General features: G+C 42.4%; 4 protein-coding genes across 11 annotated transcripts in view; 1 reads left to right on the top strand and 3 right to left on the bottom strand.

Moving 5' to 3' along the window:
• Positions 1-8140: 8140 nt before the first annotated feature.
• Positions 8141-19606, bottom strand: LOC110157889 (zinc finger protein 558-like). 2 transcript variants are annotated; one of them, XM_020922272.2, is made up of 2 exons: positions 19081-19606; positions 8141-10307 (listed from the first exon to the last, which is right to left on the bottom strand). In XM_020922272.2, exons 1-2 carry the CDS (start codon positions 19292-19294, stop codon positions 8980-8982), a joined length of 1542 nt encoding a protein of 513 aa, XP_020777931.2. In that variant the 5' UTR covers positions 19295-19606; the 3' UTR covers positions 8141-8979. The 2 variants fall into 2 exon arrangements, with proteins under 2 accessions (XP_020777931.2, XP_055019257.1); XM_055163282.1 differs by lacking the exon at positions 19081-19606 and adding an exon at positions 18939-19073.
• LOC110157890 (histone H3-like centromeric protein A) lies at positions 12000-21814 on the top strand. Of its 4 annotated transcripts, none has more exons than XM_055163289.1 (6): positions 12000-12153; positions 14101-14166; positions 20018-20173; positions 20523-20647; positions 20872-20946; positions 21635-21814. In XM_055163289.1, the coding sequence occupies exons 2-6, from the start codon at positions 14103-14105 to the stop codon at positions 21668-21670; spliced, it is 456 nt and encodes a 151-aa protein (XP_055019264.1). In that variant the 5' UTR covers positions 12000-12153; positions 14101-14102; the 3' UTR covers positions 21671-21814. The 4 variants fall into 4 exon arrangements, with proteins under 4 accessions (XP_055019264.1, XP_055019265.1, XP_055019263.1 ...); XM_055163290.1 differs by having other exon boundaries at positions 20872-20954; positions 21638-21814; XM_055163288.1 differs by having other exon boundaries at positions 20018-20194; positions 21664-21814.
• Positions 21815-24147: 2333 nt separating this feature from the next.
• LOC110157907 (CREB-regulated transcription coactivator 2-like) lies at positions 24148-62811 on the bottom strand. 4 transcript variants are annotated; one of them, XM_055163276.1, is made up of 16 exons: positions 62589-62811; positions 58467-58568; positions 57460-57576; positions 55664-55725; positions 51656-51724; positions 50666-50772; positions 49138-49164; positions 48977-49056; positions 48796-48845; positions 47380-47648; positions 43637-44100; positions 41790-41933; positions 41253-41438; positions 34863-34934; positions 33436-33604; positions 24148-32878 (listed from the first exon to the last, which is right to left on the bottom strand). In XM_055163276.1, the coding sequence occupies exons 1-16, from the start codon at positions 62760-62762 to the stop codon at positions 32688-32690; spliced, it is 2283 nt and encodes a 760-aa protein (XP_055019251.1). In that variant the 5' UTR covers positions 62763-62811; the 3' UTR covers positions 24148-32687. The 4 variants fall into 4 exon arrangements, with proteins under 4 accessions (XP_055019251.1, XP_055019252.1, XP_055019254.1 ...); XM_055163277.1 differs by having other exon boundaries at positions 41253-41435; XM_055163279.1 differs by lacking the exon at positions 41253-41438.
• Positions 62812-66566: 3755 nt separating this feature from the next.
• LOC110157894 (zinc transporter ZIP1) overlaps positions 66567-66931 on the bottom strand; it is a 7383-nt gene continuing 7018 nt past the window's right edge. The window contains exon 4 of the mRNA XM_020922282.2: positions 66567-66931. This exon is cut by the window's right edge and continues 2718 nt beyond it. The gene's annotated coding sequence lies outside the window, so the exon portion shown is untranslated.

The following is a 66931-nucleotide window of genomic DNA, read 5'->3' as shown; positions in this document are numbered from 1 at the left end:
TGAAGTAATTCACTGCCAAAACGCTAGGGGGCGATGATATCTGTCCATTCATTTATACGATCTGTGTGTATGACCCGCAGACGTATAATCTCTGAAAAGTTTAACATGAACCATCTCTAACGAAACAAAAGCACAGAACAGACTCACCATTAGTACAATGTGACTCTGTCACAGAAAGAACACTCATATTCCACTGAGTCGTGTCCTTTTTAAGTCCGACAGAAGCTGAATCGTGTACCAGGAGCGAGCTGTTTTATGAGCACTTTGTTTATGCAAGTGTTAGCCATGCGGTTTTATGTTTCGTTTCTGTAAAACGTAAATACATATGCGCAAAGCTGCATTAAACACATTATTTCTCAATATATACTGAAAGAAAGAAAAGCCGACAGGAAATGTGTGTAGAGCGGTGGTACCGAGGACCAATCACAGCTTTTATCGTCTGCGTCGCTTCCCTTGCTGTCTGCGGCGTTTTGACGCGTAGTTAGAAAATTTCGGAGGTGCACGTCAGTCAATGCAGACTCTCTGCGTCGTGACGCAGACGATTTGACGCTGGAACGTAGTCTTCTCCACTCCTCCTGATGTTCAAGCACTGCACACCGACTGTTCAGAACTCCACGCCCCACACTTGCACTAAGACTGGGGAGAGATCGGGCCCAAAGAGTCACATTGTGACTGTTCTTGTTGCTCTTTCATAAATCTTTAATTCTGCCTCTGTCTCAGCATGTCCTGAGGAAACTCTCATTCTCCAGTATCTTTGAACTCACCTGGTCTCGATGGTTCCTCTGAAACTCACCTGGTCTCGATGGTTCCTCTGAAACTCACCTGGTCTCGATGGTTCCTCTGAAACTCACCTGGTCTTGATGGTTCCTCTGAAACTCACCTGGTCTTGATGGTTCCTCTGTGTTTGACCAAAGCTCTGGTCTCATCTGAAGCTCTCATGGAAACTCAACCATTAGCAAGACTGAACCCTTTTTATCAGGTTATTTCATTGGACTTGGTTCAGGCTGTGTCTGTGATATAGTCTCATGTAGCCCACACATCCTCCCCTAGAACTAAAAGGTTCTGTGTGGCTTTTTAGTCCACATGGAGTTATTCATATATTCTTGTTCCTGGTGCCTACTGGACATTATGGGGCAAAAGAGAAATCCAATTTGTCAACTGTTTATTTAGGTTGAAAACGTTTCTCTGCTCATCCAAGCTGTTTGTTCAGTTGTGTTCAGACGCTGGTGACACTTCCTTATATCTGTCTGCAGGGAGGAGCTAACTACACTGAAACTCCTCTGAAACTAACACACACACACAGTTTGTGTCCTGAGTGTGGACTTATATTGGCCCAAACATTCAGGCTCTTAACGAGGCTTTTCACACCTCTGGACCTGACCTGGTCATCCCTGTCGATCTCTTTGTTTTAGTTTTGAGGATGGAGTTGTACAGTTGTAAATACATTTGACCTGCATTGCATTGTTGATTATGTCATATATGTTCAGATACATTAGTGGAGAGCAGTGACATTTCCTCAGAGTACTACTGCAGGATGTGATGGAGCACAGCTTTGGACAATGATTTAAACACATCAAGATACTTGGTCAGGATTCTGGACCCTAACACATTGACCTCTGTGCAGGGCTTGAGTGTCTGTTTCAGGGAGAGAGCGACAAAGATCGTAGGAGCTGAAGGTGTAGCAGATCATGTGAAAGATGTGCTGAATACATAAATAATGCATCAACTCTTCCTTTTGACCGAAGGGTAATGCTGCTAAGATAAGATAACATACCAGTATTTGTTCTTCGTATTATAGACTAAGAAATCTGTTGTTGAAATGATCTGTAAAATTATACCAGAACGTACAGGAAAACTTTCTGTGTTGGTTTATTACATTTGCACTGATAACAGTCCCACTACTGACGGACAGATTCAGACAGTTTCTGCTGCTGTGAGCCCAGAGCAGTGATTATTCAGTCATCTCTGAGGTCCAAACTCTTCCCAAGAACAATTTGCATTTAGATCAGTCTGGTCATTTGTCTTTCTGAGCTCAGAGAGGTAACACCATCACATGAGCATGTGAGCACAGTCAGGATGATCAAACACTCAACATGTGAAATAAACCGCAGAGCCAAAGGCACACAGAGCCTTCCTGTGAGAAGAAACGATTAGAGGATTAGACAAAGAACAGTGTGACTTTTAACACTAGTTACAGTGTAGTTTGGACAACAGAAAAAAACAACACCCAAGACTAAAATTTCCATCACAAATCTTACTTGCAGAGTAAGATCTTCAGTGCTCTTAGACACACTCGCTTCTCAGCCTCAGGCTCATTTAGACAAGCGTTTTCAGGAGTAAATCTGCAGACGGTGACCCAAATGTGTGTGGAATTGGATTGTGTGTGTTTGTACTTAAAACAACAAGAGCATCTTTGGACACACAGAAGTTTTCATGCCGTGCATTTTCATCAGCTCCTCCTTCCACAAAGTCGTCCCATCGACTGGTTCTCCAGGTCTCGTCCAGATCTGTCTGACTCGACTACGACAAACTGGTGCATCCAGAATGTGACAGAGGTGATTGCAGATCCTTCTCTGTTCACTAATAGTGTCTCTGCACATTCTCCACATTTGTTGTTTTGCCTCCTGTGAGTTTATTAGAGCTGCCAGAGGAGCTTCAAGGTCCCACACATGAACATGATGTTTGTTTCTGTGTCTGTATGTATGTGACGTAAACGCATACACAACATGAGCACATCTCACCAGAGTTTTGTGTCTTGGGCAGTGTAGATGGAAACACTATGGTGGAGAGTGTTCAACTTTTCCACTCTGGAGGCTGGTTTCAGATTTTTGTGTTTTTAAGCCCCAAAAACACCGTCACTGTCTAAACGAAAGACACTTCCCATAAAATATTTTGTAGTTTTTACCTGCAAGCGTTCTTGTGTAAACAGACCTTCAGAGGTCAAAGAAAGTTCAGTGGCAACTTTTACCTCGTGCAGTGTGTCTCCACAGGGGCATGGCCATGTGCAGCTGTGATTGTCAATTTGCTTAGTGTGTTAAACGGAGTTTTCTTTGTCCCTACATGTTGCAGTATCATGTTGATGTTTGTTCACTTATTTATTTGAGACAGGGACAGCACACAATTTTTACATTAACCTTAACAGGAGAGATGTATTGTACATCAGGTTGTAGCACCAGTGCCTCCTGTTGTCCTTGGGCAGGTTCATTGATTGTATTTCACTGACCTTGATTATCAACTGTTCTTGGAGACCTGTAGCATGTTTTTTTGGGGTTGATGGGGGAAACCAGAGCGCCCAGAGGAAACCCATCCAGACACTGGGAGAAACATGAAAACTCCACACAGAAAGCCTGGGGATTGAACCCAGAACCTTCTTGCTGTGAGGCATGAGTGCTAACCACTCAGCCACCGCACCACCTAGTGGGCAACGGCAGATATGCGGGGCTCTCCCTCTGAGTGCAATGCAAAGTGCAGCACGAAAAAAAAAAAAGCGGCGCAGAGGCACAGAGACGGTTGAGTACAGCACTTCTGATGAGAGTCTAAATGCCTCTAGTCTCACTTTTCTGAGGGAGTCTGCGGGTCTGGATGTCTAACAAAGCTTTTATAAATGTATTATATATATTATAGTTGATATTTCATTCAAAACTTCCAGAATTTGTGTAGTTTGTATGTTAAAACAGAGCAGCATTCATCAAAGTCACTGAGCAGAACGTTTTGGCCTTTAAATGTAGCTGACTGCACCCACCAGTCAGTGTAACTACACATATCGCTGCAACAGTTTTAAGCACCCTCACACTGGAAAAGAAATAATGATCAAAGGAATTATATCCTGCAACACCAAGTCTGTGATTTATATGATCACCTGCCCCTGTGGTAAAGCCTCTGTGGGTAAAACCAGCAGGGCTTTAAAAACACGGATTGCAGAGCACAGGAGAACAATCAGATGTAAAAACATGAACTATCCTGTGGTGGCTCATTTTGTTGATTTTAACCATCCTATCTCTTCCTTAAGATATATTGGCATTGAACATGTGGAACTGCCCCCTAGAGGTGGTAATCTAGAGATGCTCCTGTCTAAAAGAGACACTTCTGGATTCACCATCTTAAAACTCTTACTCCTCATGGACTGAATGTGGAGTTTGATTTAAGATGTTTTTTGTGACAGACTGAAACTATTTCTGTATTTTATAAAATGTTTTTTATGTAAACTGTTGTTTCTTGTTGTAGAATGGGCTGAACTCACTGGGTGACCTCACCTTGGGACCTCCCATTCATTGAAGGGGTATATGGGCACCTGGGCTGGCAACCATTTTGTGTGCTGTGGTCCAAGACAGGAAAAATATCTGATGAAGGCTTTTTTTGCCGAAACGTTATTTTGTTAATAAATAAGTATTTGGACATCGGCCAACCGAGTCTGCTATGCATTTTTTCACCCAAGTCAAATGATCTCCCAATGGAATAAGTGTGTTTTTCTTAATAGGGCAGAGTGTACAGAAACATCTGTGCAGAGTACAGGCTGGAGACCCCAGGATCAAGGTGGGAAACACCTCCAAAGGTTGTGGAGAACGACCGAGCCAAGATCCTGTGGGACTTCAGATACAGACTGACAGGATGGTGATGAACCAACCAGACATAGTGGTGGTGGATAAGAAACAGAGCAGAGCCGTGGTGGTGGACATCACAAAACCAAGTGATGGTAATATCAGGAAAAAGGAACATGAGAAACTAGAGAAATACCAGGGGCTCAAGGAGGAGCTGGAGAAGGTCTGTGAAGGCAAAGTGAAGACATCAGTGGTGCCTGTGGTGATTGGAGCACTCGGGGCTGTAACTCCTAAACTGGAAGAGACGACAACAGACACAAGGAAAAACAACAGACACCTCAGTCCAGAAAAGTGCAGAACAGGAACACAAAGATACTGCACAGAACTCTCAGGCTCCCAGACCTCTGGTAGTAGAGAGTAACAAATGTCAGTGTGCTGTCAGCGGCGTGTGCCTCAAGTCCAAGGAATAGCCGAAAGAGCACCTGTCTGTGCACATACGCAAAGGGAAGCTGCAGCGCCCACAAGCGGACGCCTTCCACAGCAACATAATCACTCACAAGAACCAGGAACCATTCAGGCGTTCAGTTAGAGTTGAACATTTAACAAACCAGAGCAGTCAGAAGAGTCTGCCAGCGGTTGGTGAGGAGTTTAAGAGCCCAGACATGTTAAACCTGTACCTCTTACGTCACAAAGCCAAGAACCATTTCCACTGTTGGGAATGTGGGAAGCGTTTTCAAACTAAATTCTGCTATCGACGTCACACGATGATTCACACAGGAGAAAAAACTTTCAGCTGTACAGTTTGTGGAAATAGATACAGATAAAAACAAGGTTTCCAAGAACATATTCCCGAGTGCTGGAGAAAAAAATCATGTCTGAGTAGCTGCATGGTCTGAGCAGCTCGATGGTCTGAGCAGCTCGATGGTCTGAGCAGCTCGATGGTCTGAGCGGCTGCATGGTCTGGGTGGCTGCGCGGTCTGAGCAGCTCCACGGTCTGAGCGTCTCATGCCCCACTCAAACTCCAGTTACATCAAAGTCTTAACTCTTACCCCCCTGACTTTCAAGCCATTTTACAAACACATGGTCAAAGAAAATAAAAAATGTCTTTGCTTTGTAAAGTCATTCACAAACAACAATTGAATGTACTATCTATAAAATTGCTAAGAGTTTGTGTTCAGTGAGATGTCCTCTGTGCTGTGGGTGTGTTTGTGGGACTCAGTGTGAGAAACCAGCAAAGATCTAAATATGTCTAATACAGCTCTGAAAACATTTGACATGTGTTTTATGTTTAGATACTGCAGAGGTGCAAAAACTGTTGAATGCACTTAATGGTAAGATGAACATGTGTGTAAAGGACCACAACACCTCTGGGTTAAACAAGGTTAAACACAAAAATAAGTTACAGCAATAACTCTTGTCTTTATTTAAATTAGAAAATGAGAGTAGATTGAGTTATGGTTGGTGTACTTACACAGCTGAATATTTAGGCAGTGCCTCTTTGCAGATACAGCCAAATTGTGTTCTCGTTGTTGTGGAAATTTTTGGGTGAGAACGAAATAGAGATCTTGAGTGAATAGTTGTCTTTGTGGGGTTTATTCTCTTGCGAGAGAAAGAGCAAATAGAGAAGAGTGTAGATCAGGTAGAAAGACAGAGAGAGAGAGGTGAGTTTATGGGCAGGTGTACAGCAGACATACAGAGGGATGTACACAGGTCATCAGGAGAGAAACACTGAGGGGAGCACTGGACAGCACCTGACAGAGGAATACCAGTTTCAATGGAAAAGCACTCACTGAAACTGGGGCCAGATAATTATTAACAGTAAATATGTTGAAGGACATGTTGGGATGGTTTCCAGTAAATGAGTACAGCAGTGAATGTAGATTTTTCAACACATAACACAAGAGAGTATTAGTTTGTGTTGACAGGACCACTAGTCAACAGCCTCAGGACGTTCTTCTACAGCGCGATGTGTGCAGGGAAACTACTTCCACATGATTTACTCTAGTAGAGGATAACAGGAGATTTAATTATAAATGGAACAATTCTTGGCATCAAATAAGTGTTGAAGCAGCTGTATCTGCAGAGAGTTTATAAATGTCCTGGATGTGGGTTTGGGGCTTGGATTATTTGCACCATTTACAAATGTTCTGCTAAGAAGACTGTGTTAGTCAAGGTACTGGAACAATTTGACTACTATAAATGTTTATTTATGCATTTTGTATTCATGAACTTATATATGGCTGAAATGTAAATTTAGTGTAATTATCTTAATAGGACCTCAGCTATAAAGACATTATGTATTTAAAAAGTTGTTATTATTTTATATTCACCTTGTTCTGGATTCAATGTTTAAGCAAAACTATTATTAAATACATTTATTTTAATAATAAAAGCTTTACTATTACATATCACGAAAGAGAAAACATGCACATTTTTAAATCAATATTTCGTTTTTAATTTTGGCCTCTGTGAATCTGAGTTTGACGCCCCTGGTTTATATAACACAACACAGGTAATGTTTATAGATGTAGATAATGTCTGTAACACTTACAATGCACACATCAAGAATCTCAGACTTCTAGTCATGGTGCAGTTCACACTGGGAAGGATTTTCCAAAAAAGTCAGCATCAAACCTCCATGTTTGTTTTCCCAGTGGGATGTGTCTATTGACAAAGTTGATCTTTTCAAGTCTTTTGAACCATATCACTTTTGTTTCTGGTTCTGATATTGTCATATTGTAGTTTTGGGATTCGAACATCGTAATTGTGTGGTTGCTGGATCCTAACAGCGGAAAACGACTCGAGAAATGTGTTTGTGAACTCCAAATGCAAAAGGGAATTAAATGTGTGTGACTCAAACCTCTGTTCAAACTGTTTCTCTTCCCAACGGAATTGAAAAATAATGAAAGGTGAAGGAGAAGGGCAGGGTTTATCCACAGGAAGGATGAAAAAGGAAACAGGATCTATATAATTTTTTCTACAACAACTTGCCAAAAATATGTCAGGAAATGCGAGCACATTGTTTGGTCAAAAGGAGTTCAAATGTATTTCAAGTTCCTATTATTTAGAATCTACTTAGAATGCAATAGGCAGAAAAATTAGACAGGACTAAAGTTTAGCTGAGTGGAAGTTGAAACCTGCTTGTGTGAAAGGTCTGATCCTCACTTGAGTTTAGTCTGTCAGTTGCTTTTGTGTCTTTCTCTGCACACTTGAACTGTCTGATTCATTGACATGTCACACCTGAGGAGAGAAAAACACAAACACACACACAGCATCTCCACATCCACACGGGCTTTTGTCACTTCCAGGCTCAGTTTGCATCTAGATCTGTTGAATCCCTGTGAAGTTAACACACCAAAATCCATACACATTTATAATGCAATAAATCATTATCTCATTTGCATTGGTCTTGAAAATAATGAAAATGTGTTCCAATCGTTAGTTCCATGAACAAGACACACAAGACACAGTGTTAGTATAAAGTCCCAACATGTCCCCTCCTCACCTCTGTTTATATCAAAGCAAAAGCTTTTCTGTGTGTTGTGGACAGGAAGTTGTCTGTGATCACTTGCCCCGAGAAAACTGGCAACGGGCTGAACAGATTCCAATTCATATTTTATTTGAAATGAAGGTTAGGAGACGATTCACAATGAATGATTTTCCAAAGACGTGTTTAAGAGCAGAGCTCTTGGGACGGTGAATACCATCTTGTTAGGCATGTTCTATAAAAAATTACTAGACTCAATCAATTTAAGTTACAAAAATTTATTCCCCTGACAATTCAATTCTAATACAGAGCTCTGGGTCAGATTGTTGTCCCTAACTGCCTACAAAGTTACATAGGGCTTACATCAGGCATCTGACCCCTTCTGAATACTTCAATCCAATTTTTATAAACATCCATATGAATATGCAAATAATATGTTGAGCAGGTTCCCGCCTTGAATCGTTGCCTTGAAGTGTCAGCATTTCTTTTTTGGGGGAAGTGACAACCCCCTCCAAACCATTGTAAATCACACCAAGTCTGTTTAGATAAGCCAGTTGGTTATCTCCACAGTCCTAGTTCTGTAAGAATTTGTGACAACCCCCTCCAACAGTTGTCTCCACAGTCCCAGTTCTGCAAAGGAAATTGCTTAGAAGCACATAGCACATTATATAGGAAACACAATGGTACTGTTCAACAAATAAGATCTCAGTGTTTAATTAAGCTTCAACTCAATGTGTAACTTCATTAACCAATAGTCTTCAAACTCATGGCTCTGTTACAGCAGATGAGCAGAGACAGAGGAGACAGAGGAGACAGAGGAGTCCATGACCTGTCAGAGAGCAGTCAGTGTCGCAGGTGTGTAAGGGCATGGATGGAAGGGCATCTGACACAAAGGGATATAGAGGTATGGAAGGGCATCTGATACACATAAATGATCCTTTCTTTTGAGTGTGGTCAGTGGTAAAGTTCTCTGTGAGTTTTCATGTGAGTGTGGAGAAGTGTCTTGAAGGTGAAGGACTTGTCACAGAGCTGACACCTGTAAGGTTTCTCTCCGGTGTGCATTCGGCGGTGGTCCTTCAGGTAGTTGCGGTCTCGAAAACGTTTGTGGCATATGTCACATTCAAAGCGCTTCTCCATCTTTTGTTGTGTGTGTGTGGACGTCACGTGGGAGTTTGGAGACGTCACGTGGGAGTTTGGAGACGTCACGTGGGAGTTTGGAGACGTCACGTGGGAGTTTGGAGACGTCACGTGGGAGTTTGGAGACGTCACGTGGGAGTTTGGAGAAGTCACGTGGGAGTTTGGAGACGTCACGTGGGAGTTTGGAGAAGTCACGTGGGAGTTTGGAGAAGTCACGTGGGAGTTTGGAGACGTCACGTGGGAGTTTGGAGAAGTCACGTGGGAGTTTGGAGACGTCACGTGGGAGTCTGGCGAGGTCACGTGTGTGTGGGACTTCATGTGTTTTTCAAGCTTGCTCCGAAACAGGAAGCGTTTGTCACACGTGGGACAGGCCAAGTGCTTGTGCCCAGACTCGAGGTTCTTCTGCCTCTTCCTCTTCGAGAACTTGTTCCCATGAAGATTCCGCATGTGTTTATGCAAATTTCCAGTGGTGGAGAAGGTCTTGTTGCATTGAAAGCACATGGGACGTGCATGCACATGTTTCTGCTCCTTCAACTCATCAGGTTCTCCATCAGGTTTTCCATCAGGTTTTCCATCAGGTTTTCCATCAGGTTTTCCATCAGGTTCTCTGCCATATTGCTCTTCAGATGGAGGAGTCTGCTTCTTTGTCTCTGTGTTGGTGTCAGTCGTGTGCTGTGTTGGGGCATTGTTCTCACAGACTGAGGGCCTTTTCCTCAGGTGGATCCCCTTGTGGCGCTCCAGACGGTACTTGTAGGTGAAGGACGATCCACATTCTGAACAGTCAAAGGTTCTGTTTCTCTCATGGGCCAAGATGTGCATGTCCAGGATGGATTTGTGACTGAAGGATCTCTTACAATGGGGGCACACAAATATGTTTTTCTTTGGAGCCTGTGTGGAGAGCTTTATCGTTTTTACTTCATGCCCCTGTGGCTGGGAGGAGTGCTTGGTCTGTGGGTCAGTCTCTCTCCTCGTGGTGCATTTGAGTTCCTCCTCGCAGTCAGAGTCTGAGGAGTTCTCCGTCAGCTCCTCCTGCTTTGATTGGACGGTTTGGGCGACGCTGCGCTGTTGTTGTCTCCAATCGTCTTCAGAATCCGAGGAGTTTTCTGTCAGAATTTCCATATCCGATTCTGGTTTGTGTTCATGCTCTGGAAAAAGACAAAAAATAAAAGTTGTTGAAGTGTTAATAATAATAATAATCTAAAAAAATATATATATATTTTCAACTGAGTTCAATTAAACACTTTTTAAAAGGTGCTGTACCCATTTTTGCTCATGCATTTAAGTAAAATGTGTCTAGCCCCTGTACAGATCTATTGTATAAGCAGCTCTTCAGATCAAAATAAATTTGCCATGTACTGTCTGGTGGAAGTGTTGTACTGTCTGAGAATCAGAAAGTGCAAGGTTGGCATGCTTTGTTTTGGTTTTGTTTTTTTGTTTTTATCATTTACAGTGAGGACAAAACTCTGCTCTGGTCTCTAAGAGTTGTGAAGAACTTATATCATGGTGAATAATTCAGATGCTTTGAATGCTGTAGGTAAGTGAGGAAGAACTTTGGACCACTGCGAACTGTTTCAAATGTTCATGCTCTCCTCGGGGGTCACATTGACCCCATTTTTTTTTTCCTTCCCGCTCTCTTGGGGTGGATCAATCAGACCCAAAAATTTATTTTCTCACCTGGCGAGAATTTATTTGAAAATAAATTTTTGAGTCTGATTGAACCACCCCAAGAGAGTGGGAAGGAAAAAAAAAATCTTCAGGTCAATGTGACCCCGAGGAGAGCGTGAGGGTTTTAAGAAAGTGAAAATGTAAAGAGATTTAACCTGTTACCATCCACCTAATTTGGCGTGTGCACAATAGCACTACATACCCAAGTGCCATAGCTTATTAAAAGAAAACCTTAGAACCCACATGCTTGTGTGAGGCACCATTTTAAAGCTTAGGCCTTCTAGTTTCTGTAGATATGTATATGAAGACTGTGAGTGCTGCCTAACCTACAGTACAGTCAATTAAAAAAAATATTTTTTTGCTTCGAAAACACAATAGAAAAAAATAAAGGCCTTAGCTTGGTCATACTTCCTGCTAGGCATTTGTGACTCACTACACTCATTGTTCAAGTTGTTGGCAACAACTGTGTAGAATTTCAGATCTCTAGGACAAAGGGTTTTGATGCTGTGAGCCTTTGTGTAAACAAAATGACAATTCGGCACAAGATTGCCAAATTTGTGCCAAAATAATAATAATAATATAATAATAATAATAATTGTTATTATTATAATACTAATTCTTCTGAGCTTTAGGCATGTTTTCTCAAGAAAAAAACCTTAAAAGTAGCCATAATTGTCCTCCAAGTGGCAGATCTGCCCAATATGGCCCCTCCCGAACTGCTTCTTGTGTCTGTCTTTGTTGCGCTTGTAAACACAGCTTCCTTTTCAAAGCCTATCTGCATGTCCCACCCACCGTTTGAAAGCTCTGGTGATAGGCTAAAACAATATGTCAATCACTTTCTGGAAGAGCCAATGACTGAAGAGAAACAAACTGATGACGCGTGCGTAAAGCCAGGAAGTAGGTGGGTGCGTTAGCTTCTTCAGTGGCTTGTCCCACCTAAACCCCGCCACCGACTGTAGTGGGAACATATAAGATGGTCCTGAGATCAATTCACTAGGCCTGCATGCCTGCACGAAGTCAATATTATGCTTATACAACTCGTTATCTTCTAGTAGGGGATTGTGCCAAGGACACTGTGTTTACGAAAAACAGGGCACCCTGCCCCATTGCCAGTTTCAAAAGACTGGACGTGGGACAGGAATGCTTCTCCATGTATGTGTGCGCGGTGGAGACTGGCCCTCTCTGCACGCACAGGTGCATGAAGAGAATATATAGAGGCGGAGGGAAAGCACCCACTTTAGAGTCTGCTGCGGGTTGCGTACGAACGCCCAGCCGGGTTTAAGCCACTCTGCCGTGGGTTGTTGGCTCTCCAGCCCAGTGTCAACGGTGAGTTTGATTTTCTTATGTGCCAGTTTGTGTGATGATTGATGCTTAAACCCATTGATTGATTGATATGATTGTAACAATGTTGAGCGGGAAATAAACGGACATATTTATTCTAGCCTCATTGTGTGTGTAGCAATGTTAAGCGGGGAGTAAACGGACACATTTGTTCTAGCTTCATTGTAACAATTATTGAGCGGGGAATAAACAGGCACATTTATTCTAGCTTGTTGTAACAATGTTAAGCGGGGAATAGACAGACACGTTTGCTCTAGCTTCATTGTGTGCTGGCATTGATTGATGTGAAATAGTGATTGCCTGGTTGTGACTACTTCCCACGAACCTTTTAAGATATTTCACAAAACATTTTTGGCGTTGTCGGCAGGATACTAAATTAAAGGGGAAGATTCACTATGTTTTCACGGAAAAAGAAAATGCCCGAGGAGACCGTCCCGCAGATGGGGATGGGTTGGACCGGGCTGTGGCAGCCCGTGTATACATGTTTGTTGGACCAGGGGGGGACCCCTGGTGACTGGGGACCTGGCGTACAGACCGGGGATGTCCAGGCTGTGTTGACTACCTTGCAGGGGGTGATTCCTGACAAAAGGGCTCCGCTGGCCGGAGTACGAAGGCGCATGTGGATTTGCGCACATGCATGGAAACAGCAGGCGCAGTACGCGCGGTATTTACAGGAGAGAAATGCGGAGCTAGAGTCACAAGTAGAAAGACTCGCCCGAATGGCAGAGAAAGCTGTAGGAAGGGTTCCTAAACAGCATAGACAGGCCAGGCGTAAGACGCCTCGCGATGTGACACGGCCCCAGGTTCGCGCTTTTATTGCAAAAGTTGAGGCTGAGGACTGGGACCCAGAAACCTGGGATGGTAATATCTGGAGTGATGATGAGCCTGCACCCGGAGGGGCAGTAGCTCGCCCAGTGATCAGGCGCCGTAAGGTGCAGCAAGTGGTGCCTGATCAAATGCGTCCCTTATTGGATAAGCAACGTAGGGAGCAGAGAAAAATCAGAAAACAGTGGAAGCCAGGATTGTATCCTGATCTGGAGGACGTGCGTAGAGGCTATTAAGATTAGGGAGGTGGCCAGGCCCTGGGCATAAGGGCAATGAGATGGTCGTTAGACGACGCCCGCCCTCATGTGCCGGTGGAACTGCACTGGCGAAACTCAAGTACCGCTGTAGACACTTATTCAGGCGTAGTTGTAGTACACCCGTGTAAATTTGCTAACCAAAACTCGACGCTTAAATGTTTGCAATTGATTGAACAGTATATCATGTGCCATATCATCCCCAAGCGGCTGGTTTGATTGAGAGAATGAATGGGTTGTTGAAAGGAACCTTGAAAAAATTGTCAGTTGATAACTCACTGTCCAATTGGAAACAGCACCTGCTTGAAGCGGTGCGAATCTAGATTTGGTATTAATGGACACTGTCACTCTTCTACAAAACGCTCCGACTGTAATAAAAATAGGCTTAGCCCTACAGTGCCCTACTGAAACGTACGGACACATCCTCCCCAGATCGGGACTGTCCCTTAAAGGCGTAACCGTTCTGGCAGGAGTAATTGATAGTGATTATCAAGGAGAAATTGGAGTAGTATTGCAAAATATTAAATCTGAACCATTTGTAATTAACAAAGGAGACAAAATTGCTCAGTTGTTAATAAAACCTTGTGACATGTCCACTCCAGTTGAAATCCAACCTCCCACGCACTTGACAGGGCGGGGAGAGGGAGGATTTGGCTCAACTGATAAGACTGGGGCTAAAGTATGGGTAAAACAGCCTCAGGGGCCTCCTAAAGCGGCAGAAATTATAGCCCAAGGTAATGACAAAATAGTTACCGTAATGTACCCAGGATAAGAACACTGGGTAAATGTGCCTGGGGACAAATGCTACCCCAGGCAATAGGTTAACATGTTCTGAAGTGCTTTATGTTAACAGGGATGCCCTGGTGGACCCTGTTGATTGGCAGACGACCAACACGATCATGCCGTGTCCAAGTTACAGGTGACAACTCTCTTCCAATCAAAGAAAGTGGAGGCAGTGGCAAAATTGGTAGAGCAAAATTCTGGTATGACATCTTCACGGGGCTATCACCCTTTGCCCGTCGGCTGCTAGCGCCGCCACTTGTTATACTGATTTGTATTATTGCTGCTTTAACGTGCTGTAACGTGCTTACTTGGATTCGCATTACTCGGCTCAAACGACATATTGCACGGACTTTATATAATTTTGCACCATGAAGATAATAATGACAATCACTGAGGGGGCCTTCGGGCGTGACATTATACATGTTGAGGTGGTGCCAGATAATCCTGAGCTTCATACACTACAACTGACGTGGTGGCAGAACCAGAATTACTGGCAACGCCATTTCACTTTTGAAGAAAGAAGGCACTTATATGATTTTATATTGCAATATTTACATATTAATGATGACTTGGACTCCTCTGCCTTTATGAATTGATCACAGGACCACAGGGTGGAATGTAGTGGGAACATATAAGATGGTCCTGAGATCAATTCACTAGGCCTGCATGCCTGCACGGAGTCAATATTATGCTTATACAACTCGTTATCTTCTAGTAGGGGATTGTGCCAAGGACACTGTGTTTATGAAAAACAGGGCATCCTGCCCCATTGCCAGTTTCAAAAGACTGGACATGGGACAGGAATGCTTCTCCATGTATGTGTGCGCGGTGGAGACTGGCCCTCTCTGCACGCACAGGTGCATGAAGAGAATATATAGAGGCGGAGGGAAAGCACCCACTTTAGAGTCTGCTGCGGGTTGCGTACGAACGCCCAGCCGGGTTTAAGCCACTCTGCCGTGGGTTGTTGGCTCTCCAGTCCAGTGTCAACGGTGAGTTTGATTTTCTTATGTGCCAGTTTGTGTGATGATTGATGCTTAAACCCATTGATTGATTGATATGATTGTAACAATGTTGAGCGGGGAATAAACGGACACATTTATTCTAGCCTCATTGTGTGATGATTGCAATGTTGAGCGGGGAGTAAACGGACACATTTATTCTAGCTTCATTGTGTGTGTAGCAATGTTAAGCGGGGAGTAAACGGACACATTTGTTCTAGCTTCATTGTAACAATTATTGAGCGGGGAATAAACAGGCACATTTATTCTAGCTTGTTGTAACAATGTTAAGCGGGGAATAGACAGACACGTTTACTCTAGCTTCATTGTGTGCTGGCATTGATTGATGTGAAATAGTGATTGCCTGGTTGTGACTACTTCCCACGAACCTTTTAAGATATTTCACAAAACACCGACAACAGCGGGGAGGGTCTCATTTTGAAGCTAAGAGTGTGAGGAAAACAAGCGTACCCAAGAGAAACGGAACTCAGAGAGGGAGAAGGCTCGGAAAGGCAACATAATATTTTCATTCACGCTTTCATCCATTCATACGGACGAGGATTTTCTGGATTATTTACCCACATGGAATTATTTTATGGAAAAAACAACTTGATATTCTTTTTCTGTGGATTATTACGGATTTATTGAGTACAACTTTTCGCGTATCTTATTCTTTGATTATGATGTGAATTTTTAAGTTATCGCGTTTTGGGTTCGTTGTACGGCATAAAATTAATGATATGGTTGTTTTATTGAGAAATTAAGCTTTCAAACGATGTATGGCATGCCAGTAGTGAAAACAATAATGAAGGTGAATATACAGAGTGAACATTTTTATTGGAAAATTGCCCGCCGGCGGGCGGGTGGATGGTAAGTGGGTTTAAAGTGTCAGAAAAAGTCTGATGACATAGGCAGAGGAATTCTGTTTTACAGCTCACACAGTATTTCCACAAACTGTCACTTAACTGATGCAAAACTATGATACATATTGAACACAGGTATCACCCACCAAAACAAGGAGGAATTAGAACAACATGAAAACCTGTCATAAGCATTTAAAGCTCCTGTATTACACACAAAACTGATCCTTGTGAACTTTACATCATGTTATCATTAGTGCTGTCATGCGATTAAAAAAATTTAGAGATTAATTAATTATGATCTGTAATTAATTAATCTAATTAATCTCATTTTAATCTCATCTAAAAATTGCTGAGAAAAGCTTCAATTTGAGGTATTTTCATTTAAATTCATTATTACATTATTGTGGCAGATCAAAAGACTGATATAGAACAAAAAAAAGTGACTTTATAAAGTCATTTATTGTTTAACAAATCTCTCCAAATTGGCTGTTGAGCCCAAGTCTCCATGAATAAGAAACTGTTTGCTGTAAAGTAGCAAAGACGAGGAAATCTGAACATAATAACTTTTGTCTACTTAAAGACAATAAAAAGTCCAGTCTTTCCTTAACCATATTAAAAATATTATTGATAGAGAAATGTTTTATATATGAGATCACTGGTTTTAGTCCTGGTTTAGACCTGCTTTAGTCCTACTTTAGTCCTAGTTTAGTCCTGGAATGGATTAATCCTGATTTTAGTCCTGGTGTTAGTTCTGGTTTTAGTTCTGGTTTAGTCCTGGTTTAGTCCTGGTTAAGACCTGGTTTTAGTTCTGGTTTTAGTTCTGGTTTTAGTTCTGGTTTAGTCCTGGTTTAGTCCTGGACTGGGTTAGTCCTGGTTTTAGTCTTGGTCTTAGTTCTGGTTTAGAGGTGCACAGGAGGAAGCGCAGTTTACGCGAGAAAACACGATCCACACGCGGCGCACGGGAGCACGTCGGTGTCCGCGCTGTAACTACGGAAGGAAACGTGTTTCGCGCGTTCTGAGGTTAATGACGATGATGAAGGTGTGTGTGGGTTTGTGTGTGTTTGTGTGTGTTTGTGTTTGTGTGTGTGTTTGTGTGTGTTTGTGTGGGTTTGTGTGTGTTTGTGTGTGTTTGTGTGTGTGTGTGTGTTTGTGTGTGTGTTTGTGTTTGTGTGTGTTTGTGTGTGTTTGTGTGTGTTTGTGTGTGTTTGTGTGTGTTTGTGTTTATTTGTGTGTGTGTGTGTGTGTTTGTGTTTGTTTGTGTGTGTGTTTGTGTGGGTTTGTGTGTGTTTGTGTGTGTGTGTTTGTGTGGGTTTGTGTGTGTTTGTGTGTGTGTGTGTTTGTGTTGTGTTTGTGTTTGTTGTGTGTTTGTGTTTGTTTGTGTTTGTTTGTGTTTGTGTGGGTTTGTGTTTGGTGTGTGTGTGTGTGTGTGTTTGTGTGTGTTTGTGTGTGTTTGTGTGTGTGTGTGTTTGTGTGTGTTTGTGTGTGTGTGTGTTTGTGTGTGGGTTTGTGTGTGTGTGTGTGTGTGTGTGTTTGTGTGTGTGTGTGTTTGTGTGTGTTTGTGTGTGTGTGTGTGTGTGTGTGTGTGTGTTTGTGTGTGTGTGTGTGTGTGTGTGTGTTTGTGTGTGTTTGTGTATAGGACAGTAGTGCAGACATCATGAGCCTATGCAGGTTTTCACCAGTGACATTTAAGTTGTAGGCGATTTTATATTAGTTATTTTCTTTTATATTTCACGTCGGGAGAATAATTTCCAAGACACGAATGTGTTTTTACCTGTGCACTGCTGCCTCTGTTCTACTGGCTCTACGACCTCGTCCATTGTGACTGACGCCGTCAACGTGAACATGACGTTTACATCGCTCTTTGCTCTGCTCTGCGCGCGTTTTGTGTGGGTTTCTGGCAATGAGTGGAATTACCGAATTAAAAAAATTATAAATGTGTTTTTTTTTGTGTGTGTGTATTATAAAACAGGTTTTTATAATAAAGCAACTCGCATAGAGAAACAGTAAAGTTAGAGATTAAAAATGAGATTAACGCGATTAAAAAACATAACGCGCTAAATATGACTGTAATTAATTAATCGCAATTAACGCATAATTTGACACCCCTAGTTATAATACAGCTACATCCTCAAAAACAGACCTGGAGTTGTGTTTTGTTTCATCACATGTTTGAGTAACTCTTTATTATTAGTCTGTCTACATCTTCAAAGCCCAAAATGCTCCGTTCCACCTTGTGATGTCATGAAGCTGAAGTTTCCAAGTGAACATCTAAGTTTTACCTTTAGTTCAGTAGAGATGGGCAATTCCAGAGCTGCAATCATCCAAATGATTCTAGTGAAGGTTTATGGAGTTTAAAAACACAGTGGAACACTTTCTGTGTTACCACATGACATCACAAAGTGGAACAAAGTGTTTTCTGTTTGAGAGAAGAACTCAGCCTTAATGTGCAGAGTTTGTGTGTTAAACATGTGAATGAAACAAAACACAAGTCCAGGTGTGTTTGTGATGTGAAAAGGACATTAGAACAGAGATGAGAGATGAGTGTGATGTGGACCCTTGTTTGACCTCAGTCACTTCCATGTGTTCAGTGTATTTCCACCGTGTGTGAGAGCCTATAGAGCCGTTATAGAAGTGCACGATTTACTCAGAAGGAAACACTCTTTATCTGTGTGTAAATGAAGGCACTTGAGTTTTCTGGTGTAGGACTGTCTCACCACACGACCCCCTTTAATGTGAACAATACTCCCCACATGCACACAATAAATACTTGACAAGAACAAGAACACACTCTCTTACAGGGGTCAATCAGAGGACTGTGTGCTAAATACATGGACGTATTATGTTCTAGTAAAGATGTGAAACATGAGTAAATAGATTTGTCTTGTTTCAGTTTGTTCTGCAGAGCTGTGGTTTCTGATTCAGTTCCGTTTGAACCGAAACTGTGTAACCACATAGAGCCTGCACCTTTGCTCTTGTTAAAGCAGGTCTAACTGTATTCTGAACATCACCAGCTGAAAAAGTAACTGTACTGGAATATAGGTACTCACGATGAGTATTCTGAAGTATTCAGAATGGGTACTTCCCAACACTGTGTTGTACTTTGTGTTCGTCCCTGGCTGCTCATCCATGGAGAAACACTTGCTCATGATAAACACCACTGCTCAGTCACTTACACATTTCGGGACTCACCGGTCTGTGCCTTGAGCGGGACTCGGTTCTTTTGGCTCTTTTTCAGGAGGCACCGCAGTCTTTCGTTTTCCGCTCGTAAATCGCGCACTTCTTTCTCCAGTTGCGTCACAGTTTGCTCAAACAGCGCCCACATTTCCTGCGCAAAAGCGGCGTGGCGTTTCATGAACAGAGCGCGCAGCTCCGCTCCCGGAGACTCACGGTGAGACTCCTGCATCCTGCTCCTTTCCGAACTCCAGTGCCCGTTATTCCAGCGCGGTGTCTCGTGTCTCTCGAGTGTCTCGGATCTGGGGTCTGGTTTGAGGAAGGGGCGGAGAGGAAACTGACATCGCGCTCAAACTTAATCTCGCGCGAGGTCCAGAGTCAAAAGACAAAAGTTGTTGGATACTGTTTTCTTTCGGTGTGTTTATATAAAGACTTGTGAATCGTGGGGGGCCACAGGGGGCCCTTATCATGTTTTTTTCTAATGTCTGTTCTAGTGTAGTTATGTCATCATAAACACACCTGGACTTGTGTTTTTATTCACATGTTTAACACACACACTCTGCTTATGCCTTTATATTTTTAAACTGTTAAACTACTACTAAATGGTCACATTTTTCTGTAGCGCTTTTCCACCTTCAAGGTACTCAAAGCACTTTTTACAACAAGGAACCACTCACCCATTCACACAGACACTGGGGGCAAGGTGGGTTAAGTGTCTTGCCCAAGGACACAACAACAGCATTCATGTGTGGGAGCTGGAATCACATCAGCAACCTGTGGGTCAGTGGATCTGACCGCTCAACCAATGATGTTTTATGTCAAGAGTGGGATTTGAACCACCAACCTTCAGATCAGTGGACAAACGTTCTACCACCTGAGCTGCTACTGCTACTACTACTGTTGCGATATATCGTACCAGACCTACTCAATAATACCATTTGTCTTCCACCTGCAGCTGGTTCCTCCTCTTTGACCCCTGACCCTCCGAGTCGTGAAGTCATGAAGCACAACACCTTGTCCAGTCGCCGTAAAGGGACCAACCCCAAACGACGAGGCCCCATACCACCGCCCCCCAGCTCGCCGCGGCCCCCCAGGCGCAGTGGACCCCCAAGTAACAGGAGCGGACCCTCAAGTAACAGGGACCAGACCAGGGACCAGACCGGGGACCAGACCAGGGACCAGACCGGGGACCAGACCAGGGACCAGACCGGGGACCAGACCGGGGACCAGACCAGGGACCAGACCGGGGACCAGACCAGGGACCAGACCGGGGACCAGACCGGGGACTAGCCCGTGGACTAAACCGTGGACTAGACAGAGGGAATAAACCAGGACTGGACCGGGGACTTGCCTGAGACTGGAAAAGGGAATAAACTGGGGAATAAACCAAGGACTAGACTGGGGACTGGGACTGGGACTGGACCAGGGCTAAAGTCGGTCTTAATTTTGTGTGTGTGCAGGAGCGCCCCCTGGAGGGTCTCCGCGGAAGACGAGGTACTGTCCTGGGGTCAAAGCGCTCAATGAAATTGGCAAATACCAGAAAAGCACCAACCTGCTGCTGCGCAAAGGCCCCTTCGCCCGTCTGGTCAGTCACAGTGACCCTCAGCTTTGTCCCAGCCCACATCTATAAATGCATTTAGATGGTTTTCTCTTTACATGGTTTGAAAATCAGGGAGCAGCTTTAAGCAGGAAACTAAAACCCAGGAATAGGTGTTTTTGTTGTGTGCTGGTTCTGTCCTGGTTTAGACCTGGATCAGCGTTGGTGCAGACACTTCACTTTCTGAATTCAGTTCTTAATGCGTATTTCAGGTTCGTGAAATCTGTCAGAGTTTTACCCAAGTGTCTTACCAGTGGGAGGTCAATGGTCTGCTGGCTCTGCAGGAGGTGAGCGACCAAACACAACACACAACACACAACACACAACACACATGTCAGTGACAATGGCCATAGACTCTATTCATGCTTACATCACAAACCACAAAGATGTTTGGAAACATGTGATGTTCCCGACACTGGACTCGACCGACTGTGATTAAACCCACTGAAGTAAATGTGAAGTGGTAAAATGAAAACTGCAGGTGTATGTGCTGTTTGGAATCATCTGGAATTTGGCCTCATCTCTTCTAATCACATGTACCAGTGCACTCAGAGTTGTGTGTCAGTGAGAAATGATGAAAACTGAGGGATGGCTGTAATTGTTGATTGGCTGAACATAAAGGAACACTACAATGACATGGAGATGAAGAAAACTGGGACATTTTCTAAATTTTTCTGGATTTTGTCAGACTTACTACAGTGAACAGAGCCCGCAGGAAGTTGTCATTGCACGTTTCCAAACGTCTTCCTGGTCTGTGATGTAAGTGTGAATAGAGACTATTCTCCAACCACACCACAACATCTGGGAGGGCATCTGACACACCACAACATCTGCAGATTAACTGCAGACATTTGACCTGCTCCCATCTCAGTCTAACACTACAGAAACACAGGAGGGCATCTGACACACAGGAGGACGGGAGGGCATCTGACACACAGGAGGACGGGAGGGCATCTGACACATATTTTGTGACAGGCTGCTGTTCTTGGTGATGCTGTTTTCAGACGCTAACCTCTGTGTGATTCACGCCAAAAGAGTGACTGTGCTCGACATTCAGCTCACCCGACGCATCCGCAGAGTCGAAGACCTCTAAGTCTTGTTCTAGCGTTGTTCCCTATAGATGCATGTTTGATTCATTTTGTCATTTCTCCTGGGCCCTGCTAGAAGTAAATTTGTTATGCATTGTTCATATTTTGTTAATAAAAAAATGAAAAACTTAAATGTTTAGAATCCGTGTATCATTCGTTCATTCGTTTTTCAATATAAAACCAAAAATAAGAAAACGAAAAAACAACAGTTTTCTTCGTTATTTGTCTCCAAAACCAAAATGAAAAAATGGATAACGATTCGTTTTTTCAGTTTTCGATTTTGTGTTTAAATGAAGAATGGAAAAAACGGATAACGGCCGTTTCCCGTTTACGTGACTTCCGTGACTGCGATACCGAACTTTTGCACCGCGTACGGACTGAACTAGGACTGATCCAGGTCCGAGACCAGAGCGGGACTGAGACCGGGACCAGGCCGGGACCAGAGCGGGACTGAGACCGGGACCAGACCGGGACCAGACCGGGACCAGAGCGGGACTGAGACCGGGACCAGACCGGGACCAGGGCGGACTCCGAGCTTTGACTCCGGGCCTCCACGGGGTCCGAGCCTCAGCTTCGAGCTCCGGCCCTGCTGTGGGCTCTGAGCCTCCGGTCTGGTCCCGGTCTGGTTCTGGTCTTGTCTCGGTCTCGGTCTCAGGCCCGCTCTGGTCCCGCTCTGGTCCCAGTCTCACCGCATACGGACTGAATCAGGACGGATCCAGGTCCGAGACCAGACCGAGACCAGAGCAGGACTGAGACCGGGACAGAGCTGCTCTGGTCCTCCGCGCTCAAGAACCGCGGCTGGTTCCGAGGTGGTGCAAAGCCTCCGACTGACGCATTCACACCAATGAAAATGAATCGAACTGAGAGCTTTTGGTTCAGATGGACCAGGTCCGGGACCAGACCGGGACCAGAGCGCTACTGAGACTGGGACCAGACCGGGCCTGAGACCGAGACAAGACCAGGACCAAACCGGGACCAGACCGGAGGCTCAGAGCCCACGGCAGGGCCGGAGCTCGAAGCTGAGGCTCGGACCCCGTGGAGGCCCGGAGTCAAAGCTCGGAGTCCGCCCTGGTCCCGCTCTGGTCCCGGTCTCAGTCCCGCTCTGGTCCCGGTCTGGTCCCGGTCTGGTCCCGGTCTCAGTCCCGCTCTGGTCCCGGTCTCAGTCCCGCTCTGGTCCCGCTCTGGTCCCTGTCTGGTCCCGGTCTCAGTCCCGCTCTGGTCTCGGTCTGGTCTCGGACCTGGATCAGTCCTGATTCAGTCCGTACGCGGTGCAAAAGTTCGGCATCGCAGTCACGGAAGTCACGTAAACGGGAAACGGCCGTTATCCGTTTTTTTCCATTCTTCATTTAAACACAAAATCGAAAACTGAAAAAACGAATCGTTATCCGTTTTTTCATTTTGGTTTTGGAGACAAATAACGAAGAAAACTGTTGTTTTTTCGTTTTCTTATTTTTGGTTTTATATTGAAAAACGAATGAACGAATGATACACGGATTGTTTAGTCCTGATGTTAGTCCAGGACCTGCTTCCTGCTTTAGTCCTGTTTTAGTCCTGGTTTAGTTTTGGTTTAGTCCACTTCTAGACCTGTTTTAGTCCCTGGTTTGGTCCAGTTTTAGACTTGCTTTAGTCCTGTGTGCCTCTTATGACTGCCCCTGAATAGTCCCCAAGCTCCGCCACTCCCTCTCGGTCTCACTTTTGATCCAATCACATCACTTCTCACCTCTGGGAGTTTCAGCCAATCACAGTCCGCCGCTGCACATTGGAGCTCTCTGACTGGACAAGAGGGAGGGGATGGAGTGAGAACAGAGCGCGCTCAGAAGAGCCCCTCCACTGGAACCATCGCCCACAAACCGTCAGTCCTCCATTTACATTTCTACATTTTAATTGAAATGTTCTAGAATCTGAGTAACGCAGGACAGTGGCTCAACTTACTTCATAGTTTTGCTGAATTTTGAAAGAAATCTCCAAATATCTAGAGTCACATCACTGTGACATCACTAATGTGGTGTTCAACCATGATTGTGCTAACAAAGACCCAGACGAACAGAGGGTCAGAGGAACAGAGGGGCAGAGGGGCAGGGGAACAGAGGGGCAGAGGGTCAGAGGGGCAGAGGGTCAGAGGGGCAGAGGAACATCGTAGGATTGGGCAGCATCGTGCAGTCATTTTGGTCCAAATGTAAAAAAAAAAAGCTCTACTCTGTGATGTGCAGCTCTCCATAGGAAGGGCCCTTTGCTGTCATGACGTTAACAGCCACATCAGCTTGTTTGAGAGGAATATTGTGATTTCAAATGTTCACATTATAACAATGTTCCATGGGGGTCAGAGATTAGAAGTGTATAGCAGACACAAGCACTATATATGACCTGAACATGCTTACAGTGTACAGCATCACTCAGACAGGGGGTAGTTTCATGTTTATTTGGTGTAAAATAATGCGGTACTGTCTGTTTAAAAACCTCCAGAGTCCATATGCACAGTCCGTGCTATTATTAACATTACAAATATGTGAACACAGCTGTTTATTATTCAAATACAAAGAAGCACAGACAAAATTGGACTGAAGCCTAAAAAACACAAGCCGCTTTCATAATGACACAACAATATAAAAGATGAAAAAGTATGAAATATGGCCTTAAACGGATCCTGCTTTTGTTGCATAACGGCGTTGAACACATCTCACAAACATCTGAAAATACACAACAGTGCAACGAGAAAGTAACAGAGCCACACACGACCTTCATATAAACCAAATATACAGCAACAAATGTACAACACACGCAGGGCCGACAGGAGCAAGTGACAGGTTGGACCAAAAGATTTAAACAGATTTCACTCAAAATCTAGAGATCAAATAATATGAAGCAATTGCCTAATTAGTTATTGATCAAAAGCACAAATGCATCTGCTTTTAAAGATCTGCTTTAGAGGAGCACTGTCACTTTTCTGCAGAAGGGGCGCCACCTGCTTGTGTGAAGATACTGTTGCTTTGACTGGAATGTTCCGTGGTATGGTTTTAAACTTATCTCTAAGATAAGTTTAAAACCATCTGTTTCAAACAGGGGAAAGAAAGTGCCTTCAGTTACATTTGAATCTGTTTTTTTACATACCATTTGCCTGTGAGAAAGTCAGGAGTGAACCTGTCCCTGAAATCCTTGATTTCTTGATTTTGCAGTGTTTCAAAATCTCAAATAAAAACACAAATTAATCAAAGTAATTTACAATTAATTGAACAACTCTGCAAGTGTTTATGTTTTTGATATTGTTTGTTTTGTTGTTTTATATTGAAAACACTTGTAATTGAATAAATGCAAAATAGATAAACACCATACTGTGGATCATTCCAGACAAAGCAGTCTCCATGGTGACAAGCAGCTTGTGTTCCCTGTACTAGAAAAGTGACATAATTCACCTTTAAAGGGTTTGCTCCATTTATAAGTTTGAAATGAAATGAGTGGAGAAAAGTGTGTTCAAAGTGTCACTTGGCCCTTCTGAGCTCGTTCTCCTGGACAGTGTTTCTCAGCTGACGCACACTCTGAGAGTCCCGCTCGTATGGCACTAGTGCACACTCCTGTTCCCTTCTCCATATTAAGGGCATTACAGGAGACAGTTTCTCATCAGGTTAAGCATTTGCCCACCAACCAGACAGTCGGCCATTCAAATCTCACCCAAGAGCATGTTATACATATACACAGTGTCCCTGGGTGTTCACTGTGGAAGGGCATCTGACGTACAACTCTGCTCTTTTGGTCCGGGTCCCTCCAGTTGAGAAACACTGCTTTAACAATGTCAAAGTAACAGTGAATATGAACTATACATTTTTCTGTAAGTGAGATTTGGCTGTTTGCAGTGCTTTAACTTCTACTCAACTCATCTTGTCCAATTCAACTCTGTGCTGGTGTTACACAGTGTCAGATCTGTGTGTGTTAGAAACTCCTTTATTCTAAAACTGTACAGGTTTGTTAAAGATAATCTCATAAGCAAAACTTTAAATCTACTATCCAAAGAAATGTAAGAAATTTAGCAGTAATCATGAACATTTTTGTAAGCCACGCCTCTTTATAAACTACGTCCAATCGGCTTCCAGCGCCGACTGTTTCCTTCTACTTTAAAATCCAGGTTTGACAAAAAAAAAAAAAAAAAAAGAAAAAAAAAAATGCTCATAAAAATTAAAAATATCCCAAAACAAAAATATTTCAGTAACAATTTTAAGTTCATAAAATAAGATAAATAGTAGCTCTAAAACAGTTGGATTTGACTATTCTAAATGTAAATGTGAAGGGAATTTCTATAAACAAAATAAACACATTTCAACACTCAAAATATGGTTCTGTCAAAGACTTGAAGACGCACTTGGGTGACCTGCAGGTAACACATTTCAACATTTGAAATATTATAACAATTTCTTTTTCAGACCACTTTCTGACTGGGCACAAAACGCTTCCATAGTCTGTTTTTGTACATTTTGTGTTTTTGTGTATTATATGTTAGAAGACTCATATAATGCTATTTTTGGATCTATGTTTGAATGGAGTTTCCTCGTCACAAACAGACTGAAAGGTGTGTTTTGTTTCATTCACACACGTTTAACACACAAACCTGCACATTTAGGGTGAGTTCAAACACTTTATTCCACCCTTGTGATGTCATGTGGTAAACTGCTCTAACTCCATACGCCTTCACTAGGATCATTTGGGTAATTTCAGTCCTTAAATCTACAGAACTAAAGGTAAAAAGACTATCACTACATGACATCACAAGGTGGAACAGAGCATTCTGAGCTTTGGAGATGTAGACAGACAGATAATAAAAGTATTCAAACATGTGAATGAAACAAAACACAACACACAAGTCAAACGTGGAGCTGGAAATGCATCATTTTTAAATGCACGTGGACAAAAGTTGATCCAGTGGGTTTCTATTAAAGAAGCACTATGTAACTTTTCATTTGGAGGTCCGCCACCTGCTGGACTCCAACATGTTCATTTTTATGTTCATGTTCATCATTTAATGCTGTGCTGTGTAGCTCTCCAGGCAAACCACTATCTCCACTGATACCAGGAAGGAATGTGACAAGGCCAGGTCAGATCTGTGGAGAGGTGACCCTGCTGAGGAATATTCCAGGCCAAGCATCTCTATGGAGACCAGAGGTGGGGAGTACTCAGTTACATTTACTTGACAAACTTTTGAAATATTGTACTATTCAGAGTACTTTTCTAGCAGCATACTCCTACTTAAGCAACATTTCCTACTGTTATAAGTAACAGTACTCTTACTTGAGTAAACCTTGTGGTGATTTGAACATTTGTGTTTCTTGTAGCTCCTTCAGATCTGATTTCGTTTGTCTCATTTTTGTGTCTGTCCTTTGAAAACACCAGATTTAGTGACTTATTTCAGGTTTTGGACTTCAAATTAAATGCAGTTTATATTATAAATAACATGTTACATCTGAATAGTTACTCTTTAAGTTACTCTTATGTGAGTAGTACTTTTCCCAAATACTTTTTTACTCTCACTTGAGTAATTTCTTGAATCATTGCTTAAAACTTCTAATTGAGTAATATTATTTTGAAGTAATGTTACTCTTACTTGAGTACAGTTTGTGACTATGCTGCCACCTCTGGTGGAGAAAAGCAGATGACAAACTTACTTTAAAAGTTCCATAGTGCATCTTTAAATATGACTGATCAAAATGCCCCAACAAACCAAACATTAGTGACATTATTTTCAGTGCAGACCTGGCGGATGAATATGTTGACATAAATTAGTGCGTCATTCACACTTAAAAGTTTTAAAGATGCTTTTGATAACAGACTGTCCCCACACTGACACAGCTCAGAGTTAAAGACGTGCCCGCTAAAGGCTTTAACTCTCTCAAACAAACTCCCAAAAGAGCTTCAGTAACTTTCTAGAAGAGCAGGAGCAAGGGGTGGGGCATAGCGCTGTCAATCACAGTGAGTGGCTTCAGATGTCACAGTTTAAACTTTAAATGCTTCATTTAGGATTTATTGAGTTGAGCTTTGATTTAAACCTGTTTATTTTGAATTCGCCTCACTTGAACTTCTGTGTTTAGCCTCAGCCCTGAATTAATCCTGAGTTTATTCAATCCAAGTTGGATCTTAGTGTTTCAGGTCACTGTTGGCTTTAATTACCTTTGGCAAACTTCTGTTTTAATTTTAAAGAGGGGGTATTTACGTGCTCTTATTATCCCTTTGCTCCCTGTGCTAACTCATTCCCCCTTCAGAGCACAATCAAAACACAATCAGGGTACATCCCACTAATGAACATCCCACATCACATCAGGTTTGTCATGATGCTGTGTACAGCACCATGACCATGACCATGTATATCATGTTTTTGTAGATTTATGGAGAATTGTCATGTGGGAGCATGGGGGACACTTGTGGGTGGAGTCTTGTACAGGTTTGTACTGCTAACCGTAAGCAGGGTTTCAATAGGGTCCAGGAGAGATCACTAGATTACTCAAACATGCATGGATGACTCTAAAACATCTTCAGGCATGTTTTTGATAAGGGACCAGCATTAATATCATGAAAGATGAAAAAAAAAAACTATTTTGACATAATACCCCCTCTTTAAATATTCCAAACACACTTTTTGAATAATCCAAGATGACTCGTTTTAGTCTTGAGTCCTCCCCAAACATCATGGGTTTGGTTCAGTTTAGGCTCAGTTGGTCTTTTATTCTTTTGTTTGTTTGTTTTTTAATTAAGGGATTTTTTGTAAGAAATGTATCTTTCAGGTAACTCGTGCAAAGCAAAGCTGCTTGTTTTGGGGGTTTGCTTGTTTTTGTTTTTCGTTTAAATCTGAACTAAACCTGTAGAAGCCTGAGCGTCAGGGAGAGGACGAGGACATGCACACATTAGGGACGGGACACCAAACCTGCCTGGAACTTGCAAGCTGCGTGGCTTCATGGATAAAGAGACAAAGTTTAATGCCATACTGTGGAACAATACAGGCAAAGCAACAGCATCTCTCTGGCAGGTGACAGAGCCTCTTCCGGAAAAGTTAGAAAGAGCTTCTTTAAAAGGAGCTGTATGTATCCTGCTTCGTACAGTTTTAAAACCACAACTAAACCTGTGTCTCCAGAGACTTCACCTGCAGACAGAGACACATCCTGCATTTGTCTCATTCTCAGTTCAGGAACAGGCCTCATGTGAAGCTCACAATCTCCAGAATTCTCTCCGTGAGCTGCAGAGGCTTCACTAGCACTGACTCATGAATGGCTGCAGGCACTGGGGTTTCAGATCAGAGAGAAGCATTTGAGGTTTAAAGCAACTGGATTTCAGTGTTGGAACTGGCAACCCAAACGAGAGTCATGTAAGGCTCATTCTGCTTTCTGATTGGAGAATTGAAACCAGCTTATTACAACTTGGCCATTCATGTATTTGTAATTAAGACATTACAATAGTTCTCAGTAAACGCTCTATTTGATTTGAGCATGTTTAACTTGTATCTTGGGACACAAATAAGTCAAATAAGTTTAAGAAATTTCAAATCTATATTCTTACAGACAGTTCCTTTAAGAGACAGACAGGAGAATCTATTGGTGTGTAGACAACATTGCCCTCTGCTGGTTTTGGTGTGCATTTCTTATTCACCTCAAAGCAATAAAACTATAGATGTTTTGGTTTCCCATCCCTAATTTCTGTGAATGTAACTTCAAAGCTCCTGTCATCCTCCGCCTCTCCATAATAAGCATAGGTTTACATATAAAAAACTTCATTTAAGTCATGCTTTAACAATCATATTCAGATCTTTTTGACTTGTAACTTGAGTTAAAGTGCGTTTCCTTCTGACGTCATTTTACATAAATAGATTTCTGTGGGAGAAAATAGGTCTTTAAACTGCTTAAAATATATTTAACAGTTTGTAAAATACAGTCTTTTTTTAATAACAAACTCTTAAAACTGCCCTTTTAGCTTGACAAAAAATAGTATTTTGTAAAACATGATTTAAAAGTTAAACTGATTTCTTGGCGATATCGTTTTTACACCATGGCTTATTTCCTGTAAAGATCTGATTTTGTTTTTGGCCTTAACCTTTACATCAGTTGATTCTTAGCGAAAGGTGATTTTTATGCAAATTCCTCCAAAGACCTCTACCTTTGAGCAACACACTTCACGTAGCCCGATTGTTAGGATTAACTTTTTAGTATTAGTATGAACTCTACTAAGGTTAAAATTTTGTTGTTAGGAAAATAGTAGAATATATATTTATATATATAAAAAGGTATAGTCTGCATAATCAGGTGGACCACATTCTCACTGAATCCAATAGAAAAGCAGTTAACCTGATTTGTCTCATGCTTCCAACTAGTTTTTTTGTTGTTAAAACTCCATAAAATTCCCAGTGAGTCAAGCGCTGAAGCGACTGCCAAAGAAATGTCTCGATATCATGCACAAAACTCACATCCGGTCACATGTCTCTGCTCCTCGCTCTGATTGGTAAGTCATGCGGGAGTGGGCGGAGTCCTGTTTAATATCTCCGAAAAGAAAGTCCCAGACAGAAGCATTATCAGACGTGTCCCCCTCTGGGCGTCAGCTTGTGCGCTCTGGTTTTTGTCCTTTTGCTGGTAGCGCTGCGGTTCCACAGAAGCGTTTGAAACAGACTCGAAAAACTAAAGGTGACTTCGGACGGAGCCTTTTCGTGGTGAAATCTCACAAAAAGGCAACAGGATTTCGAAAAGTGGAGAGGAGCAAAAAGCTGTGGCGGTCAAAACTCTGCCCATTCACAAAAGGCTGGCAGTGTGATTCCCGCTGTTAGCTGTGCATGCTGTTGTGGGGCCATTGAGCAAGACACATTACCCACTGTGAGAGAATAAGTGAGGGAGTGAAGAGTCCAAACAAGTGCTGTAGAATTAAATGCACCCATATTAGAGACTGAAGCTTGGACTTCATCTGAAATTTTGATATTTTCAGAAAATATTTTAGGCCAATTTGAAAGTGCAGATGGTCATTTCTGGTTCCAAAAGTAAAAGTCACTTTTTGAAATAAATATTGATACTTTACATCTGATGTCACCAACATTCACTATCTAACTGTAGGCACTGCTCTGTCTGAATCTCTGTTACTCAAGTTAGACATTAATCACAATCTGACCATACAGAAGTGACTTATGCCGGGCGTACACTGTGCGATATTTTCGGTCGTGTCACTCAGCCCCAGCTTAAACTGTACGACCAAATCACAGGGTTTAAAAGTTCACAGCTCATGAATCATGTTCTCACACTGAACGAACCGATGCTCGGATGCGACTTGCCTGCTCACACTGTACGTTCACATTACGACCGGAGTTGTCAAAGTTGTTGTTCCGGAAGTAGAAAACCACGAAGAAGAAAACCACGGAATTAGAAAACCACAGATGTGCAGAGACACAATGCTGAGACACTTCTGTGTCCACGCATGCGCAGTCTGCCAGATTCTGGCAAATCGGTTCGTGGAACAACTTCATCAGAGCGAAATCCTCACGAGAGGCGACTGGATTTCAAACAAGTTTGATTTTCTTGCGACCTTCGAATGTCGATCGGGAGCTGGTCGTGAGCCATTAATCGGTTCTCTTTACCCCATGTAAACTACACGAAGCACGACACACGATGAAGTCAAAACTCGGCCCGATCCCCAAAACAGTCGCACAAGCGAAAAATCAGCTCAAAAAGGGTCAAAAATTGCACAGTGTACGCCCGGCATTAACCAGAAACAGGTGATCTGATGTGTGCTGTTAGACACGCCCCTCCCACATAACAGAAAAATCACAGTTTTTCAGTGAGTCACTTTCACCTTTTAGTTGAAAATCAAACTCCTAAACAGGAGCATGACGCTCACACAGATCAAAGGCTCTGGAAAAATAGCTTTTTAAATCTATTTTGCATTTTTTTCTTTCGCTTTCAGACTATCCTAAAACTTTTTTGTCAGTGCTTGCTAAAGTATGCATTGTGTCTACACTGTTGACTGCTAAACATCTGGCCATTCACAGACACAAATAACACCCCCATTGTGATGTCACTGCAAAAGTATCAATTAAGAGTAACTGCTGGATGGGAGCTAATCAGCTGTGGGCCAACTCATAACCATAAAACACAATATGACTTAACACAGATCTGAAACTCAAATGTTTAAATAACATATGCGCATATTTCCACATTTTAAATAGAAAAACTATATACAGAATGATTAGCCCACAGCTGGTTAGCTTATGCCATAACTTCAAATTCCTAAAGATGCACTATGCCACTTTTCTGGTGTAGAACCTGCCACTGTCTTGTTTCCATGGAGATGTCATTGCTTTCCCTTAACTATGGCAATAAACAACTCCACAGTTGGCGCTGTTAAACTCCTCATTTTGGTCTTAAAATGTTTGTATTAACCCGCTCTACATGATCCTGGTGCTTTTGTTTTGCCGTTTTGTCCATAAAGCAAATCCTATTCCTAATATGGAGCTGACTCCAAAGTCACTCCTGTAACTGACCGATAACTGATAACCGTGTGAGCTTCATTTGACTGGAGCCAAACACTATGGGTGACGACACACTCCCTTAGTCCACTTCTTTATACAGTCTGTGGTTGCAACACTGGAATTTCCCCACTGTGGTCATATAAAGATTCTCTTATTTCCATGGAGATGAGCAGGTGAGAGAACCCTGCCAGAAAAGTTATATAGAGCATCTTATTATATTTTCATGTTTGAAGATGTTTTGGCAAATAAATGTGACCTTTACTTTCAGAACCAGTTTGCTGGGCTCTGTTGAAAAGTTACTGTTAAAAAAAAAAAAAAGTGGATTTCAGGTATAAACAGGGTCAGACGTGTTGTAGCTGCATGGAGGAGATCGGATATAAAGGCCGAGTGTGTGTGTGTGCGTGTGTGTGTGTGATCGCAGTTTAGGCTCCTCCGCAGAGAGAGGGGAGAGGGGAGAGGTGAAAGGTCATTTGAGCCTGTCCGATCTGAAGGAATCCTCCACGGCAGGGTCAGCTAACATGAGGTCACCGTCCAGCATGTCCAGGGCCAAAGGGTCGATCCTCAACGGGTCGTCCAGAGAAAAGGGGTCCATCTCAAACCCAGGGACATGGGACAGAGCGCTGGTAATCTCCTTAGACAGGCCTGGAGGAGAGTCCCCTAAAGACAGCAAAGAAGGGGTTAAACCAGGACTAGACCAGGACTGAACCCCAGGGACTATTACATGTAAGCTAAAACTAAACTAGGACTGAACCAAAGCTCTACCAAGACCAAGCATAAACCAGGAAATAACCAGGAATAAAGCCAGGACTGAACCAGGACTGAGGCAGGACTGAGGCAGGATTGAACCAGGTCTGAACAAGGACTAGACCCGGACTAGACCCGGACTAGACCCGGACTAGACCCGGACTAGACCCGGACTAGACCCGGACTAGACCCGGACTAACCCAGGACTAACCCAGGACTAACCCAGAACTAACCCAAGACTGAAGAAGGTCTAAACCAGGACTAAACCAAGACTGAATCCCAGGGACTATTACATCTAATCGAAAACTAAACTAGGACTGAACCAAGGCTGAACCAAGACCAAGCATAAACCAGGAAATAATCAGGAATAAAACCAGGAATAAACCAGGACTAAACCAGTAAACCAAGACAAGTTATTATATATTGTCAAAAAGCAGATGAGCAGTTGTACAAGGGTAGCTTAGCAGTACCGGTGAGGATGATGTTGGGGACGTTGTGGCGCGCCTCCTGGTTGTACGCATGGCTCTGGTTCTGGTTTGGATCCTGGAGATCCACAGTTGAGTGAGTCCGGTCCAAACCGTGACAGCTCAGACCCGAGTGGTTCAGAGAGAGTCCATCAGAACCAGGATCTGAGGAGAACTGGGACACAGGCACAGGATTAGACACGAGGGACATCACAATTCTCTCTCGTTTAACCTGAGCTGGAGGACAGGTCGGAATTCTGTAGTGGAATCTGCTGTTTAAAAAGGTCCTATATTACTCCAAATGGACTCTTGTGAGCTTGAGGTCATGTTATAATGTTGTTACTTCATCAAAAACACACCGGGAGTTGTTGTTATTTTGTTTCATTCTCACATGTCTGAGTAACCCTTTATTATGAGTCTGTTGACATCTCCAAAGCTCAGAATGCTCTGTTCCACCTTGTGATGTCATGAAGTAGTAGTTTTCAAGTTAACGGTTCCTTTTACCTTTAGTTCAGTAGAGGTTTGCAATTTAAGGACTGAAATTAAGCAAATGATTCTAGTGAAGGTGTGTGGAGTCTAAAAACACAGTGGTGTTAAATATTGGCAGAAGTGCAGCAGAGCAGAATAGAGAAATTATGGTGTCTAGTTCAAACAGGGAGTGGAAATCAATGAAAAAAAACATATACACATGTTTTTCCAACAAGATGTCGCTCATTATCAGATTTTGTCCCACTTAAACAGGTGTTGTCTCCTACATGACATCACAAGGTGGAAGGTGGAGTCTTTTGTGTTTGAGAGAAGAACTCAGCCTAAATATACAGGGTTTGTGTGCTAAACATGTGTGAATGAAACTAAACACAACTCTAGGTTTTGTTTTTGATGAGGAAACAACATTAGAACATAGATCAGAAAATGTGCGTCTATGGAGTATTAACTGATAATATTAAGATCACCATGTTTCTCCATTCACTGAAAACAACTTATTGACATGTCTGATACGTTTCAGTTTTGTTTTTGTCATGTTTGCTGTCTGCACTAAGTCACTCCCCCTTCAGAGCACTATCAACACAATCAGCGTGCATCCCACTGATGAAACTACTGCACATCACACCAGGTGTGTCAAGTTGTTGTGTACAGTTTGTATCATGCTTTTGTATATTTAAGAAAAATGGTTGTGTGGGAGTATGGGTGATGTAGGCTTGTGGGCGGAGCCTTGCACAGGCTCGTACTGCTAACTGTAAGGAGGGTTTGAGTATTATCCAGGAGAAATTGCAAAATTGTTCAAAGCTTTTGAACAATAGCTTCAAGACATGATTGTTTTCAGTTGAAAGGGCTTTAAGCCATATGACAAGTCTGTGGATCCCAAACAAATAATGAGAAGGTTCAACATTTGTGGATCAGAAGATTTGAGTGGGGCCCTCTTGTGGTCTCACCTGTTGGTTGGACTTCCCTGTGAGCTGCAGACTCAGGTATGGGTCATCCAGGAGAGAGTTAAACAGAGCGTCCTGAGGGAGAAGAAACAAACATTTAGCTTCAGAACATAATACATCCACAAACTGCAAGAATACACAACTCTCTGCAACTAAAGCATAATACTAATCAGTGAATGCAAAAACTCAACATCAGGATTGTAAATTACAGCCTTCTGGACCTTTATTATTGGATCTCTACGTTCATAGAATGGGTCAAGACACAGTTTGTCCAATCGAAATATAAAAAATTAAAAGGAACACTTTGAAAATAGCAGATCTCAATGTGAAAAAATATATGCTGGACATGTGTACATATATGGACAGGGCAATGTCTTGGGAACAAAAAGATGCCTCCTCTTTTAATGGAAATAAAGTCAAAGAGGGCTTCAGTTTATACACACCCTGATAAACAAAGTGAAATAATGATGTGGCAGCCTAGTCCATTTTGCCAAAATAAAATTTCTGCAACTCAAAATGTTTCTCTTGTGCTGCCCCCACGTGCGTGTACGTATGGTGTGACATGCTTCTAATGAGACGGACCATGAAATCTCCATTCCTTATTGTCATTTTTTGACCTTAGTGGGAAGTTTTTGGGGATTTGCTAACCTATATATTTTTGGAAAGGTTATAGTTTATGGAGTCAGAAAATCTATGTTTGCATTTGCCCACATGTCTTTATGGCGGCCATATTGGATTTTTTTTAAATGGCCACCAAAAAACCCTTTTTGGAATATCTCAGCCTCTGAATAAGTTGAAATGTTGATTTTAACTGTTAAACCCACATTTTCAGGGTCAGGGAATCAAATGGTGCTAGTTACAAAGCTATAAGTCCTACCCATATTAACCCTTAGATGCATAAGTGGGTCAAAAATGACCCGGTTTGGTTGTTTTCTTGCAATTTCACTGTAATATTCACATGTAATACTCCATGTTCCTCCAAAAACATGTTTTTCTTGTTTTTTTTTTAATTATCCTGCTGAAATACATCAACAATATGGGTAAAACTAATTATAAACATCACATGCAGCTGGTCAGATAACTCAAAGAGTTTAAAAGTAGCTCACATTAAATTTGGATGTTGGATGTAAACACACACATTTAGACACAATATGATTACACAACTTTTTTATTAGACATTTTTTATACATCATCATTATCATAATCACTTTCATACAACCATAGACTGTATCTACGAGTAGACAGATCTAACGCTGTAGCTGCCGTGTGTCAAATAGGAAGTTCTCCAGGAGGCTCTTCCAGCTCCTTCTGACTCTGCCTCCAATGGACTTACATCAGGATCTTGTGGCTCCTCTCTCTGTACCTGCTGCACTGAGCCTTGACATTTTGGTCTTAAAATGTTTGTGTTAACCCACGACACATGATCCTGATTTTTTTTTTTTTTTTTGCTATTTTGTCCGTCAAAAAAATCCTATTCATAATATAAAGCCCGTGGCTGGATGAGATCCGTCCTGAGTATCTTAAGTCTCTGGATGTTGTGGGGCTGTCTTGGCTGACACGCCTCTTCAACATCGTGTGGCGGTCGGGGACAGTACCTCTGGACTGGCAAACCGGGGTGGTGGCCCCTCTGTATAAGAAGGGGGACCGGAGGGTGTGTTCCAACTACAGGGGAATCACACTTCTCAGCCTCCCCGGTCTGTGCCAGAGACTGGAGAGCAGAATCTGACCGTGGTTTTCATCCCGGTCGTGGAACACTGGACCAGCTCTACACTCTCCATCGGGTGCTCGAGGGTTCATAGGAGTTTGCCCAACCAGTCCACATGTACTTTGTGGATCTGGAGATGGTATTCGACCGTTCCACGTGGTGTCCTGTGGGGGGTGCTCTGGGAGTATGGGGTCCGGGGCCCTTTGCTAAGGGCTGTCCGGTCCCTGTATGACCGGAGCAGGAGCTGTGTTTGCATTGCCGGCAGTAAGTCAGACCTGTTCCCGGTGCATGTTGGACTCCACCAGGGCTGCCCCTGTCACCGGTTCTGTTCATTGTATTTATGGACAGAATTTCTTGGTGCAGTCAGGGGCCGGAGGGTCTGGTTTGGGGACCACAGGATCATCTCTGCTGTTCACAGATGATGTTGTCCTGTTGTCTTCATCAAACCAGGACCTGCAGCACTGGGGCAGTTTGACCCGTGTGTGAAGCGGCTGGGATGAAGACCATCTCCTCCAAATGCGAGGCCGTGGTTCTCGACCGGAAAAAGGCGTCTTGTCCTCTCCGGGTGGGTGGAGAGTCCCTGCCTCAAGTGGAGGAGTTCAAGTATCTCGGGGTCTTGTTCATGAGTGAGGGGAGGCTAGAACGTGAGATTGACAGGTGGTTCCTTTTTCCTGATATTACCATTGCTTGGTATTGTGATGTCCACCACCACGGCTCTGCTCTGTTTCTTATCCACCACCTCTATGTCTGTTTGGTTCATCACCATCCTGTCAGTCTGTATCTGGAAGTCACACAGGATCTTGGCTCAGTCGTTCTCCACAACCTTTGGAGGTATTTCCCACCTTGATCCTGGGGTCTCCAGCCCGTACTCTGCACAGATGTTTCTGTACACTCTGCCCGCCACTTGGTTATGTCGCTCCATGTATGCTTTCCCTGCCAGCATCTTACACCCTGCAGTTATGTGCTGGACTGTCTCAGGAGCCTCTTTGCACAGTCTACACCGTGGCTCTTGTTTGGTGTGGTAAATCTGGGCCTCTATTGCTCGAGTGCCCAGGGCCTGCTCCTGAGCAGCCAGGATGAGCCTCTGTGCTGTCCTTCAGACCAGCCCTCTCAAGCCACTGGTAGGATTTCTTGATATCAGCCACTTCAGTTATGTTCTGGTGGTACGCCCCATGTAGGGGTTTGTCCTGCCATGATGGTCCCTCCAGCACCTCTTCCTCTGGATCCCACTGTCTGAGACCTTCTCTGATCACCTCGTCTGTCGGGGCCTTGTCCTTGATGTTCTCAAGGAGCTTGGATGTTTCATCCTGGACATTGGTTCCCACACTCACTAGTCCTCGGCCTCCTTCCTTCCGGCTTGTGTACAGTGTCAGGGTGCTGGATTTGGGATGGAACCCTCCATGCATGGTCAGGAGCTTTTGTGTCTTACCATCTGTGGTCTGTATCTCCTCCTTTGGCCAGTGCATGATTCCTGCAGGGTATCTGATCACTGGCAGGGTGGTTTGTGAATACCCTGTGATAGCAAATATAAGCGAGACCGCAGTGTCAAAAAACAAGCAGGACACCCCTATTTGGATGACGCAAGAACCGGAGCTCAGAGCCCGCGGCCAGAGCAGAGATCGGAGGCGGCAGAGCTCGGAGCCCAGCCAGCCGTGGATCTATCCATCTTGTTGAACAGTAGCTAATGTTTATTAAACAAATATATGAAATAAGTGCATGTGCAATTTGCTTCATTTAGTTTTCTTTAAATAAATGATGTCATGATAGCAGCAGTTGATCCTAATGAAGGCTGAGGGTCCATGTCCACGGTTCACCACTGCCAAGTACAAAGGCGACTGCAGAACTGCACACCAGAAACTAAAGGTTTATCCTGTACCGACATGTGTCAGTGCAGCAGCCAGTGTCAGAATGATGATGATTCCAAAGCCATGTTGTTGCATAGACTGTATAAAAGAAGTGGACTAAGTGAGTGTGACCCACAGAGTTCAGTACCACTCAAATGAAGCTTGTGATGTTCACGGTTACAGGAGCCAATCTGGAGCCAGACTCTATATTATGAATAGGATTTTTTTGACGGACAAAATAGCAAAAAAAAAAAAAAAAAATCAGGATCATGTGTCGTGGGTTAACACAAACATTTTAAGACCAAAATGTCAAGGCTCAGTGCAGCAGGTACAGAGAGAGGAGCCACAAGATCCTGATGTAAGTCCATTGGAGGCAGAGTCAGAAGGAGCTGGAAGAGCCTCCTGGAGAACTTCCTATTTGACACACGGCAGCTACAGCGTTAGATCTGTCTACTCGTAGATACAGTCTATGGTTGTATGAAAGTGATGATGATAATGATGATGTATAAAAAATGTCTAATAAAAAAGTTGTGTAATCATATTGTGTCTAAATGTGTGTGTTTACATCCAACATCCAAATTTAATGTGAGCTACTTTTAAACTCTTTGAGTTATCTGACCAGCTGCATGTGATGTTTATAATTAGTTTTACCCATATTGTTGATGTATTTCAGCAGGATAATAAAAAAAAACAAACAAGAAAAACATGTTTTTGGAGGAACATGGAGTATTACATGTGAATATTACAGTGAAATTGCAAGAAAACAACCAAACCGGGTCATTTTTGACCCACTTATGCATCTATGGGTTAATATGGGTAGGTCTTATAGCTTTGTGACTAGCACCATTTCATTCCCTGACCCTGAAAATGTGGGTTTAGCAGTTAAAATCAACATTTCAACTTATTCAGAGGCTGAGATATTCCAAAAAGGGTTTTTTGGTGGCCATTTTTTTTTAAATCCAATATGGCCACCATAAAGACATGCGGGCAAATGCAAACATTGATTTTCTGACTCCTTATATTATAACCTTTCCAAAAATATATAGGTTAGCAAATCCCCCAAAAATTCCCACAAAAGTATATAAGGAACCGGACTACATGTTCTGAGATTGTTTTGCAGACACATTCAATCTCCTTGTAACGGCACATCCACATGTGCCATCCTGGAGAAGTTGGACAATCTGTGCGTCTTCTGTAGGGTTAAGGATTGGCCTCATGCTCCCAATAGTGATGATCACTCTAGTCAAAGCAGCCAAAAAAAACAAGAGGGGAAACTTGAAATGACCTCCACATGTAAAACCAATCGTGTTTTAGGGCTTGCTTCATTGTTTCCACTCTAGTGCCCCTGTTGTTCATTTCTATTAAAAGAGGAACATCCTTTTGTTTTAAAGACATTGCCCTGTCCAGATTTGTATAGATATGCAACAGATTTTTTTTTCACATTGAGATCTGATGGGTTTTCAGAGTGTTCCTTTAATTTTTGGGGCAGTGTCTAAACCCATGGAAAACAAATGTCCAGTGCTATACCATTGCCAAATCTGTTGTGGCAATTTTGTCTCGCTTGTGAAACGAGATCTTGTCCCATCCGTATCCAGGCATGAAACCATCTGCTTCCCAAAGCTGTCTGGTCTGAGAATGGCAGGGCAGCCGAGTCCTGTTCCAATGTCCTCTGCAGTCCTCTGCAGTTTGTAGCATCTGAGGAATTTAGAGCAGATACCCAAGTGTATCCATTGCTGCTGTGCTCAGACAAATATTCTCATGTGAAGGTTGTCTTTTTCAAAAATAAACAAACAAAAAACATGTTGTTTCGACTTCTATGTTAAAAAGTATTTTTTCAAGTTTTTAAACAAAATATTCCATAAAAAGATGTAATGAAGTTCCTCTCAGCTCCACCAGGGGGCAGCCCCTCCTTACATATACACTTTATGTATGGAGAGAAAGGATCTTATTTACATTTCCTATAAAGTCTTTGTTTACTTCAAATAGTGGAAGTTTAGACAGTAAGGGTGAGTGTTTGATAGAAGAAATCAGAGCCTCAAAACACCCAGCTGCCCTTTTGCCTTGTGTTTGTTACCTGTCCAGCCAGAACCACCGCTGTGATTAAACTTTACAAAGATTTCACTGGGCGTTATTGACAGGTGGATTAACCAATCAGAGAGATGCAAGCTTCAAAAGGGGATTCAAAAGTGATATATTTTGTTCTGAATGATACAAGAGGAGATGTCTTGTGCATTTGTGATACAAATAAGCGGCTGTGGTTGGATCACGTCATGTTTGGACATTTGTCTCTCTATGGTCCCATCCCAGACCCTTCTAGATTCTGTGCAGAATGTGGGCAGGTCCAAAACACAGGCTGTATAAAGAAGTAGACTAAGAATGAGTGTGACGTCTCACAGAGTTCGGCTCCAGTCAAATGAAGCTCATTGAGGCTAACAGTTATAGGGTCAAATTTGGAGCCAAGTTGAATATTTCGACATCCGAAGCAAACCAAAGAGACAATCAGAAACAAGGTTGTTGAAGGTAACGCACCACTAATTTGGCAGGGGGCAGGCACCTAGCAACACTGTCAATCAAACCTGTTGGTTAGTGGGAGCGACCTCCTACTGACAAAACAGCAAAATAAAAACCCCATGATCATGTAGACCGGGTTGACCAGGTTAATACGAACATTTTTTGACCGAGCCTGACAGCAGCAGTTACAGAGAGAGGGGCCACTATTTTTCAATAGGAATCAGAGACCAGAGCTCAATGGAACCATTTAGTGCCCACGCTCTCTTCCTATTTGCAACACAGCTGCTAGCAGGTTAGCTAGTGCAAACTTGTGCCTTGTTTCTCTGGACTCACATTGTACAGGCCCAGGTCAGTGGCCAGGTTGTGGCTGATTTGCTGCAGCTGTGGTAACGTCCGACCCCTCTCCGCCTCCACTTCCTGTTTGAGCTGGTTCGGACAGGAAGTGGACGAGCTGCACTGGTCCAAAGACTCGCTCTTTATCAGAGGCGAGCTCTGCGTATTCAGGGACATCGCCCTCTGCTGGGGACACAGAGCAGGGGTTAATGTGTGCTTCAGATACCGTCGCAACCTACATAACTTTTCTGTCAGAAAACAAAACATAAATGAGGTAACACTTGTCTGTTTCTGTTTACATGTGCCATAGCCATTTTATTGCCAATTATAGTTTTAGTACTAATGCAAAATTACTAGACGCCCCTGAACATCTCGTAGCCCCACATTTGCAAGACAAGAGGGGGCCAAAGGACAGTTAGAATTCTTCGGTTTAGCGCTCACGGGGTTCTCTGAGCATATAGTCAACTTTCTATTGTTACTAGCTGTTCTGGCCATACGGTAGAGGTGTTTGTGCTCTGTGGGTGCTGTTGTATGTACCGTGGGCCCGTAGGTGGCGTTGTGGCTCAGGCTGTTCCTCAGGTTGTGCATCTGTTGCGTTTGCAGTCGCTGTTGGTTTTGGCTCAGAGGAAATGGAGGCAGCCGCTGGTCCAGAGGCAGTTTAGAGGTGTCCAACGGGACGCCCTGCACACAGAGGGGTCACACAGGGGTCACAGAGGGGTTATAGGTCACGCACAGAAAGGTCACAGAGGGGTCATAAAAGGCAAGACAAGTTTATCTGTAGAGCACAATTCGAACACAAAGTAATTCAAAGTGCTTTACATAATAAGAAATGCATTAAAACCACAATACAAATAAATCAAACCATAAATAATCATCATCAAATTAAAAAGAGACATTAAATGAGAGAGAAGAGAGCAGAATGAAAATCTTTCAGTCAGATGCAGCTGAACAGAACTGTTCTGAGTCTGGATTTAAACAGAGTCAAACAGAGTCAGTAGAATCTGTCTCACATGTTCCCAAAGACATGAATGTGAAACTGTGACTCTCCGTGTTTAGTCGTGACTCTGGGCTCCAGCAGGAGGTCTGTCCCTGAGCTCCTCACAGTGCAGATGTTCATATGGCCTTAACATGTCACAGATGTACTCTGGTGCTCGGTCATGGAGAGACTTGTAAAAGCAGAGCTGCTTTAAAGTCTGTGAGCCACAGGGGGCAGTGCAGAGACCTGAGTATAGGATGCATGTGCTCAGACTTCCTGGATCGAGTCAGGATCTGAGCTGCAGCGTTCTGGATGTTCTGCAGCGTCTCACAGCTCGTTTGGAGAGGCCAGTGAGAGGCCGTTACAATAGTCTAACCTACTGGAGACTCTCCAAGTCTGCTTTACACAGTAAACCCTTGCCCTGTTTTTAGATGGTAAAAGGCTGCAGATGTTACTGATTTGATGTGGCTGTTAAAGTTCAAGTCTGAATTCATTATTACACCAAGAATTCCTGCCTGATTTGAAGGTTTTAAAGAGAGAGACTGGAGGAGATTGCTGACTCTGTCTCTTTTTTTTTGTGGGCCGAACACTATGACTTGTGTCTTGTCTGAGTTTAGCTGGAGAAAGTTGTTTTGCATCCACACACTGATCTGTTGGACACAGTGGCAGAGTGAGTCCACTGGTCCATAGTCTCCTGCTGCAGTGAGACGGAGACGAGCAGTGTCGTGTACAGAGTTGTGATATGACACATTATTACTGCGTATTTACTGGCCTAAAACCCTGGCCTATAACACACACAGAGGTCAGATTACAGTATCAATACCTGAACATTCAAAAAACTAGTATCAAATTTAAATACTGAAACATCATTGATACTGAAAAAGTATTACTTAAAAGGAGACAAATTAGACATTAGTTTTAAAATGGTCTGGAAACTAATATAAAATCACATGGTAATATGACAGAAAGTACTATTAATTTGTTCTGAAAATCCCAGTGTGTTGATAAAAGTCTTGGTAGTGAAATGCAGACTGTACACTGGGTCAAAGGTCAGGGAAGCATGTCATTCCCAGCTACAGTTTCCTTCACACCATAAATACGAGAGCATGTTTTTTCTTTTATTTATTAGGATCCTCGTTAGCTGGCTAAGTCTTGTTGTGGCTTTTAGGAATTTGCATGGGACAGCAACAGCAACAGCAATGTACGTGGCTGAAAATTTGGAAGAGAATTATGAGTTTATGCGTGTTTGTTTTTTTATAAAAGTATATAGTTTCCTAGCCTAGGGACTTTTGCCACGTCCTCTTTTAATCAGCAGGGCATGTTTGTAGGTGTCCAATATCATCTTCAGTCTACTACATTTATTAAAGAGTATAAATGGTATAACACCAGTCTGAAAAAAGAGTGGTACCTGTGTGATGGAGGAGAGCGTGGGCGAGATGGTCGGGGAGAACTGCTTGGCGTGGTGCCTCCGAGACTCGGCGCCCATTGGCAGAATCAGCGGCGAAAGCTGTGCCCGTCGCCGCGGTGACGTGCTGAGCGAGGCTCCGCCCACTCCGCTGCCATAGGCGGGGTTTCCTCCGCCTGACTGCAGGGACGAGCTGCTGAGAGACGAGTGCAGGGATTGGCTGCTCAGAGAGGAGGGGCAGTGCAGTGATTGGCTGCTGAGAGATGAGGGGGAGGAGCTAAGTGAAGACTGAAGCGAGGGATTGGACAGTGAGGAGTGGAGGGAGGACTGAAGCGAGGGATTGGAGACGGATGAGTGGAGCGACGCAGGGAAGGCATGGCCACTCAAAGAGGACTGGAGGTTTGGGTTACTCAGAGACGAAGGGAGAGAAGGGTTACTGAGTGTGCTCTGTAGAGACGCCAGCATGCCTGCAAAACAAACAAAACCATCAAAACGTTTAAGTCCCTGATTTAGTCTCCAGTTTATTTAGACCTTGTCCTGGTTTAGTCCCCAGTTTAGTCCCCAGTTTAGTCTCCAGTTTAGTCTCCAGTTTAGTCTCCAGTTTAGTCTCCAGTTTAGTCTCCAGTTTAGTCCCCGAGTTAGTTCCTGACTTAGACCTGGTTTAGTACCTGGTTAATCCTTAGTTTAGTCCTATATATTTACATCACCATGTTTTGAAAATGCAATATTCACTGAATACTTCAAGTATTACCAAGTTTAAGTTTTACTTTAGTTGTTGACATCCCCCCTCCTCCTCCTCGTGCTCCCCCCTTCAGAGTGACATCACAACACATTAAGGGTGCATCTTGCAAATGAAACTACTGCACATCGCATCAGGTTTGTCAAGTTGTAGTATATTGGTGGAAGCTCCAAAAAAATATCATAAATAGCCCCTCTTCAATAAATGAGACTGCAGGATAACACTAAACCAGCCCTAAAGTGCCTCTTCAGTCAACACAAAGTAGAAAAGCTGCAGACAGAGTTTTGATGACATTTGGACATGTGAAAGTGGCCTCTCCATTCTGTAGATATGATCTGAAATGTTGTTTCCACATTTAAATGCAACGTCTGTGGTTTGGGCTTTCCCCAGATTTAATCACTTCTGCTGCATTCACCACAGACACTCACAAAAACTTCTGAGTATTCTCCATTAAGACCTGATTTAGTTTGAGTTCATTTTAAATTTAGCCCTATTTCAATAAACACAACTACTGGACCAAGTATCAGACCATCCCCATCCGAGCTGAATCAACTGAATCAAAAATTGCAATTTGAATGACACAATTAGCAAATGACACATTTTTATGTGCCATTATTTTGTATAAATCTTCTGTCTTATTGTGCATAAAAACTGCTCCCCCTGTAGTTTAGCTCTGTACAAACACGTTCTGAAATGTGATTCTTGTGTCAGTTCAGATTTCAGTCTTTTTCTCGATTCTTCTGGACGTGTTGCATAAAATGCTGAATAAAATGTGAACTTTGAACAGAATCCTTTAATTAATTACAGAAATCACAAATCTAAACAATCTCAGTGTTTGTCAGAAAAATCACAATGAGATATTTTCCCAGATAGTTCAGCCCTAATCCTCAGCATGGCCTCAGCGGTTGCTTCGATATTTTCAGCTGTTATTTCCGAGCTGTCTGGGCCCAAACTCAATGTCGTCTGTAGAGTTTGAAATAGAAGCTGCTTCTGGCCTGTTTCTTTGTCCCAGGTGAAAGCAGCAGGTGAAATCATGCTGCTAAAAATACTCTCCACCTCTTCATATCTCTGAGTTAAACCAGGGCATAGAAGTGTCTCTGTTAGCAGGCCTGTCCTCATAACACATTTTAAAGAGCCATACATCGCTAAGTAAAACAAAGACGATAAACGATCATATTGAAACCAAAGCGTTAAAGCAAAATTATCCCGCCAAAACGATTCTAAATGTACAATATTGTTAAATACATGAGCTGCGATCAATAAATGACAGAAAGCAACACTTAAAGTTTGTCTCCATAAGGAGTGATAGAAGTTCATAATTCTAAAATAAAACTTAAATCTTTTCGTAGTACAGAAAAAGTTTCCCAGTAATACTAAGAAAAAGTACCCATGATAAATATTAGCCCCTAAAATGTAATGTTTCACCTGTCATGTACTGAACGATAAGTCGATATAGTAATTATCGTGACAGGCCTATCTACTAGGATTGTCAAAAGTATCGGGAAATCGATACTAAACAATAATAAACAAATATCAAAACTAGAAAATCATTTCATATAAGACCATTAAAGAAAGAAACAAGCTCCCAGACAGAAACTCTCTTCTGAGCAGAGGGACTTCAAATATTAGAAAAGTCCTTTCAGAGAGCCTGCTCTGTGTCCACTCTTCTGTATTTGTATGTGGAAAATCATAATGCAGACTTGTATGGTCAATGTCTGGTAGGTCATTTTAAATGATCAGTGTGGAAATGTGAGTGTGATGTGTTGAAATGAAAGAATGGGAGAGTGCAGGTTTAAATGGGTGGATTCACTGATTGTAACCTGTGCCGGGACTGCAGAAGGAAAAGAGATTTGGCTAAATCTTGTGTCAAGCACCTCTTCTTATATGAGATTTTAGAAAGAGTTTGTCTAAATCTACGATACATGTATTTGCACAGGGTCCCTTTTAAAATAAACCAGAAATAAATTTGAGGTTGTATCAATACTAAAAAAGTCACATTTACAGGACAGATATGAACGTTTCCTGAATGTGTTTAGGATGATGTTGAGTTGTATCAGAACAAGTAGAAGAGCACATAGACTAGTACACACACATGGACCAACATGAACCTACTGCACCACTGACCATTACACACACATAAGACACATGGGAATAGAAAAGTACTACCATTTAATATTGAAAATTACATTCTATAGTCTAAAACTTTTGTGGCATCAGAATCAGTATTGACTATGTATGGGGGTCTATTCTTTAGTTTTAAAATCCAGGTTGAATTGTTAGTAGCGTGACAACTCTCTGCCCTGCATTAACCCAGATCTCATCACAGCAGAGCTCAACAAGGCCGGTCACCATAACAACTTTTGAAGTGCAATATTTTTTTACACAGTAATTTCACAGTAATACTGAGACTACTTAATGCCACAGAAACAATAAGCCTAAAGCAGGAAAACATTCTGAAACCTTATATGTAAACTTAAAAGCAAAAATAATTGCTTGTTCCTCATACCCTCATACTCAAAGTGCAGTGTGGTTACAGATGGAATCATACAACTGCAAAGTTTGTGTATTTGAAGGCAAACCCACACTACACTTCACTAACCTCCTTCAAAAGAAGACCCACCATGCTTGTGTCTGCTTATTATGTTAGAATTTTCACATTTTAAATCAAACTATGCATCTAAAACAATTTTAGAACAAATATCTAGACTTCTGCATTAGAAAACTGCAGTGCCCAACGGGAGCTGCATCATCACAACAAAAGCTCTGTCCCTCTTATTGATAGCTGCAGATTTATTTTTTCATTTGTACCGAAATGACTATGCAATGTTGCTGAATTCACTAACTAAGAAAATAAAATTGGAGAACGAAGTAAGTGCATGACAGTGAGCTGATAGCAGTGAAACCAGGATCTGATATGGCGTCATGCAATAAGCAATAAAAGAGTATCATAGATTATAACTATAAAGCATAGAAGAGACTTGACAGTAGTGAGTGTAAGTGACTGTACCTTGCATGTGTTGGTGGTAGTTGCCTCCTGGCCCTGTGTTCCCGGTTGTGATGCCCAGGTGAGTGAGGGTAGAGGCCAGGTTGCCCGTGCTGCTGCCCCCGCTCAGAGAGGAGGGCCCTGGGTACGCGGCGGGCTCGTCCTGGTCCAGCGGCGTGGGGAGCGGCGAGGGGAAGTGAAGGATGGACAGGTCTGGTAATGAGCCTCCGGTGTTCAGCGCAGAGGGGACGCTGTGAGAGACCGCTGTGGGCTGCTCTGGAGACGTGAAGATACTGAAGGAGAGCGGGCAGAAATATAGAAACAGGGAAAATTAGAGGAATTCAATGGGGTAATAACACAGAAACATATGTAGATCACCATGTAACCTTTTAGCGAAAACAACATATTAACATGTTTGACAAGTTTCATTTTCATTTGAAATGCAGTGAGTCTCCCCTCACTTTGCTCCCCAGACTTAAGTCACTCCTCTTCAGAGCACCATCACAACGCAATCAGCGTGCATCCTCTAATGAAACTACCGCACATTACATCAGGTTTGTTAAGCTGTTGTGTACAGTTTTGTATCCTGTTTTTGTATATTTATGGAGAATAGTCATGTGGGGGGGACTGACTGATTCCAGCTCCCACAGATGAATGTTGACTTTGGCAAAACACTTAACCTACCTTACACTAGTATGTGAGTGTGTGTGAATGGGTGAGTGGTTCCTTGTTATAAAGCGCTTTGAGCCTTGAAGGTGGAAAAGCGCTGTGTAAAAAGGACCATTTACCATGTCTGCACTGGAGAGTGAGTTGCTTTTGATCTCACTGTTCATGTGTATAGTGTAAATTGTACATGTGTATAATGACAATAAAAGGCATTCTATTCTATAACACGGCATCTGTGTTATAGAATCTAAAAAAAACAAAACATTTTGCATAATACCCTCTTTTTAAACAAGAGTATATGAAGCATTTTCTGGGAGGTTACACTGTAAAGTCAAATACTCTCAACTTGTATTTCTTCAAACAGTCTCAGTAATGTTATTTGTAATGTTACTGTTGATATTTTATAAGAAAAAATGATGGCTTTTGGACAATTGATGAAGCTGAAATGAAAGATAGCATGGATTCTAAAACCAAACTGTATCAGAAACAGGACAAATGCCATAAGTTTACTCTGTAATGCTGTGTTCAGACCATCAGGAGGCGTCAGGTTTAAGTCTATGGGGAATGAGGGTTCAATGTTTCCGCTGCACATTTTAGCCGTTCACACAGCGACATGTTTCAAGAGTCTCAAGGCTCAGATTCAAAGGTGTCCTAAAGGCCTGTGGTGTGACTGTGACAGTGATCTGAACGCAGCTCAAGAGTTTATGCTGCATTCATGAAACCTCAGAAACCCAATAAATAAAATGTAACTGTAAAATGTAGAAAGAGACTTACTTTATATCTGGGACTTCACAGGATTTGGGTCGAGACGAGAGCATTGGCAACTACAACAGAAAAACAATGAAGGAACTTCAGAACATATAACAACAGTGAGATTCCTAAATCTGTGAGTTTTACTGCACGTCATTAGATAGTCAACATCATAGCATGAATTTAAAGTGGCTAGCGTCTGCACCTTTTTGGCGTCCCAGGGCTTGAGCAGTTTGCCTTCACTCAGCACGTTCTCCTCGATGGGAGGAACTGGGTACGGGAACACTGTGGGACAAAAAGCACAGTGGGAAACTCCAGTTACACTTATATATAGATAAGAATAATAGATTATTAGAATGAACTCACTTCTGGCTCTTTCTCCATCGTTTTGACCTGGAAAGAACAACATTTTTTAAAATGTTTACAGAATTTACCCATTAGTGCCAACAGGAGGCACAGTTCTGTTGAAATGCAAGAGAGTGAGGGACCTGAGCACACAGCACATCAGAGAACAAGCCAAATTTAAAATGGCCCAATCACAGCCTCTTATCTGGGACTACAGTTGTTAAAAGAATCAAAAATCTGATACTAAATTGATACTAAAACTAGTGTCAAAACTAGATCCTCATTAGAGCAGGTATCAATACTAAAAAAGTCCCATTGACAGGACAGAAATGAACATTTCCTGAATGTCTTTTGAATGATGTTGAGCTGGATCAGAACAAGTAGAAGACTTTACCTGTTCAGCCAGAACCACACACTTTGACTAAACTTCACAAAGACTAGTAGGTTTTATTTCTGAGGGTGTGATTGACAGTTGGATTAACCAATCAGAGGGTTACATGCTCTATTCATGTCAAAAACATGACTGCTTATTTACTTCAGGTAAAAGAAGTGATATACTTTGTCCTGAATGTTACAAGAATTTCAGAGAGGCGATGTCTTCTGCATTTGAGGAACACATGCTACAGATTAGTGGCTGTGGTGGGACAGTCTCAACTTTGAACGGAAGTTTTTCATACTCTGTGGTCCAGTTCCAGACCCTTCTGGATTCGTACAGAATATAGAAAGGACAGGCTGGTCGTCGTTTGGAAACATGCGACAACTTCGGGTGGGCTCTGTTCGCGGTCGTAAGTCTGACAGGAAAAATCCAGGAAACATGAGAAAATATCCCAGTTTTTTTCTTCACCATGACATTGTAGTGTTCCGTTATGTTCGGCTAATCAACAATTCCAACCATACCTCAGTTTTCATAATTTCTCCACTGACACACAATTCCGAGCACACTGGGTGCATGTGATTGTACCCAGTGTGTTCGGAGCGCACCAAATTCCAGAAGATTCCAAACAGCACATACGTAGGTTCCATGGAATCCATGGCTTTATCATAGTTCCGTGGGTTTGATCACAGTCGGTCGGTCAGCCCTGTGCCGGGAACTACACTGGAAGTTGTCATTGCATGTTTCCAAATGTCTTCCTGGTTTGGGACATAAACATGAATAGCACCCTTAAGGGCATAGCTAACCTGTTGCTGTGTTCCATTTTTCTTTTCCATTCCAATATTTATTTCACTATGTTGTTTATAACTTTAGGTATTAACTTTAATAAGAGACAAATCAAGTGCCTTCTTTCCCTGAAGCGCCAGCAATGCAGGTGGGAAGGTCCGTTACATTCACCAGCCTCGCTCCTGACTGGCTCTTCGGTTGCTATGATACTCACGGTTAGAATTCCAAATGAGGAACTCTGCTCCAAATTTGCCCCTTCCAGCCTCAATGAGCTCTATCTGACTCGAGCTGAACACCGCGAGTGACATCATACTCCCTGAGTCCACTTCTTTATACAGTCTACGGCGTGAACATGGGGTCCACTCAGTCTGTGGCAGGTGTGAGTCTCACCTGTCCTGCGGCTGTTCTGTGGGGTGAGAGTGTGCCCCCCGGTGGTGAAGGGGTCCGCTGCGGGAGGATTCATGACGCTGGTGTGGAGCGCAGAGTCGGAATTTGTCCTGAAATTAAAACAAAAAAGAGAAAATCAAGTCCACGTTGGCGGTACAGAGGGCAAGGTGTGTGCGGCCTGTAACCTGATGGATCCTGGTGTCCACACATCCGCCTCAGACTACGGCACAGATACAAAATATACTCACACTTTTATTCATACAGTTTGTGGAGTGTGAGGGACAATTACTGCCTCTATGAAATATTTAAGTTAATGACAATACAGTGAGAAACAAAGTGCCCTCCTCTGTACCACAACTTCATTGCCCCTCCTCCCTCCTCTGTACCAGATATTTTCTGTCCCTCCTCCTCTGTACCACATATTCACTGCCCCTCCTCTCTCTTCTGTACCATATATTCATTGCCCCTCCTCCTCTGTACTCTATATTATCTGTCCCTCCTCCTCTGTACCACATATTCACTGTCCCTCCTCTCTCTTCCGTACCATATATTTTTTGTCCCTCCTCTATACCATATTCACTGTCCCTCCTCTATTCCATATATTTTCTGTCCCACCTCCTCTGTACCATATTCACTGTCACTCCTCTGTATCATATATTCATTGCCCCTCCTCCTCTGTACCACATATTTTCTGTCCCTCCTGCTCTGTACCACATACACACTGCTCCTCCTCCCTCTTCTGTACCATATATTTTTGTCCCTCCTCCTCTGCACCACATTTTCTCAGTAATTCCATGAAATGATACTGTTTTTTAACATTTAAACATCTCGCCTTTTCACATTTGACAATAAAATACAATAATTTCCTTAAGTTGCATCACCAAAAACAACTGAGAAAAAGGAAAAATCTGTGGAAAATATAAGGATAAACCAGAGAAGGACAGATCCAGAGTTTGCTGATGTGGATTGGCACCCAGTTTGAGAGAGATTCACCTGTTCAGTGCCGCAGAGGGGAGACGGTACAACTGGCTTTTGTCCCCCGCGAAGTTTCCACACCAATTCCTTTTCAACGATCGACAAGAACAACACGTTAAACCTTCTGAAGTCACCAGGGGGCAGAAAGAAAGCAAAGAACCCAGGAAGAACTAAAGAAGGTGAAGGAGGAAGGACGGGAGCAAGCGAAGAAGACGAGAGAAAATGGCTGCCACCTTTTTTCAAAAATCTACAAAATATGTAACTCTACAGGGAAAGAACCATCATGGTCCCAAAGGTCAAAGCTGTCAGGAGCAGTGGACCAGATCTAAGGCTGATCTTGGTCAGGAGGACCGAAAAAAACAGTCAAAAGTTTGAACACACCTTTAAACATATTAAATTTTTTCTTTATCTTTACTCTATTCATATTTAAGACATTGAATATATGAAGTAAAATGTATGGAATTCTGTATCAAATAAAAAACTGAATTAATTATGTTTTATATTTTAGCCACAATGTAAATGTTGGCATAATAAAGAAAAAAACATGAATTAAAATGTGTGTCCAAACTTTCGACTGGTTGTGTAGTCGTGTTCCCTTTGCGCATGTGCAAGGAACATGAAGAGCTTTCAGCACAGCCCTCTGGCGGTCATCCGGGTTTCATAGAGCCGTAGTTATATTTGTAACTACTGATGAGGAAACCAGAGCAAACTAACCCAGAAAAAGATGAAGCATATACCTCACGAGTCAAGAACCCTCTTGCTGTGCAGTGAAAATGCTAACCACTCTGCCACTGTGCTGTTCATCATGCACTCATTCCCCACGGTAAATGATTCTGAATCCAGCTCTTTGTAGACATTCTCTACACTTGCAGTTGTGGGTGTAATTTGACTGTTGACATTTTAAAGGGAACGCTCAGAGTGACATTATTTACGTAGTAAAGCTCACAAATTAAGTTTTAATTTTGTAATAATAACAACAAATGTTTATTCTGATATAATCTAAATATCCATATATCGTACCGCTGAATGGGATGATACTGTATCGGTTTGGGCTGCTGTATCGATATATCACCAAGAGTATTTTTGGTATATTTTACTAAATTATTTTGTTACAATGCAACAATTTTGTTGCTTGTTTAGAGAAAAGAAACTCGTTTATGCGACACATTTGACATATTCACTGTTTTGAGGATAAAAATGAGCATGTTTCATATTTACTTTATTCTACTTTTACTTTAACAAAGACTTTTAGTACAGCCATGATTTAGCCTTTATTTTTTATTGAACAGTATCGAATCAATTTGAAATATAACGTACCAAATCAAAAGTGCACTGTATTAAGATATGTATCGAGGCATGTATCATATCAGCAAACAGCCCTAAGCATGAACATAAAATCCCCTGATATCCCCGATGTCCAGGTATTAGCATCCACATATTTAATATGGGTCATTAATATACTGTCACAGCAGTTCTGATTAGAACAGAACAAAACACTTCTGGAATGACACACACTGACAAATGTCCATCAAAAAATCAACCTCCTCTTATCATTTAAGACCCACAAACTGAACAGGAGCAGCTCCACATTTCAACTGCCTATCGTCTCATACAGAGGAAACACATCTGGACCTGGCTCACAGTTAATACCTGGAATTACTGATTCTATCCACACGAAATAAAAACTCTCCAACATCTTCCCTCAGCACAAATGAACCAGGGAGAAATTATTTTTTTCTTTTCTTTTTCTTAGTATTTTGTTAAAATATTTCATTAAAACAAACCAAAATATACACCAGCAACATGTGACACCAAGAACCATTGAACCACCAGTCCACTCCCAGATACACATCGCCAACAGATCTGATCAGTTAGTGCTCATAGTCGGGTCTGGACAGACACAAGTGATCACGTAGCTCTGGTTGCCACAGTAATGTGTTAGCAACAGTGACTATAAACAGGCCTAAAAGGTTATATTTTGGACTGTTCTACGTTTTATTTTATGGTGTAAATCGAGATAAGGCTGTAGGTGACAAATAATTTTTTTCTGATCTATGTTATAATGTTTCATCACAACAGTCTGGAGTTGTGTTTTGTTTCATTCACACGTTTAACACATAAATTCTGCATATAGTGCTAGTGCTTTTAAACTTCATACACCTTCACTAGAATCTTTTGCATAATTTCAGCTCTGGAACTGCCAATCACTACTGAACTAAAACATATCTGTTAACTTAAAAACTACCACTTCATGACATCACAAGGTGGAACAGAGCCTTTTGGGCTTTGGACATGACAGAATAATAATAAAGGTTTACTCAAACATGTGTAAATGAAACAAAACACATCTCTAGGTCTGTTTTTGAGAAGGTATCAACATTATAATATGGCCTAAAGCTCAGAAGGATCAATTTGGTTTAATATAGAAGCACTAGAGTTACTTCTACTAATTAAATGTAATCCTGTTCCTAAACTTCATCACTTCCAATGACCAATCACAGCAGTGCATCCCTCCTGACCCAACACTTTAGCGTCAACCATTTTGATTGTTCAAATTTCCCAAAAAAGACCAAATGGTGATACCCAGTGGCCAGCCTCTCTCTGCAGGCAGGTTTAGTCACAAAGAAAAACAGAAAATGCAGCGGAAACCAAATTAATTGGAAATAAATTCAGATTAAATGAGCAGATTAGACTGGGGTTACGAGCGGGTTTGAATTAGATCACTGCATTAGTAAGAAGAGCGTTTGTGAAGCCTCATGTCACGACTATGGACATTTCATTTGAACCTTTAAGAGCCTATACCCGTTTTTTTCCATGTATTTGAGCAAAATCCCAGTACAGATATATTGTATAAGCAGCTCATGGTCAACTATGAACTGTCTGTATCTAATTATAAATTGTAACTGTCAGAGAATCACTAAGTGCACTGCTGGCATGCTAGTTGTTGTTAGCATTGACGTCACGGCAAAACTCCACTCTGGTCCGTGAGAGTTGTGAAAAGTGCTTGTAAACTCATTGTGGTGAATAATTAGGATGCTCTGAATGCATGAGGTACAATTAAAAGTCACTAGTTCTGTTTTTCTTGCAAAAATCAGGTAGAGAGACTTTAAACCTGACCTACGCCACAGTTATGAATCAGATTTTAAGTGTAAAGGTTGGGGCAGGCTATAGAGTTGACGATCAGAGGCTTCGCAAAGGTTTGTAGCAGCGAGAGCAGAGAATCCAAGATGCTTCAGAAATCAATCAGGTCCAACAGGAATTCAGCTACATCCACACACACATGCAGTCACTTTAAACCACACAATCACCTGAGTTTGCATTTTAAAGAGGGGTATTGCACTTCTATGGAGCAGATCACATATTTAGATCACCTTCATGTTACCTTTTATTGTTTTGAAAATGCTGTATTCACCCAAAAACAACGTATTAAAATAGTTTATAAGTTTCAGTTTTGTTTTTGATGCTTGGAGTTCCCCCTTCATTTGCACCCTGTACTAACCCACTCCCCCTTCAGAGCACTATCAGCACAATCAGCGTGCATCCTGCTAATAAAACTACTGCACATCATATCAGCGTTGTTTGGGCTTATGGGTGGTGCCTCGTGCAGGCCCGTACTGCTAACCATAAGGTGGGTCCAAATAGGGCCTGGGAGAGATCTCTAGATTACTCAAACATACATGAGTGGCATATAAGTAAGCATTAAACAATGTGATGTTGTTTACTGCGTTACGTTACCATTACCGTGGCTACAAACCTTTGAATGTAAAAAGCCAGTTCACTGTCACTGTAAATGATATAGAATGTGATTTAACTGTTGCCATTGCTGTGGTAGAAAACGTCTTCAGGTGTATTTTTAATGAGAGAACAACAGTAGAAATATAGCAAAAAGCTCCAAAAAGTCAATACCCCCCTCTTTAATGAAACAAACCCTTTACATTTGTCCCCTGGTTAAGTGCAGCTGCAGTTGCGTGGATGTAGCCTAAGTGAATCATGTTTATTTCTCTGTAAATGTGATGTCGCGTTTACCTCCTCCAGCTGGGGTCAGGGGGCGGAGACAGGTACGACGAGTTGTACGGAGAGTTGTCCACCTGAGAACACCACGGTCAAGGAAGAATAAGGAAAAAAAAATAAGGAAAACCAAAAACCTGTATTCACCTCAGTTAGTTTAAGTGGAGAATGAGAAATGATTAAAAAAGCAGACTTTAAATTTAAAAAATGAAATATTACATACAGCTGCAGTTCACTTTTAAAGGGCCCATATTACTCTATTTTCTGATCCATGTTATAATCTTGTTTCCTCATCACAAACAGACCTAGAGTTGTGTTTCAAACCTTGAATATTTAAGATCTCAAACTGAAACTGTAACACTAAATACAGGAAGTACTCCACTGTGTTTTTAAACTCCACACACATTTACTAGAATCATTTGGATAATTTCAGCTTTGGAATTGCTGATCTCTATTAAACAAAAGATTAAAAAAAGTAGCTGTTAACTTGAAAACTACCACTACATGACATCACAAGGTAGAACAGAGCATTTTGAGCTTCAGGGATGTCAACAGACTAATAATAAAGGATTACTCAAACTGTGTGAATGAAACAAAACACAACTCCAGGTCTGTTTTTGAGGAGGTAACAGCATTCTAACAAAGCTTAAAGCTCACAAGAGTAAATGTTGTGTAATATTAGGACCTTTAAAGCACTAGACATCAATTTTAAAAAACTTTGACTTAATTCAATTTATGTAGTGTTTGTTTTCTGTTGCATCACCCAACAGGGACACCCACACTACAAAAGACCTGATATTACACGTCTGATAGACACCAGTGTTGAAAAGTGTCTCATTTGTGTAACAAACGTCCAGCGGGAACACCCAAACTACAAAGGTCAAACACACATAAGCTGATTGTACTGAAGCCGGTGGGACTGTTTTTACTGAGGTCCGATCACTGTGTGACTCTTCCACTGCACCTGAAAGTCTCTGAGGAGGGCCAGAGAAACAGAAACAGAAAAACAGCACACACACTCACATCATCGGGACCTGCCTTCTGTATGAAGACAATACATGTAAATACTATTATTAAATCAACTACATGGTTTAAAGTTCAGATATGAGTGAAAATAGTTTTAGGTTAGGGTTTAGGTTAAGGTTAGATGAACAGTAACTCTAATTAAGGTTAGGATCAGTCCCCAGGAAACGAATGAAGTCGATGAAATGCTCCTAAGAAACATGTAAACTCAACGTGCATGTGTGTCTGTGTGAGGGGCACTTGTAGCGGATGAAGTAGATATCACAGTGAGAGCAGATAAGAGCTGGATCTAAATATCTCTGCACAAGGACTTCAACTCACTGGCCTAAAAGACATTATTACAGTCTATTACTGATGTCTGTGAGTGCTCTTATGGTGAAGGCTCATTTCTAACAACAGAGCAGTGTTCTAAGAGTGCTGTAATAAGACAATAATTGAACCGTAGACTGTATATATAAATGGACATAGCTAGTCTGCTAGGACGTGAGCATGGGTGCGATTTGGCTTCAGTTCACTTTCTATTGAAAATCTACTCTGTTAGACTCGTCATTCCTAAAATGTTGGTTTGAACTTGCTCTACATGATCCTTTTTTTTTTTTTTTTCACTATTTTGTCCCGAAATTAAGATATGAACATTAATAACAGACCATTCAGGCACCTTGTGTGGAATTTCAAATTCACTCCTATAACCACCAGCCTCGATGAGCTTCATTTGTCTAGAGTCAAACACAATGGGTGACGTCACAGTCCCTCAGTCCACTTGTTTATACAGTGTGTATTGTGAAGGATACAGGTCTGTTGCGATACGGCCGCACAGGGGACATGAAGCGTCGGTCTCGCTGGACTCGTTCCACTAAACCGTGATGTCGTGTCGAGCGGTTGGACTCCAGCGCCGACGGAAACGAGCCCTGAGACAGACACAAACATGCATCAGTACGGTTCTGTTTACATGCATAAGACGAGACACAGCTCAGACCAGGTTATGTTTCACACAGGTTTAAAGTCACGTTGTCACAATACTAAAATTTCAAACTTTCTTTTTTATTCCCATGTGTCTTCTATGTGTGTAATCCCTCAGCGGTCCAGCAGGTGCCACAGTGGTCCATGTGTCTATGTGCTTTTATACTTGTTCTGCTACAGCTCAACATCATTCTAAAGCTTCAGGAAATGTTCTTCTCTGTCCTGTGAATGGGACTTCTCAGGACATGTATCATGTGTATAACTTCGTCAGCTTGCTCCGACGACGGGGGCAAAGACTAGACTAGAGATAGTCTCCAATACTAATGGGAAACTCTGTGTTTATTACCTCAACTAGGACAGTTCCACTTTTGAAAACAAAATCAGAATCACAAATGTTTGAGGTCTAAATGAAATAATAGCAATTATTTTATATAGATGTACATCTATACACTTATACAAATGTTTTCTTATTTCAAAAGGAACTGTAGTAACTGCAGATTTGAAGTTCATTCACAATAGCAATGCAAATATACTAGCCAAGTGTAGGTATTGGCTGATATTCATGTGAGTTATATCGGTATCACCTAAAAGCACCAATACTAATTGGCCAATATTGTGCTCCAGGAATGAAAGGGTTTGAACCCTGCCATCCCTTTGCATATGCAGGAGGAAAAGAGCTCTGTGGACAAAGAGTGGATCTGGGACTGACCATGGAAGTATAGAGCAATGGGCTAGAAGTGTACAGAGACATAATGTATTAATCCCTCATTACTACTCAGAACACTCCCAATAGGCTGGAGCAGTGATGGGGCTGACAGTCAGACATGTGTTGACAGACCTGGAAGTCCTGTGGGTTCCTCCCGATCTGGTTGACGTTGGGCAGAGAGCCTCCATAGTACGGGCCCTGTGTCCGAGCCAGACGCAGCTTCTGGGCCTGGAGCTGACAGAGGGAAAGAGAGAGAGAGAGAAAGAGGAATTTACATATACATTAAATATTAGTCAAGTTCATTTTTGCACTGTAACAACTCAAATATAATACTTTGTAATATTTGTAGGAAACCATTAGGATTTTTTCAAGTTGCAAGTGTTACATTACTGTACTTTACTCATATTATTGGTGAGCTCTTCTAATGGAACTGTAACAGAATGTGTACATTTAGTCTGCTTGCACCTGCCTAAGGACTGCACCTGCCCAAGGAGCCTGCACCTGCCCAAGGAGCCTGCACCTGCCCAAGGAGCCTGCACCTGCCCAAGGAGCCTGCACCTGCCCAAGGAGCCTGCACCTGCCCAAGGAGCCTGCACCTGCCCAGAGAGACTGCACCTGCCCAAGAGAGACTGCACCTGCCCAGAGAGACTGCACCTGCCCAGAGAGACTGCACCTGCCCAGAGAGACTGCAGATGGAAAGCAGCAGCAGCTAAATCTGGTGCAGTTCATCTTTTCTCTTATAAGATTAATGAATTTGTGTTTGGACCCTGACAAAGAATAAACTAAACATAAAACGGCATCAGCATTTATACAATTTTTGTGAGAAAACCCTCTGCATCATCTGCTCTTCTCCTCTGACCCTCTCCTCTTCTCCTCTGACCCTCTCCTCTCAGCCCGTCCTTTGCTTCATGAGGCGCTGACACAGATCTCATTCCCTTGAAAGCTTTTGTGCTGAGTGTGTTTAATGACAGAACTCTGCAGCAGAACCAGGATTTACGAATAAAACTATAAATCAGAGGCCTAGACTAAAACCTGACCTTAACTCTTCCTAAATTTAACCGAACCCTAACCTTAACTATAAACTTAAACTATACCTTGACTTAAATTTTCACCCTGTTCCTAAACTTCATCACTTCAAATTACCAGTCACAGCAGAGTGTCCCTACAGAGCGTATTATCAAGCACTAACCATCTTGAAATCCTCAAATTCTATGACATGATGATGTTGACATGATTGTGAGTTATACAGCTCAGGTCCATACCTGAGGCCAGACAGCTTTGGGCCTGTCACCATAATGATCATCCTATGGTTCAATATGTAATAGAAAGGAATCAGGCTCAATACTTGAACAACTACATGAAAACACTGCGCTGGTCTATGACACATTACAGACACAACCACTAAGTTCATTAATGCTGGTCACATTTTTGGACTATATGGATCACTTATTAAAAGCTTTACTGGAATGATCCTGCTTTGAGGTTATTGTGTCAGGGCTATACTAAAGTAGTTTCAATATTATCAGACATAACAGCAACTCAAATAGAAACCAACACATTGTCTCACTTCTGCTGGAGACACCTGCCATTACAACATGAAGAACAACGCAGACTATTGATACTCTACAGCGACTTCATGTTGGGGGGTTCTACATGTATGCCTATGGTGAACCAATGTACACATTAGCAAACAAAGACAAAACAAGTTTCAAAATAGTCTGAAAACTCAAGAAAAAATATAAAATGGATTTAAACAGCACATTTTAAAGCCTGTGAACAACTGCTGGGTTTTAGATGACATCATGGCATTCTATAGGCCAATATTATTTAATACAGATGGAGCACAGCTAAAATCAGTATTGTTCAACTGCAGATTTATGTTGTAATACAGCATAATCTGGGGTCTAGTCAGAAATAGAAATGATCAAGATCAATATTTGGGAATTTGCCATTCCGATATTTCATGGCAAAATACAATACAAATGGCCTCACTCTGGATGAAAATTAAGATTTATTGGTCACACTAAATACTTAGCAAAGAAGATTAAAACTAGTCTTAATTGCTTTCGTTTCATATGTAAAGATCTAATGCTCCAGACATCAAAACTATTCATGAATGCAATGATCTTTTCGCATCTCTCTTATTGTATCACCTCATGGTCACAGGCCTTCTCAACCACATTGAGACTCTCTGTTCATTTTACAAACTGTCCCTTAAGGTCCTTGACAAAAAGCCCAGACACTGGCACCACTGCAAAATAAAAAAAATAATAAAAACATTTTAACTTTGAAAATTTTACCAATTTTAAGTGTCTTAACTTAAATAATCTTAATTTCTATGTGTCTTAACTGTGATACAGCACTGTATTCAGAATATGCCAAGACCATAAACTGTACACACAGAGCGAACACAAGAGGTACTGCTGGTGGTAATTGTGTTGTTTCTATGTGCAGGACGACTCTTGGTCAGTCTCTTTCTCTTCTAAAGGGGCCAGTCTGTGGAACTGTTTACCAGCTGATTTAAAATTGTAAACCAATAACAACAAATTTAAAAGTAAATTAAAATTATTGTATGTTTCCTATCAAAAATGCTCCACTGAAAATATACTGTATATATATTATCTGTATGTAACTTATGTGTCCTGTCTGTTTTTTTATGCATGTAGTATAATAGGAAAAACTGGATTCCCCCCATCTGAAACTACTACACCATCACATTCTAGAATCAGAAAACTACCAAGATGAGTGTTCATGGTCCTGTTTAGGAGTTTGATTTTCAACAAAAATGTGAGAGTGACTGACTAAAGAGCACAGATCAGCTTTGTGTACTTTCAGCTAAGTCACTACTTTTATGGTCAGATTGTGTTAAAATAAAGCTTAGATTAAAGCCTAACTAGAGTAACAGAGTCTCAGACAGAGCAGTGCCTACAGTTGGCCTCACACACCGAGGGAATGTTGATGACATCAGCTGCACAGTCTCAATATTCACAAAAGTCCATTCAAACTCCAGCCCTTCACTTTCAATGTGTCACAGACTGAGCGGCCCATTCAAACTCTACAAACGCGCGCACAGCCAGTGGCGTTTACACACTTTAAGACAAGCTGCCAAAATTTTCCGTGTCATTATTATTATATTGCAGATTCCGTTTATTTATGTGGTTAAAAAAACGTCCAATTCATATTTATCGAGGATTTGATGCCCCGCAGCCTCCACAGAGGGGCGGTGGGCGACAAACCCAACTGTTGATTCTATTTAATTCCCTTCTTTTTCTGAATAAAACATGATGAATCCTGTTAAAAGTCTGGTTTAAAGTCGTGTTGTTGCCCGTGCCGTTTGTCCGCGGTGATAGCAGAGCACAGGCGGGGGCTGAGGTTTTTCTTTCGGGGTTAAACTCTTGCTCCCTCGCGGCTAACAGGATGACAGCTACGTAATTTAGTAAACAAGCCAAGTTAGCATCTGCGGCTAACGGTGGCTAACACGGCGTCGGAAACGAGCCACAAGCCGCTCGACTAAAGCCTTCCTCGGTGTAAATGAGCCCCAAATTGCGGTCGCGCTCGTGTCTGTGCGTTTTAAGCGGTAAAGGGTCAATGAAAACGGCGAAAACCCCGCCGGGAGAAGAGGTAGAGCTGCCCGGGTTAGGCCTCTGCTCCGCCGGTGTACTGCTGAAAGAAGCACCCCTGAGCACCGAGCGCATCCAAGTGACATTTCTCTGTTATTTTCGTGAATAATGTGATAAAATACAAGCGCTTTGTCCCCAAATTGAGAGCGCACATGTCTGGTAGTTAAATTAGGCATAAGTGATGCATTATTGGGCAAATAAAATGGCCCGGGTTATGTGTTTTCTCCGTTTCCTGTCATAAAGTGTGAAATCTACGATCCGAGGCTTTTAACCGCAGTGTAACAGAGAGCTCTCCTTCAAGCCCGTTACAAAGGCTGGCTTTACGGCGCACAAACATGTTCAGCCTAAACTTCAGAAGCTCCAGCGCCCTGACACTTGACACACATGATCAGGACAGATCCGCTCTAGCGCCGCTGTGTTTGGACCAATCAAACTTGCTAAACACGTCTGCAGTCCACTGGCCCCACACTGGCATTACACGGGCACCACACTGGCACTAGGAGGTGTGAAATACAAACATAAGACTGTAAATAAACGCCCTAAACTAGACCTGACTTCACTATAACCGCGCTGCAGTCCTCCGGAGCTCCCCGGGCTCGGGGTGCCTTCTCTGGCCTGACCCCGCTGTACTCACCCTGGTGGAGCTGATGTCCATCATCACCTCCTGGAAAGCGGCCGTTTCTTCGGCCTGGCGCTGCGTGTGGAGCGCGATCTTCTCGCTGAACTTGCGGGGGTTGGAGGCCCCGGTCCCGGAGCCCGCGGAGGGTCCTGGCCCGGGACCGCAGCCGCCTGTTCCCGTGGCGGACATGTCTGTAGCGCGGAGCGAGCAGCGGCACCGAGCGGCAGAGCGGCACCGAGCGGCAGAGCGGCAGAGCGGCGGAGGCGGCACCGAGCGGCGGAGGCGGCGTGACGCAGTGGAACAGAGAGACGTGAGGTGTCACTCTGTCATTGAGGCCGCGCTTACACACCACACAAACACAAGCGCTAATCTGTAGAAAGACTCATTATTAAAGGTTCAATATTACGACAAATGGAGCTTCAGGCCATCTTGTAATATGGTTAACGCATCAAAAACAAGCCTAGAGTTGTTTTGTTTCATTCACACATGTCTGAGTAACTCTTTATTATTAGTCTGTCTACATCTCCAAATGGCATTTAATAGTTCACAGCTCCTTCACCTTTAGTTCAGTAGAGATGGACAATTCCCGGTCCGAAATTACCAAATGATTCTAGTGAAGGTGTATGGACTTTAAAAAAACAGTACACTTTCTGTATCCTGACATCACAAGGTGGAACAGAGTATTTTCTGTCTGAGAGAAGAACTCAGCCTAAATGTGCAGGTTTGTGTGTTAAACATGAGAGAATGAAACAAAACACAAGTCCAGGTGTGTTTGTGATGAGGAAACTGCATAGGCTATAGCATAGATCTAACGATGGCCTAATATGGGCCCTTTAATATTGATCGTCTTTGTTTAACAAAACGCTTCCACACTTTTCTTGTCTTTTTGTGTCTTGTTTCCATGGAGACGTGTTCCAGGTTCAAATGAGGCCAAACGAGGGACACTCCCACAGCTCAGAGCCCACACAGAGTAAGCTCTTTCAGAGATGGAGACACAGACGATCTTTGCGTGTGTTGGGGCGGTGTGTGGCGCCCTCTGCTGGCTCCTCTACGCACCTGCAGCAGGTTTGGACATTTTCTCAAAAACACATTTTATAGAAGTTAAAAGTCGGTGTAGATACAATACTCAGTTTATCGTTGTACGATGTGCAATGAGAAGTGTGTGCACGTGATAATTACTCTCAATAATAACCGTTACTATCAACTTAGCATTCAATATATGATAGATGAAACAACATATTTTGTGGCTCAAATAGTTAGATAATATTTTACTATCCTGAAGGAAATTCATTTTTCAGGCAGCAACAATACATATTAATAATAACATCAGTAATCAGAGATTTTTGTTTGTTATGGTAAAACAACACGATTTGAGCTGTAGATGGTTGAATAAGTTCATTTCTATAATTATTGCTTCATTTGATTTGATTTGTTGGAGCTCAATCCTTTGTAGGATTCTGATGTTTGTATATTATCGTTTATCGCTATATTTCTCGATATCATACTTCAAAAACATTACATTTAAAAATAACAGCTTATCTTTGTTGGTAATTTTTTTTTAATTAAAAATGGTTTATTTGTGTATGACAAAATACATTTATGTAAACATTTTTCACTTAAGGAAAAAACATGTTACACTTTGATTTACTACAAATAATAATGAATAATAATGCATCAGTTTTATACAGCACTTTTTTTGGACAATCAAAGATGCTTTACAGAACATACTAGTAAATAGATCCAATTTAAAGGGCCCATATTACACTATTTACTGTTGTTGCCGCATCACAAACACACCTGGAGTTGTGTTTTGTTTCATTCACACATGTTTAACACACAAACCCTGCACATTTAGGCTTTTGTGAACACTTTGTGATGCCATGTAGTAACACAGGAAGTGTGTGGGTTTTTTTTGTATTTATTGAAGAAAAGGCTAAATGAACTGTTAACTTGAAAACTATTGCTTCATGACATCACAAGATGGAACAGAGCATTTTGAGCTTCGGAGATGCAGACGGACTAATAAAATGTTACCCATGTGTGAATGAAACAAAACACAACTCCAGGTGTGTTTTTGAAGAGGTAACAACATTAGAACACAACTTAAAGCTCACAAGAGTCAGTTTTGTGTAATACTTTAAACATTTAAAGTTTTAAACCATTTTCAACTGCTCTGCCTACAGTTCCTATATTTTTAGAGCAGCGTCATTGACCTGTACAGAGCACACAGGCCTCTGCTGACCATTACTTTTCTGCTGGCCCTTGTGCTGACCCCTGACCCTTATGCTGACCCCTGACCCTTGTGCTGACCCCTCCGTTGGCATTGACAGTCTTGAGTTGTTTTTAGTCTGAGTTCTGCTGCAGAGAAAAGAACCATTCACCTCGAGCCAAAACCATCTCCAACATCAACACAGACTCAGAGCGCCAGCAGCTACTGTCCTCTGCACCTGGACCAGGACCAGGACTAAGACCAGGACCGGAGCCAACACCAAAGACCAAGACCAGGACTAAGACCAGGACCAGAGCCAACACCAAAAACCAAGACCAGGACCAGGACTAAGACGAGGACCAGGACCACAGCCAAGACCAAAGACCAGGACTAAGACTAGACCAGGGCCAGAGCTAAGACCAAGACCAAAAAACAAGACTGGGACCAGAGCCAAGACTTTGACCAGAGCCAAGGCCAGGACCTGAGCCAAGACTAGGACCAGGATCCAGGTCAGGACCTCGCTGGACTCTTCTCCAGGTGTGAATGGGCACATCACTGTGTGGGAATGAAACTAGGGACATTGTGGTTGAGGGGCGAGTGTGTGACTGTGTGTCTGTGACTGTGTGTCTGTGTGAGTGTGACTATGTGATTGTGACTGTGTGGCTTTATGACTGTGTGAGTGTGGTACTGTGTGACTGTGTGATTGTGTGTTTGGGTGACTGTGTGAGTCTGTGACTGTGTGAGAGTGACTGTGTTGCTGTGTGACTGTGCCTCTGTGTCTGTCTGACTGTGGTTGTGTGACTGTGTGATTGTGTGATTGTGTGACTGTGTGACTGTGTGACTGTGTGATTGTGTGATTGTGTGATTGTGTGACTGTGTGGCTGTGTGACTGTGTGACTGTGTGGCTGTGTGGCTGCGTGGCTGTGTGACTGTGTGACTGTGTGACTGTGTTGCTGTGTGACTGTGTGGCTGTGTGGCTGTGTGACTGTGTGACTGTGTGGCTGTGTGACTGTGTGACTGTGTGACTGTGTGGCTGTGTGACTGTGTGACTGTGTGATTGTGTGACTATGTGACTGTGTGACTGGGGTCTATAGGGTCACACTGGCTCTGATCTAAGTCCAGGATGTTTTCATTCATGCACAAAGTCAATGGTTCAGCCTTGACCCTGACACAATTCACTTAAACCACATAATCTGCATTACTGATACTGTGCACTGACGTCATGCTGGGGGTGTTCTAAATATATTTCTATGGTGGAATGTTCAACAGTTACCATGGTGACGCAATGCATTAGCAAAAAAAAGTTCAAAGATCATCTGAAAACTCAAGGAAAAAACAAAATGAATTTGAAGAGCACATTTTCAGGGGCCTGTGATCAAACAGGTTTGAAATTCGTGCGACCCACAATTGGCGATCGGGAGCTGGTCGTGAGGGATTAATCGGTTCTCGTTACCCCATGTTACACAAAGCTCGACACACAATTAAGACAATACTCGGCCAGATCCTAAAAACAGTCGGACGGTGAAAAATCTGCTCAAAAAAAGCCAAAAATCGCAGTGTATGCCGAGCCTTGGATTGTATAGTGTGAGAACATAGATTGTGAGCTGTGAACGTTTAAACTTTTAGATTTGGTCATACAATTTGAGCTGGGGCTGAGTGAAACCATCAAAAATATCGCATAGTGTACGTGTGGCATAACAGCACAGATCGGCTCACCTGTTGGGAGTTGTTTTGTATGAATAAAGGTCAAATTCAACATTTACTTTCACTTGTTGACAGAGTGCTTTTTGTTTAAGTTCAAAGTTTTATTCAATACAACATGATTTTTTGTGCAAAAATAGTAACCGTTTTTACAGCCGTGATACACTGTAGTGTTTAAGGTTTGATTTCCGATCCCAATCGTTGGTCTGTGCTAAAACCATACAGGAAAACAAGCATCACGTCAGTGGGTTTACAGACAAGGCATTCATTCATCATTTGAAAATAATCCAAAATAATTAATAAAGTCAATCATATGTGCATGTTTACAGATGATAAATGTCCCATATCATGCAATTTTCTGATCTCTGTTCTAATGTTATTTCCTCATCACACACAGACCTGAAGTTGTGTTTTGTTTCACTCACACATGTTTAACACACAAATCTGC

This window comes from Boleophthalmus pectinirostris, unplaced genomic scaffold (genome assembly GCF_026225935.1).
Source record: "Boleophthalmus pectinirostris isolate CB_2022bp ecotype Guang Dong unplaced genomic scaffold, ASM2622593v1 HiC_scaffold_6, whole genome shotgun sequence".
Classification (NCBI taxonomy): domain Eukaryota; kingdom Metazoa; phylum Chordata; class Actinopteri; order Gobiiformes; family Gobiidae; genus Boleophthalmus; species Boleophthalmus pectinirostris.
The sequence above is the reverse complement of the archived record's forward strand: the minus strand, read 5'-3'. Positions and strand labels throughout refer to the sequence as shown.

Bases quoted from the DNA above. Each gene is read 5' to 3' on its own strand.
- LOC110157890 (XM_055163290.1), top strand. From the start codon at position 14,103: ATGCCCTGGTGGACCCTGTTGATTGGCAGACGACCAACACGATCATGC. The intron at 20,174-20,522 runs GTAACAGGAGCG...GTGTGTGTGCAG, and splicing joins CAGGCGCAGTGGACCCCCAA to GAGCGCCCCCTGGAGGGTCT. The intron at 20,955-21,637 runs CCAAACACAACA...TTGTGACAGGCT, and splicing joins GCTCTGCAGGAGGTGAGCGA to GCTGTTCTTGGTGATGCTGT.
- LOC110157889 (XM_020922272.2), bottom strand. From the start codon at position 19,294: ATGCAGGAGTCTCACCGTGAGTCTCCGGGAGCGGAGCTGCGCGCTCTG. The intron at 10,308-19,080 runs GTGAGTCCCGAA...GTCTTTTTCCAG, and splicing joins CCCGCTCAAGGCACAGACCG to AGCATGAACACAAACCAGAA.
- LOC110157907 (XM_055163276.1), bottom strand. From the start codon at position 62,762: ATGTCCGCCACGGGAACAGGCGGCTGCGGTCCCGGGCCAGGACCCTCC. The intron at 48,846-48,976 runs GTGCAGACGCTA...TTTCTGTTGTAG, and splicing joins AGCCCTGGGACGCCAAAAAG to TTGCCAATGCTCTCGTCTCG. The intron at 44,101-47,379 runs GTACAGTCACTT...TTTGTTTTGCAG, and splicing joins CTACCACCAACACATGCAAG to GCATGCTGGCGTCTCTACAG.